At 41.7% G+C, this 53,976-nt stretch overlaps 3 protein-coding genes and 2 non-coding genes across 5 annotated transcripts; 4 read left to right on the forward strand and 1 right to left on the reverse strand.

Annotated features, from left to right (window-relative positions):
• Positions 1 to 508: 508 nt before the first annotated feature.
• Positions 509 to 20,319, forward strand: LOC134292332 (uncharacterized). The gene is made up of 17 exons (XM_062961230.1): positions 509 to 756; positions 1,142 to 1,269; positions 1,976 to 2,113; positions 2,969 to 3,177; positions 3,702 to 3,859; positions 4,292 to 4,519; positions 4,964 to 5,299; positions 9,512 to 9,910; positions 10,525 to 10,695; positions 12,173 to 12,330; positions 13,624 to 13,764; positions 14,706 to 14,844; positions 16,106 to 16,296; positions 16,556 to 16,681; positions 17,264 to 17,465; positions 18,507 to 18,660; positions 20,064 to 20,319. Exons 2-17 carry the CDS (start codon positions 1,153 to 1,155, stop codon positions 20,317 to 20,319), a joined length of 3,123 nt encoding a protein of 1,040 aa, XP_062817300.1. The 5' UTR covers positions 509 to 756; positions 1,142 to 1,152.
• A 702-nt stretch (positions 20,320 to 21,021) lies between these two features.
• LOC134293502 (trichohyalin-like) lies at positions 21,022 to 36,260 on the forward strand. The gene is made up of 16 exons (XM_062961232.1): positions 21,022 to 21,291; positions 22,640 to 22,783; positions 24,318 to 24,560; positions 24,647 to 24,679; positions 25,242 to 25,442; positions 25,524 to 25,691; positions 26,445 to 26,588; positions 26,722 to 26,898; positions 26,987 to 27,194; positions 28,500 to 28,583; positions 28,753 to 28,875; positions 29,170 to 29,327; positions 30,260 to 30,346; positions 32,137 to 32,283; positions 33,812 to 34,008; positions 36,140 to 36,260. Exons 1-16 carry the CDS (start codon positions 21,265 to 21,267, stop codon positions 36,258 to 36,260), a joined length of 2,262 nt encoding a protein of 753 aa, XP_062817302.1. The 5' UTR covers positions 21,022 to 21,264.
• Positions 36,261 to 37,347: 1,087 nt separating this feature from the next.
• Positions 37,348 to 43,325, reverse strand: btg4 (BTG anti-proliferation factor 4). The gene is made up of 5 exons (XM_062960789.1): positions 43,024 to 43,325; positions 41,023 to 41,261; positions 39,121 to 39,258; positions 38,763 to 38,958; positions 37,348 to 37,875 (listed from the first exon to the last, which is right to left on the reverse strand). The coding sequence occupies exons 2-5, from the start codon at positions 41,193 to 41,195 to the stop codon at positions 37,690 to 37,692; spliced, it is 693 nt and encodes a 230-aa protein (XP_062816859.1). The 5' UTR covers positions 41,196 to 41,261; positions 43,024 to 43,325; the 3' UTR covers positions 37,348 to 37,689.
• Positions 43,326 to 49,739: 6,414 nt separating this feature from the next.
• mir34c (microRNA mir-34c) lies at positions 49,740 to 49,812 on the forward strand. The gene has a single exon (NR_129963.1). It is a non-coding gene; the product is annotated as a microRNA mir-34c (primary transcript).
• A 1,370-nt stretch (positions 49,813 to 51,182) lies between these two features.
• mir34a (microRNA mir-34a) lies at positions 51,183 to 51,244 on the forward strand. Its single transcript, NR_129961.1, has one exon. It is a non-coding gene; the product is annotated as a microRNA mir-34a (primary transcript).
• The last annotated feature ends 2,732 nt before the right edge of the window (positions 51,245 to 53,976 follow it).

Genomic DNA, 53,976 nt, shown 5'->3' on the forward strand with positions numbered 1-53,976 from the left:
TACAATAAAATAATAATATACTTTATTTATATCCCTCTCTATCTCCCTGAGGGGACTCAGGGTGGATTACAGAACACAAGCATTCAATGCCATTATGCAATTAACAAGGACAGACAATACACAAACAGAGGTAAAGGCATTTCCCATCTTATTTCCGGCATCTTGGATGCTGTGCTCAACTCCGGCCACAGGACAGTGCTGTCGTTCCATTTTCCATGCCGAAGAGCTTTTGTCGTCCTTAGACATCCTCCCAATCTATGTCCTTAAGAGGGTCTTTTTTATTACTGCCCCACTAAAAACGGTACCTATTTATCTACTCACATTTCTGCTTTTGATCCGCTAGGTGGGCAGGGAGTTGGAGCTGAGGGTGGGTGCTCACCCCGACCCGGGCTCGAACTGCCGACCTTTCAATCGGCAGAATTTTCTGCAGCTAACTGTGTTTAATCCGGCCTAACACAACGACCCCATACTCTCCAACTATCCTCACTTTTCCCAGTTAACCCTCTGCGTCCCACTTTTCATCACTTGTTGTCACTGTGACTCTTTTGGTGTCATTTTTGCAGTTTCTTTGCCAAGTCTTCAGCTGGTCCAGGAAACGATGTCCTAACCCTCGGTTCCGGCAATTGCAGCTGAAATACAACCTGGATAAATACTCTTCCAAAGAATCGAAGCTTGTTGCCCTCAAAAAGTATCACCCTGGGTTACGGAAAAGGGGCGGCGAGGATAACAACTGCAGCCCCGTAGAAAAGAGAGAAGGTGGGTTGTTTCCTTGCAGAGAAAGTGATTAAATCCAACGAGGGATTTCCATCGGAAAATGCTATTTCACAAGGCGCCCTGCCAGTTGTCCACCTTGGGATTGCTAGATATCTTTGCAAAACGTGGAGACCACGTGGCCTTCAGATCTTGCTAGACATCCCTCAACCCAAAGGAACAAACCAATGGCTGGATCTAATGGGAGATATAGTTCCAGAACGGCGTGTTCCTTGTCTTAGATCTGTTAAGATCAAATAAGAACAACGTGTTACTTTTTTGGAACGATGATTCCCAAAGAATGCCAGACATGTCTTACATCTCCACTGTATTTCCATATTTCCCTATAAGTATTACTGTTAATACTCATTTAATTGACCTTCTTTCATAGGTGGGTATGGAATGTGGGACTTGGATGAACAAGTTGACCTGGATTCATTCAATACCAATGTCTTCTTTGAAATTTTGGTCACCCAGTCCATGGCAGTGACATCCAAACTGAGTCAGTTCAAGGAAGAGGTACGTAACGGTTGGGTTATATCGAAGATATATATGTGTTTGAAAGGATTGCCTGCATCCAGGAAAATGTAACGTATGGAAGACGTGTTGAAGTAGGAATGACTGTATATAGAGTTGTTTAAATGTAATTGAGTTATAGTGTTGCAATATGAGCTGGTGATTGCATCATGCACTGTCTGCTGTCCACTATGTGAGTGTGTAAAGAGTTAACTGTGTATTGCATCAGACAGCAGAGGTGATTATAAATAGCTTGCTGTGTTGTCTGTTCTTCCCTCTGCCCTCTGCTCTCTGCCTATTTGCACTCTGTATGTATATGTCGTCTTGAGAGTTTTCTGTTTGTCAGTAAATCTTTTGTAGAAAGCCAAACAGGCTTAAGCCTTTTTATTGGTGCCAGTGATTCTTTGTTGATCTTCTGCTGCATGTGTGTTTATCCAAACCGCGCGCTCTGACAAGACATACATTTTGGGGACTCTATTGAGGACAAATAGGATTGGAGGTCAATGGACAAGGGTAGTGCTACATATCTTTGTAGCCAAGATCTTGCAAGTGAAGTTTCCTTCTTAAAGCATTCAGCGTCCTTTACTTAACTGGCACCTTCAACTATTCCCATGTTGTTACTGTCAAGGGTTTTGAGGAACTGTGTGCTAAAAGGAAGGCCACTCAACCACAAGATGTTCATTCTTTGGTGCTTTTGTTTCCTCTGCAGCTGAAGCTCTTCTACCACAAACTTCTGGAGGAAACCGCCTCTCTCCGAGATCTGTGGGTTGCCAGGGTGGGCGTCCTGGATAGCGTCGAATGTCCTAGTGATGGCTTGTTGGGACCTTACAACAGGATGAAACAACAGGTAGAGGCAGAGGAATGGGCATTGATCCTATATATTAATCACAATGAGACAGAAAGGAAGGATGAGGCGTAAAGAGGGCGGAGGAGACTATGTGTGTGCCTTGTGTTGACTACGTTCCATATCATTTTGAAACGATACGCGGAAAAGTCAACCCTTGGGTTAAGCTTGGGTGAACCCATCACCCAAGACCTCTGACACCACTCAAGGTGGACCTCATATCTAACAAGCATCTACCCTTGTTTCTTATCTACGTTCCATATCATTTTGAAACGTTACTTGGAAAAGTCAACCCTTGGATTAAGCTTGGGTGAACCCATCACCCAAGACCTCCGACACCACTCAAGGTGGACCTCATATCTAACAAGCATCTGCCCTTGTTTCTTATCTACGTTCCATATCATTTTGAAACGATACTCAGAAAAGTCAACTCTTGGCTTAAGCTTGGGTGAACTCATCACCCAAGACCTCCGACACCACTCAAGGTGGACCTCATATCTAACAAGCATCTACCCTTGTTTCTTATCTACGTTCCATATCATTTCGAAATGATACTCAGAGAAGTCAACCCTTGGGTTAAGCTTGGGTGAACCCATCACCCAAGACCTCCGACACCACTCAAGGTGGACCTCATATCTAACAAGCATCTACCCTTATTTCTTATCTTAATAAACTCCCTTTGTGGCTACTTTCAAATCTACCTTTGTCTTCCTTTCTAGGTAGTCAAATGCCAGCCTTCATTAATTTACAAATTTTTCATTATTTCCTCCTCTAATACCATTAGTGAGCTTGGCCATTTTGGATATACTCTTGGTCCAATATCCTGATGGGTTGTGTGGCCTTTCTTGTTGTCATTAGGCGGAGGAGGAGATCCTTAGAAGAAGGCACTTGGCCGCCGAGTATGAAGCAAGTGTAAGCCGTCAGCTCCGTTTCCTGACGGAGGAGCTGAAATCCCAGGAGACGCAATGGGTGGCCTTTCATTCAGCCCTCCGAGAAGCAACAAGGTTGACAGAAGCCCTGGCAGATGCCTTGTCTTCTGGAGAAGAGTCCAAACCAGACCACCACCGGTAAGAGAAGTCCTCTCTGAAGCATCAGAACAAACATTCAGCTTTGCTGGGACATCTGGTCTAATATAGACCTCTACCAATATAGAGAAACCACAACTAAAACATGACAGATGGTTTAGTAACTTGTGTAGCTTCCATGCAAGACCACCACCCTTAAAGATAAGACTATTCCATTGTTGAACAACTATTGCCAACCCATTGGTTATCCCAATAGCAAGTCCTTATTAGCGTTGAATGCTGAGTCAAGTCCATTAATGTGATGGATCTACTCTACCCTCAGTCCATATTCATAAAAGGTCTTCCACCAAAGTAGTACTTGGGTAAGTTACTTTTTGGAGCTTAAGGTCCCTTCCACACAGCCATATAACCCAGAATATCAAGGCAGATGATCCACAATAAATGGATCGGTGAGAAACCCATCTCATCTCACTTGTTGAAGGACACTTGTTAGAGTATTATCATGAATAAGAGAGCTACTTTCACCTGGAGACAGATGTACAATATTGTTCATGTTCTCATTTCAGGTTATTAAACCTCATAGATGCTGCCAGCCATCAAATGTCCAGCGTCATCATCAAAGAAGGCCACCGGCTCAAGCAATGGGGGATTCTGGGAGAAGGTACCGGGGCCCACCTGGTGAACAAAGAGAAGACCAGGCTGCTCACCAAGGAGGAACTTGTGGGTCAGTGGACGCTTTCCAACATTGGCTTTTCAATGGGTCTCCATTGTCAAGATGGACCTCTTCTACACTATATGAGTGGCTTCATCCCATGGGCTTCTAGAATATGTAATTTTGTGCACTATTTGGAAATTGTTCCACAGTGAGCTTTAGTGTCTCACCATACTACAAATCCCAATATTCCCATAGGATGTAGCTTGGGAAAGAGGTGTCCAAGGTTTTGGATGGACCTGGTCTAGTCTTCTCCAAGCGTTGTCATATACTACTAAGAGTCTAGGAAATATGGACTAGTGTAGACGGGGCCTACATCTCCCAACTTTGCTCACAACTAACTCGGCCACATTTTGAACGAAGACTGGAGCAAATCTCCTCCAAAGTTCCGGCTGATAATACAGAGGCATCTGTACTTCTTTCATGTCTTCATTGCTATTCTAGGACCAGATGGAGCCATCAAGGCGCATGAGGTTCTGCGTCAAGTTGCCACCACTGGATTGATGGTGCCCAGAGATGACGTGGTCATGCTGTTGGCCAACCACTCCACGAAGAGCGTGCCTGCAGACCATTTCCTCCATCCTGACACTGGGAAAGTGCTTCCCATCGCTGGGAACATTGGCTTCGATCCCATCAGCTTTAAGCTCATACCTATGGTGGACTTGGCATCTGGTAAGAGTCACTCTTTATGGTCCTGCTGAACCACATTAACTGGTGGGTGGCTCCCAAGATTTCATTTTTTTCATTATGTTCATGGGGAGGAGGTAATTTCCTTCCTTCCTACATTCCTTTGCCCTCTCACCTCCGCTGTCGGTTTGCAATCCTTATACTACGCCGCACTCTCAAATCCAAACGCTCAGCTCTATCTAGGGAGTCCATCCCATCAAGGTCAGTTTGCTCGTTAACTCGCTGACATTCATTAGTAAGCTGGGAATCTTCCAACCTCCCATCCTCCATTATCAAGTCACTGTGCACCTGACTGGCTTCACTGGGTTCAGGATCATCAACTCCAAACCTGCCTGTGGGAAACAAGCCTTTCGGGGATATTTCCAGCTGAGTCACAACACAATCGATCAAAATGTGCCATGCTTTCGTACAATCTGTGTCTCTCCACAGGTGAGCTCCGTAACTCCGCGATGCCCATCTTCCCCTACGTCCCGTACCCCATCTGCCCCAGCACTGCCCTCCCGGTCAAAAGCAACATGCCCGTCCTGCAGCCGGAGAAGGTGTTCCAGCTGGGGGGCTTCATGCAGGACCCAGCGTCGGGGATCGAGGTGCCGATCCTCGCAGTGACCCTTCACCCCCAGACGGGCCAGCGGCTGACCTTGGGCGGGACCTACCTGAACCCTCTGACGGGAACGGTGTCCCCGCTTGAGATCGGGGCGCCCATGAGAGACCCCGAAGGAGGCAGGATCGTTCCCATCCTCGGAGTCGCTTTGGATAGCCACACAGGTGAGAGGCGGAACCTCCAATCATGTGCCGTTTGGTTGCTTCACCTGGTTTCACCTATGCAGACAGGATCGGTTTGTCACGTTCTGCAAATCCCAAACATTGGGCAATGACCCACAAGGACCTACCTATCATATATAGTAGATAAGAGAGAAACCAATCATTTACTGTATATACTCAAGTATAAGCCTAGTTTTTCAGCCCTATTTTAGGACTGAACCCCCCCCCCCTTGGCTTATACTCAGGTGAGGGTCCTGGTTGGCTTATATTTGGGTCAGCTTATACTCGAGAATATATGGTACATTTATTATTTTTCTCTATTATTATTGGTATTATTACATTTATTATTTTTCTCTATTATTGTTGCTACTATTACAGTAGAGTCTCACTTATCCAACACTCGCTTATCCAACATTCTGGATTATCCAACACATTTTTATAGTCAGTGTTTACAATACATCATGATATTTTGGTGCTAAATTCGTAAATACAGTAATTACTACATAGCATTACTGTGTATTACTTTTTCTGTCAAATTTGATGTTTAATAGGCATTTCCTTAATCCCTTCTTACTATCCAACATATTCGCTTATCCAACGTTCTGTCGGCCCGTTTATGTTGGATAAGTGAGACTCTACTGTACATTTATTTTATGCTATTTTTATTATTATTAATAATACATTTATTATTTCACTATAATCTTATTATTACATTTATTATTTTACTCTATTTATTATTACATGTATTATTTTCCTGTATTTTTTTATTATTATTATTATTATTATTATTACATGTATTATTTTATTCTATTATTATTAAAATGATACATAAGGACATTTACATTGAAGAAGATGAGTATAATGATTTGTTCAGAGTTGGACAGTCTTATCTTAAATTTGAGCTTTATGTAAATATTCAAAAACATTTAACCTATTGATGCCGCAATTAATGTAATTTTATTGGTATCTGCTTTTATTTCTCGGCTTATACTTGAGTCAATGTTTTCCCAGTTTTTGGTTTTTTTGTAGTAAAATTAGGTGCCTCGGCTTATATTCGGGTCGGCTTATACTCGAGTATATACGGTACTTTCCATAATGCTCTTTTGCAAGTAGAGTCATCCATAAACTTTCCGTCTTTTCCATAAAGATAACTTAGGGAGAGAATTACAGCTTTGACGGACTGTTCTTAAGAGGGACTCTATTCATTAATTTAACGATCAGAGCTGATTGGATTCTCTTGGAAGCAGTTCAGCTGCTCAATTAATATGATAGAAAACACATTTATCTATGTCTGTTGGGGGTCTTCCAGCTCAGAAGCTTAGTAAGCAGTTTCTTTTTTGTGCTGCTTAGTTTCATACAAGGATTGAGAAAGTGGTTTTGTGGACTAAAACTTCCTATATATACGTGGGTCATTGTGGATTTAGGATTTCTAGATAAGGGATAATACAAGTGATAAACATAAATACACAACATATAATCCAACAATTAAAAAAAATAAATATAAAACTAGTAACAATACTCCATGAAGTTTTGTAAGTAAATCAACTATGTTAACTTTCAACGAAGACTACTTATTTCTGGTCTCTTGAGAGGATGATTTAAAAGCAATATATTTTATGGGAGAGTAGATAAATTTTTGGGGGGCAACTGAAATAACTCTTCTGAAGATCTGTTATATACTTTATACATTGGCATATCTTTGTTTCTAGCACTTCAAAGACAAAGGCAAAGGCCTTGCATGAATACTAGCAGATATTTACCACTAAGGAGTAGATTGACAGGGAAGGCAGGGATTATCAGTCTAACAACTGAGAAACCTAAATGGCCTTGCATGAATACTAGTGGATATTTACCACTAAGGTGTAGATTGACAGGTAAGGCAGGGATTATCAGTCTAACAACTGAGAAACCTAAATGGCCTTGCATGAATACTAGTTGATATTTACCACTAAGGAGTAGATTGACAGGGAAGGCAGGGATTATCAGTCTAACAACTGAGAAACCTAAATGGCCTTGCATGAATACTAGTGGATATTTACCACGAAGGAGTAGATTGACAGGGAAGGCAGGGATTATCAGTCTAACAACTGAGAACCCTAAATGGCCTTGCATGAATACTAGTAGATATTTACCACTAAGGAGTAGATTGACTCAATTTACTCAGGAAGATCATACTTTACAGAAAGGTTATGATTATTTCCAATAGCGTGGATGCCAATTGAACTCGCTTCCAAATGGCTATGGAGATGCTGGTTTTCCAAAAGGTTATGGTCTCTAAAAAGGCCATAGGCAAGAGGCCTCATAAGGCCGTAGCTAAGCAAAGAGACCTTCAAAGATGATCTAGATGATCTCATAAGACCATAGGTAAGCAAAGAGACCTCCAAAGACCATCTAGATGGTCTCATAAGGCCGTAGCTAAGCAAAGAGACCTTCAAAAACCATCTAGATGGTCTCATAAGACCATAGGTAAGCAAAGAGACCTTCAAAGACCATCTAGACGATCTCATAAGACCATAGGTAAGCAAAGAGACCTTCAAAGACCATCTAGATGGTCTCATAAGACCATAGGTAAGCAAAGAGACCTTCAAAGACCATCTAGACGATCTCATAAGACCATAGGTAAGCAAAGAGACCTTCAAAGACCATCTAGATGGTCTCATAAGACCATAGGTAAGCAAAGAGACCTTCAAAGACCATCTAGACGAACTCATAAGACCATAGGTAAGCAAAGAGACCTTCAAAGACCATCTAGATCAGGGGTCCCCAAACTTTTAAAGCAGAGGGCCGGTCCACAATCCTTCAGACTGTGGAGGGGCCGAATTATCATTTGAAAAAAAAAATACAAACAAATTCCTATGCATACTGCACATGTCTTATTTGTAGTGCAACAACAACAACAATGAAAGAACAATACCATATTTAAAAATGAATAACCTATTTTAAAATTATTTAAAAATAATTTTATATTTATTTAAATATTAAATAAATAAATATTAAATAAATAAATAAATTTTAAAAATGAATAACCCTAACCAACATAAACCTATTAGGATTTCAATGGAAAGTGTGGGCCTGCTACTGGCCAATGAGATAGTCAAGTTAATTAGGATTGTTGTTGTTGTTCAAGTCATGCCTTCAAGTCATGTCAGACCTTGGCCGAGCCTAAGTTTAAAATTATTTATTTACTGCATTTATTTACTACATTTATATCCCACCCTTCTCACCCCGAAGGGGACTCAGAGCAGCTGTATGTACATACAATATATTATATTATTAGCATAACACAATATTAGCATTATATATTACTATATTGAACTATACCACTATACTATTATATAATATGTAATATATAACATATAATTAATATTATTATATGTTATTAGTATTCTATTGTATAACATAAGATTATTATCAATATTATATGTATATACAATATATTATATTATTAAAACTGATATAAAAATATATTATAAAACTGAGGGCGGGGGCCAGGTAAATGACCTTGGAGGGCCGCATCCGGCCCCCGGGCCTTAGTTTGGGGACCCCTGATCTAGATGGTCTCATAAGACCATAGGTAAGCAAAGAGACCTTCAAAGACCATCTAGATGGTCTCATAAGACCATACGTAAGCAAAGAGACCTTCAAAGACCATCTAGACGATCTCATAAGACCATAGGTAAGCAAAGAGACCTTCAAAGACCATCTAGATGGTCTCATAAGACCATACGTAAGCAAAGAGACCTTCAAAGACCATCTAGACGATCTCATAAGACCATAGGTAAGCAAAGAGACCTTCAAAGACCATCTAGATGGTCTCATAAGACCATATGTAAGCAAAGAGACCTTCAAAGACCATCTAGACGATCTCATAAGACCATAGGTAAGCAAAGAGACCTTCAAAGACCATCTAGACAATCTCATAAAACTATAGGTAAGGAAAGGGACCCTCAAAGGCCATCTAGACAGTTTCATAGAACCATAGGTAAGGAAAGTGACCTCCAAAAGCCATCTAGATGGTCTCATAAGGCAATAGCTAAGCAAAGAGACCTCCAAAGACGATCTAGACGATCTCATAAGACCATAGTTTGGGGGGCCCTGCTGTAGACTCTGCTGTGTGAGTTGCGTAGTCAATGGACACCAGAGTTCATTAAATGTTAAAATATTGAATGAAGATTCAGTGAAGATTCATATCACCTATTTTGTCTGTGTCTGCAGGGGATGTCCTTCCATTGGGGGGGCTGCAGGGCCCCTCGGAGACCCTCCTGCAGGTCGGGGATTCCTTCGTGGAGCCTCTGAGCGGGAAGGCGGCCCGGGCGCAAGGCCTGTGCCTCCAGCGAGGAAAGCCGGTCCCCCACGGAGGGGGCTTTGGGGCCGTCTTGGAGGGCAACGTGCTCCTCTCCCAGATCCGGGCAGCCAAAGCCCTCCAGGATTATAAAGAGTCCCTTTGGGGGGATCGCTGCCCGGCCGGAGATGGACAACGGGCCCTCAAGGCAGCGGAGGAAGATGTGGTGAAGGCCCTCTCCTGCAAGATGCGGCATGTGGTGCACTGGATTCAGAAGATGGAGAAGCAGCAAGAGTGGGCCTCCCACCTGAAGCGCACCGGGGGAAAGCTAGGTACGTTCTGGAAGGAAATGTGTATACGAGGGCTATCCAGAAAGTAGATTACGTTTTGGAATTAAAAATGATCAAAGTATAGGAGAAAATATTTACCATACGCAGTTGAAAGCCAGACTCAAATACCACTTTTCAACATAGTCCCCATTGAACTGTAGGCACTTCTCATAGCGATAAAAGAGTTTGGGAAGTCCTTCCCCACCAAATTTTGCCACTTGGCTTGCATCCTCAACCAGGCGGGTGTCCCTTCCCACAGCTGCGCATGTGCATGTGCTCAACTTTGCTGCATATGGTCAATGTTTTCTCCTATACTTGGTTCATTTTTAATTCCAAAATGTAATCTACTTTCTGGATATCCCTCGTATATGGATGTGATGACACGCTCGTCCTGGATCGCTCTTCTAAGGTTTTGCAAGAAGCACACCTTTCCTGTCCCAAAAAAAGGTCACCATAACCTTCCTGGCTTTCAACTGCATATGGTAAATGTTTTCTACTATACTTTGTTCATTTTTAATTCCAAAACGTAATCTACTTTCTGGATAGCCCTCGTATATGAATGTATATGATGACATGCCTGACTCAATTGCTTTCTATTTCTGTTTAAACTCAACTAGGGATGGTGAGATATCCCAGCACAGACCTGTGGGTCCCGGCCGTTTTTGGGATGGGGATCCCGGATCCGGGGGGTTCCGGCTTGACCGTTCCCATCCTGGGAGTGGAGTGCGACTGGAGAACCGGGCAGCCGGTTCCTCTAGCCGGGACCATGGAAGACGCCGACGGAAAAGGTGGGGAACGGAGCTGTGATGTGGTCTCGGAGCCTCTTATTCAGGTTATCGAAGGGGGAGCATTTGCCATCGGTGAGGAGCAGACCATGGGAAAGATACCTTTGGAGAAGAGCAGCGGAGATGAAGAACACTATGTAACACGATTTTTGTTCCTGGGTTATCAATGTCATTTCCTAATTGCACCATAACAGTACAGTGTGATAGGGCTCTCCATCTGGAATGTGATTATTATCATTGTCATATATATATATATATATATATATATATATATATATATATATATATATATACACACATACATATACACACACACACACACACACACATACACACACATACATATCTATCTATATAAAGGAGTAATGGTGTCCGTTCCTCCCACTAAACAACAAAAGTACAAGCCCCAGAACCTAGAAATTTGGCAACACAACCCACCATCCTTGCCCCTAGGTTCCGACAACAAAAAGAAAAAGAAAAATAAAGTCCTAATTAGAGGGAGAGAAATAATTGTTTTTATCCAATTGCTGCCAGTTAGAAGGCTAAGCTCCGCCCACTTGATCTAGCAACCCACTCAGCCCCGTGTTAATAAAAGAATAAAAAATAAAATAAATACAAATAAAACAATAAAAAATAATAAAAAACACTAAAAATTAATACAATAAAATACTATAACAAAATAACTAGAAATAATACAACAAAATAATAAAATATAATGAATAAAAAGATAAGTTACAATAAAATTAATTAAAAATACAAATAATGTCAAATAAAAATTCCACAACAATTTTTAACCAATACCACCACCACTTTGCCACAGCAACGCGTGGCCAGGCACAGCTAGTATATATATATATAAGCTTTGCCCGGCCACACATTGCTGTGGCTTATGGGAATAGCCTTGCAGCCTCAATGCCTGGCCGTTTTTGGGAGTAGCTGGAGTAGCACCTTTTGTGACCCAATTTGGTGTGATTGGGTTCAGTGGTTTTGTTGTTTACTCCATAGTAAAACGACCATTACATTTTCTTATATATAGATGGTGATGATGAAGATGATAACATTTTCAGGCTGTGGGTCATATCACGCTGCACCACTATGGCACTATTATTCCTCTCCGCTAGCCTTTCCCAAAAATAACTTTTCCTAGCTCTGCCCATACAATTGTCTGCAACACGATTATGAAATAAATTATCGGAAGGAATGCAATATAATATGTTGCAAAGTGATGCATTATGTGCAGCAGAATGCTAGATTTCTCAACAAGTTTCTGTATATTAGAAAAACTTTGCATGCTGTATAAGTAAAACTCATTGATAGTCCAGAATAATGGTTTGTTGGAAGCAGGAACCTGAAATTAGCCAGTCCATGATTTCCTCTTGCTTAGGATTCCCATATGTTACAGAGATAGTTAACTCTAAATTTCAAACAAATCTGTGAGCTCTTGCTTTAAACTCCAGCGCTTTCTTCTCGTTGCTTGTAGGTCTCGTTCCTCTTGCCATTGGCTTCCGAACCATTGACCCCATAACAGGGGAGACGGGTCCGGTCATCGGGGCTCAAATCAATCCTTGGACCACGGCGGTCATCCCCATCGTCCAGTCCCTAGGACGCTTGCCAAGGGGAAGCCCAGACCCAGAACTGGTAATGTCCAGTCTTGTAAAGCAGAAGTGTTGTGACTCAGCCTTTGCCTTTGTGTGATTCTGATGTGCCTTTGCATGACTCTGATGAAGATTCTGGATTATATGTGCATAATGATGGGATTCAGGATGAATTTGAGGATAACTCTGATGCTGAGAATTATTATGTCAGAAATGAAGAGCAGGGAGTTGTTCCCATGGGAATAAATCATGATGTTGTTTCTAATGAGGAATTTCAGGTGCAGGGAGTAGACAGGGAGGATAGCACTTTGCCGCCTGATAATGAGCTCAGTGACCTTGACTCTGGGAATCTCGATCAGGCTACAAGACTGGAATTTAGAGGGTTGCGGAGAAGCCTTTGCATAACCAATAAATGAGGATTCAAAGGGCAAAGGAATGCCTTTATGTCATGCTTTTAAAACAGTCTGCTCGCAGAGAGCTCTCTGTCAATGCAACTCCATCACTTGATCTAGAAGCAAGTCTGCTTTCCTGTGCCAAGTTTGCCTTCCTGTAATATCTTCTGGATATATTCTGTTTGGTGGGACTTTGGCTTCCATGAAAAGGACCTTGTTTTATGCTCTATGTTTCTATGGACTTATTGCTTACAGCCTTGGTTTTGTGCCTATCTTTTGGAACTGTACTTTTACCCTTTTATGAACTACCTTTTGCTTATTTTCTAAGTAAACTACAGAAGAAGAGGGCTGGGCTGTGGCGCAGCTGGCTAGTAACCAGCTGCAATAAATCACTACTGACCGAGAGAGGTCATGAGTTTGAAGCCCGGGTCGGGTTAAGCCCCGACCATTAAATAGCCCGGCTTGCTGTTGACTTATGCAGCCCCGAAAGACAGTTGCATCTGTCAAGTAGGGAGATTTAGGTACGCTTTATGCGGGAGGCTAATTTAACTAATTTACAACATCATAAAACTGCCAGCAAAACACGAGGAAAGGAATGAGGAAGTACAGCCACCAGTGGACGGTGAAGCAACAGCTCCCCCTGTGGCTGGAATCGTGAAGCTGGAAAAAAAATGTTAAATGCCTCTGTGTCTGTCTATATATGTTGTTTGTCTGTTGGCATTGAATGTTTGCCATATATGTGTTCATTGTAATCCATCCTGAGTCCCCTTCGGGGTGAGAAAGAAGGGCGGAATATAAAACTGTAAATAAATAAATAAGTAAAGACTACTTCCTGTGTGTGGCTTGGTGTCTTTAGCAAGGTGAAGCTAACCTGAGGTGCGACAAGAAGGAGGGAGGAGATGTCCCTTCCCAATTGGCCAGACTCTGGACGTCTTGTTTTGCAGACGGATGCCTTGGAGACGGAGGTGGCAGCCAAGCAACGGTTCTGGCGCGGCCAAAGAGAAAAGGAAGAGGAGCTCCTCAAAGAGTTGGACTTCTTGCGCCTGGACATCTTGGAGGCCGCCAAGGAAGGGAAGATGAACAAGGTGCCACTTGGGTTTGCGTCAGTGTTGCTTGGTGGCTTCCGTGTCTATAGCGCATTTATTTGTTTGTTTATTTATTTATTTATTCGGAGTATTTATATTCCGCCCTCCTTTCTCACCCCGAAGGGGACTCAGGGCAGATCACATTGTAATTATTATTATTATTATTATTATTATTATTATTATTATTATTATTATTTTATTTATATGCCGCCCTATCTCCCGGATGGGACTCAGGGCGGTTTCCAATCAATTATTGTACACATATAAGGCAAACATTCAATGCCATATAACATAGAACAGAGACAGAGACAGACGCAGAGGCAATTTAAACCACCTCCAGCTTCCAGCTTCCTGAGGGTATGCTTGATTCCGGCCACAGGGGGGAGCAGCTGCTTCATCGTCCACTATGACGGCCACTTCCTCATTCCAACGGCTGAGTTATTTTTTTATGGTGTCGTAAATTAGCCTCCCCACATATAAGTGGTACCTAAATTTCCTACTTGATACATGCAACTATCTTTCGGGTTGCTTAGGTCAGCAACGAGCAGGGACTATATATTATTTTTGTCAGGTGCTCACCCTGACACGGGCTGGCCTTGAACTCATGACCTTTTGGTCAGAGTGATTTATTGCAGCTGGCTGCTCACCAGCCTGTGCCACAGCCCGATTCCCTCTGGGGATGAGCTTCAGTGAAACTAATAGATCTTGTAACATTCAGAATACAATCATTCCACGGGAGCAGCCAGTTGCAAAGGTTCCAGGTGTGCCAAAGCTTGGCAATATTTACTTTTGGGGTTCACCACTCCCAGAATCCCTCCAACCAGCGTAGAAGCACATTGGGACTTTCCGCACGCAAAGTAGATGCTCTACCGTTGTGTTACAGCCCTTCTTGCTCATGTCCCAAAGCTTGACTGTGGTCATTCTCTTCTAAACCATTGCAGTTAAGATACAAGGACAAATTAAAACCCGCCGAAGAGATCTATCGCTCCCTGGAAGAGTCCTCAAACCAAGAAGCTCAACGGAGAGCCAACAGACAACTGAAGGCACCGCGGGACTCCAAACCATCTCTGCAAATGAGAGGTAAGGAAACACCTCCTGCGGACTGGTATTTGGAGGGTAGAAGAAGGTAACATATGTCATCCATATTCCAAACTTCCATTCATTGATTTGTTACACCAGCCCTGCTTTTGTTTCATTGACTTCAAGACGATGGACATTGCAGGGTGCATCTACACTGGCACTGACATCGCTTAAACTGCTATGGCTCAATGTCTGCATTGGATTCTGTGGACGATCTCATTAGACCATAGGTAAGCAAAGAGACCTCCAAAGACCATCTAGATAGTCTCATAAGACCATAGGTAAGGAAAGGGGGCCCCAAAGGCCATCTAGACAATCTCATAAAACCATAGGTAAGGAAAAGGGCCCTCAAAGGCCATCTAGACGGTCTCATAAGGCCGTAGCTAAGCAAAGAGACCTCCAAAGACAATCTAGACGATCTCATTAGACCATAGGTAAGCAAAGAGACCTCCAAAGACCATCTAGATAGTCTCATAAGACCATAGGTAAGGAAAGGGGGCCCCAAAGGCCATCTAGACAATCTCATAAAACCATAGGTAAGGAAAAGGGCCCTCAAAGGCCATCTAGACGGTCTCATAAGGCCGTAGCTAAGCAAAGAGACCTCCAAAGACAATCTAGACGATCTCATAAGACCATAGGTAAGCAAAGAGACCTATGATCATAGGACCATAGGTAAGGAAAGTGACCTCCAAAAGCCATCTAGATGGTCTCATAAGGCCGTAGCTAAGCAAAGAGTCCTTCAAAGGCGATCTAGACAATCTCATAAGACCATAGGTAAGGAAAGAAACCTCCAAAGACAATCTAGACGATCTCATAAGACCATAGGTAAGCAAAGAGACCTATGATCATAGGACCATAGGTAAGGAAAGTGACCTCCAAAAGCCATCTAGATGGTCTCATAAGGCCGTAGCTAAGCAAAGAGTCCTTCAAGGACTATCTAGATTATCTCATAAGTAAGCAATGAGCCATGACAGTTCAAGTGGTGTCAAACAAAAGTGTGGATTCAGCCAAAATCAACCTGCTTTGAACTTTAGATGAACTCTCCAAGGTCCTGAACCTTTTAAATGGATGAGCTTCAGAACCTTGCTGTCTCCTTTCAAGCTCAGGCGAAGTAAATACCGTATATACTCGAGTATAAGCCAACCCGAATATAAGCCGAGGCACCTAATTTTACCACAAAAACTGGGAAAACTTATTGATTTGAGTATAAGACGAGGGTGGGAAATGCAACCTGGCTTCATATACTGTTTGGTGGCCCCAGTCGAGAAGGACGAGAGAGACCAGGAGGCCAGAGTCCAGGTTTTGCTGAGGAAGACGCTGGAAAAGCTGGTGCAGTTTGTCCGAAAGGTCCAGCTGGACGAAGGAAGGATCCAGATGCAGCTGAAGGAGGTGGAGCGGCAACGGGGCAGCGGCCTCCAGATTTTGGAAACGCTTCAAGAGACATCTAGGAAGGTGAGCTCCACACTTGGGCCCCTTCCTCTACTCTCAATGGGCTTTGACACACATTCAAACCCAAGTCCTGAATACAGTAGATTTACTTCTCAGGTGATATTGAAGCTTCACTGGGAGAGCTGTTCAGCAATGGAACTCTCCGCCTCGGAGTGTAGATGAACTCTCCAAGGTCCTGAAATTCTTTAATGGATGAGCTTCAGAACCTTACTCATTGTCAACCGTTTGACCATTTCCTCATCTCGTTTGCTGCACTTTCCAGACAACTTTGCATCTCGTGGCTGCATTTGAGGAGCACATGGCAAAGCACCAAGCCAATGTTGAGAGGGCCTGCTGCAGGCTGGAATACCTCCGATACTTGTTGGAGACGGTGGCTCTACAGACAAAGGTATAGAGTTCCTCTGAATATAAGGAATGCCTTGAAAACATGCTTACAATGATGACCCGGGCATTCACCCAGTAACAAAACTAGAAATAATATTTAAAAATACTCCCTTAATGGTTGAAAACCCAGGTAAGAAAAATCCCAGATGAACTTTTTTGTTGGCAGTGTGGGACTTATTATGTACTTAGCTCATGCTGACTTGCTCTTTGCAGAAAACAATATTTTCAGAACCAAAAATAATATTTCTATGCAGACATAAAATGCTGTGACTGAGGATTCATTCTATACAAAATATTCATGTGTTTAATTTGTATGTGTTCAATTTTTTTTTTGCAATGCTAAGGCATCCTGGGATTTGTAGTTTGGGGAGGCACCAACCCTCGTTGGAAGAGAAGGCTTGTAAAACTACAGCTCCCAGAGTTCCACAGTGTAGAATCATGGCAGTTAAGGTGGCGTCAAACTGCATTAATTCCACGATATAGACTGAACAACTTTTTCAAGACAGCACTTTCACCTTGAAATCCTCCTTGGATTGGAAGGTTTGGAGACCTTGCCAAGGTTTCCCATCTGTTTTCTCTTCTGCAGGATCTCCATTCTGGCTCGTCCCAGTGCTTTGTGAATTATCCCAGTTGGAGGTTTTACGGTGCGGCTGGTGCTCCGCAGGGGACCTGGGAGGTCATCAATCGGAAACTCATCCCGTTGCTCAGATCTGTACTTGAGACGTTGAAAGAGAGCAAAAGGAGCCCTTTGTCCCCCGAGGTGCTGGTGGGCCTGGGCTCTGAAAAAGGTGAGCCCTCATTCGCCTTGCAGACTGGAAGCAGGCATATCCTTTCAGCTAAGCAATGCGATCTTGCAGACTGTGCTTTCATAGACTTTAAAGGCGCATCTCAATGCACTTTGCCTTAGCTCATTGATATGAAGTCTTGGGATCTGTAATTTGGTGACGCATCGGCACACATTGGCGGAGAAGGCAAACCCCAACTCCCAGGATGGCATAACATTGTGCCATGGGATCCAAATTGGTGCCAAACTACAACACCCCTGAAAGACAGGAAACAATCACCTCCCAACAAAGGATTCCCCCAGGCAGGAAGCAGCCAGGCTTTGAAGCTGCAATGCTATTCGGTGCTAATCAAGGTGGCCCGTTGCAACATTCGCACTCGCCTCCAACAGAGTTCTTTCTCCCACTCTGGACATCATTCCACAGATATATACAGTAGAGTCTCACGTATCCAACATAAACGGGCCGGCAGAACGTTGAATAAGCAAATATGTTGGATAATAAGGAGGGATTAAGGAAAAGCCTATTACACATCAAATTAGGTTATGGTTTTACAAATTAAGCACCAAAACATCATGTTTAACAACAAATTTGACAGAAAAAGTAGTTCAATACGCAGTAATGCTATGTAGCAATTACTGTATTTACGAATTTAGCATCAAAATATCACGATGTATTGAAAACATTGACTACAAAAATGCGTTGGATAATCCAGAACGTTGGATAAGCAAGGCTTGGATAAGTGAGACTCTACTGTAAACCTGACTTGCCTAGTTTCCAACAGACCTCACAACTTCTCAGGATGCCTGCCATAGATGTGGGCGAAATGTCAGGAAAGAGTGCTTCTGGAGCATGGCCATACAACCCGGAAAACTCACAGCAATCCAATTGCTGGTGCCTCGCCAAAGTACAAATCCCAGGACTCCATGGCAGCAAACAGTATTGATTCTACAATGTAGACGCACCCATTGTTATCCATTTCTGCTTGTGTTTGCTTGTCCATCTTGTGTCTTTGTGGTTTCCCAAACCTTCTCCTTCTTCTCAAAGGCTACTCCTCCAGAAGCACCTTGAAGGTCTCCGAAGTGACCGGCGAAGCATTTCGGGTCCAAACAAGGCAGGAAGGGGTCCCTATTGCTGCAGCACTCTCTCCTTCCGTGGCCTCGCCAAAAAGGTCCCAACTCCTGCAAGAAATCCAGGCAAGGTAAGAGGGATGGATGGATGGATGAAGAAGGTTCTCTATCTTCCTCTTCTTCCCCTTATTATAATATCACTCCTACATCTACGATTTCTACGTTGTACTTTGCATAAGCCTAAAATAAGCCTATGATCCTATACCCATAATGTTGCAATCTGAATATAAATAACCGGGAGAAATGACAGAAGGAGAAGACTTGAACTTGCGAGCCGAGACAGGAAATAATAATAATTGTAATGAAGTATGAATTTTTGGTTTACAGATGTTATGTTTAATTGTGTGTTTGTGTTTTAAAAGGGTAAGTATTACAGTTATTGCATCTCAGCACTCAGAGGCTGGTTGCCATGGAGAAGTAGGTGGAGCCAACTGCCGTTTTGTTGAAAAAGTGCAGAGATTAAAAAAGGGATTCAGTCTGTGCTCTGATGAGGCACAGGGAAGATTGATCCTAGGTTGAAGGGATCAAGGAGACTCAATTGTTCAATTTTGAGTCCGTTTAAAATAAGTTTGGTGACTTATTTAATGTAGTCTGTGTCCTGGTAAGGAACAGAGAATCTGTGATCGTATATCACAGGGTGACTACGGTTTAAAAGTAGCAGAGGAAGAAGTTCTAACTACTTTAAGTAAAAGAGATGACACTTTAGGGAGTTTGTCATACCTCATTCTAGTATTGTAACTGTTAATAAAAGTGCCTCTAAGTGAGAAACATCTTTTGTAACCACTAAGCTCTGTGCCTGAATAAACTTGTTATTGTTCCTCCAACATCTAAGCCTCTGTCGCATATATTATAAAGCAAGTTGCGTTACCATCTAAAGTGAATAAGAAGAAAGAAAGGGAATTTTTTTAAAAAAAGGTCTCCTCTCTGAGTCTTTTGGTGGTTGCATCTTTACAAATTGGTGGCAGCGCTCTTAGCTCTTCGCAAATTGGTGGCAGCGGTGGGATAAAAAGATTCCCCCTGCCTGAAAGAACCTCAGTCGTTATAAATTCTTTGTAATAATAATAATAATAATAATAATAATAATAATAATAATAATAATACTTTATTTATAGGCTGCCCTATTTCCCCAAGGGGACTCAGGGTGTCTTCCAAGCAAAAAAGTAAACATTCATCCTCATGGCAACATTATTTCCTCCAAGAGGCATAAAGCTAACACTTAATTTAAGCCCTACCAAGTAGCCATGAGATCATGCCAAACACACCTGAGCTTCAAGGTTTTCTCACGGATTCTCTCAAAACATCTAATTAGTCTATTTTTCACTCCCTCCATTCTCAAACCTAATCTCGCTTCTTGGGAAAACTCCTCATCAGTTGCATGGAGATTTTTTTCTGAAGTACATTTCCAGTAGCTGATCCTTTTTCTACCCATGGTTCTTATGTTTACATGATATTGGTGTGGTTTTTGTTCGGTTAGGATCGTCTTAGAGAAACACGGCAGTGAAATGTTGCACCTTGAGCTGTCCTTAATGGCCGAGGAGATCCACATGATCACTTGCTTCTGGGAATCATCCAGACCAAAGAAGAACCTGGTGAGATACATTTTTTTTACCAAAATGGGTGTTTTGATCACAGAGGTTAATGTGGAAGCTGAAGAGGAGGACGAAGCATTGCCATCATCATCCCATTTGTATGTTAACGTTTTTGGTATGATATTATCTTACCTCTCTTGACTTACATGTGTTGTGGCTCAGCCTTTGTGTGACTCTGATGAGGATTCTGGGGTGCAGTTTCAAGATGATGGGATTCAGGTTCAGGATGACTTTCAAGATGACTCTAATGGGAATTATGGGATTCAGGTGCAGAGTGTTCCTGTTGTGGGACATGAGGAGCAGGGAAGAAATTATGTAGTTACTGATGATGGTTTTCAGGTGCAAGAAGCAGAAAGGGAGAGCAGTTCCCAGCCTCAGTTTGATAACACTAAACACGCCCTTTGGCCTTGAAAGCGAAAGCCGCTTCGCTAGTTGTCTGGAATTTCGGGGTTGCGCAGAAGTCTCAGAATAGCAAATAAGAGAGAGGTCAAAGGGCCAAGAAATGCCTTCATGTTATGCTATTAAAACAGTCTTCTGAGAGGGAAATCTTCACCAAAGCAATTTCCTCGCTTGAATCAAGAACCAAGTCTGCTTTCCTGTATTATCTTGTAGCCTGGATGTATCCTCGTTTCTGGGACTTTGGCTTCGTTTTAAGGACTTTTTTTCATGCCTAATGTTTCATGGATTTATTCTACAGCCTTGTTTTTGTAGCTATCTTTTGTAACTGAACTTTTGCCTTTCATAAACTATCTTTTCCCTATTTCCTAATAAACCACAAAAGACTATGATCTGTGTGCAGCCTGGTGTCTTTAGCAAGGTGAAGCTAACCTGAAGAACTTGTAATTCTTCCAGGGCACGAACTTAGAAGGATCCAAGGAGTGGGACAGGCTCTTGAAAGAGCTGGCCAAATATCATCGCCACTCGGAAGAAGAGCTGTGCCGGCAACACTCGGAGGACGTCAAACATGCCGGATTCGGCCCGGAAGGGATCGCCCTCCAAGATGGAGCTTTGTTCTCTCAGGAGGAGATCCTGCAAAACCTTGTGTCGCTCCGTTTGGATCTACAAAAGGCCGACTCCTCCCTGACGATGGAAGCTTCAAAAGAAAATAATAATGTGGGTTGTGATGGGAGCGTTCGAAGAGTTTCCCCCTTTCCGGGTGTAGAAGGGATGGGAATCATCATATCTAGCCCTCTGACCCATGATCTCTTCCTTATTTATTTTTCTTGTATGAGTTTGTCCCCTTATTTAAAGATTTAAATGCCTTTCTTGTGGCTGTTGTCTGCCTTCAAGTCATTTCCTACCTATTCTATCCCTAAGGCAACACCATCACAAGGTTTTCTTGACCTATTTTATTGCCTTCCTCTGAGGCTATGAAAATGTGACTTTCCTAAGGCCAGCCAATGGGTTTTATATCTGAGTGCAGATTCGAACCCATAGTCTTAGCTTGCTGGCTAAAATTTACTAATATTTATTTATTTATTATTTATTTATTTATTAGCGACATTTATATCCCGCCCTTCTCACTCCAAAGGGGACTCAGGGCAATTTACAAGTAAATATACATACAATATATTATATTATAAGACTATATTGCAATATTATTAGTAATATTGCATGTAATATAAATATACAATTATAATAGTGAATTATAGTTATTATTACATTGTATTACATCATCATATTATTATTATTATTACATGTACAGTAGAGTCTCACTTATCCAACATAAATGGGCCGGCAGAACATTGGATAAGCAAATATGTTGGATAATAAGGAGGGATTAAGGAAAAGCCTATTACACATCAAATTAGGTTATGATTTTACAAATTAAGCACCAAAACATCATGTGTGATGTATTATTATTATTATTATTATTATTATTATTATTATTATTATTATTATTTCTGTCCCATTATTATTATTATTATTATTATTATTATTATTATTATTATTATTATTATTATATTTTGTGTCCCTATCCCTTTTGCCTTTAGTTACATCTATCACTCCAAGAAAAAAGTTCCGAACATATTTATATATTTATTCTTGTCTATGACCAGCATTAAAACATTTTTTCATTTCATTTTTATCTCTTCTTTTTATCATATATTTAGATAGATAGATATTCTTTTTCGTTTTTTTCAAACATAAAACTTTCAATTAAAAATATTTCAACCCCCCCCCCCCCCCCCAAACATCCAGCATACGATAACTAAAACATAAGTTTGGGCATTTGAATACCATTTCCAAAAGCAGAGTTAAGACACAATATGGAGAGTTAAAAACAGGATTGCAAATTTCTATATTTGAATTATGGTGATATAAGCCGAGATACAATAACAGAACCTTTTAAGATTGTTTATGAAGTTGAGTTCAACTTTCAGATTTAAAAATGTTCCTCCCTTTTTGCAGATGGGTTTAAACTTCACATTTATTCATAGGATTTTATCTTCCTTGGTAGGAAACCCAGATTGCAGAAGCCAAGCTCAGTCCAGCGGGATCAACTTCCCAGAAGGATCAAGCCATGGCAAGGAAGGTGGTGAAACAAGAAGCCCTGAAGCAAATATACATACACAGGGTTTTGGACCATTACAGCAACCTCCAGGTAGATCCATACAGGTAGATCCATATAGGTAGATCCATACAGATCACAGCATTTTTGGCTCAGGAATGTTACTTTTGAATCTAAGTGTAATGAAGTATGAATTTTTGGTTTACAGATGTTATGTTTAATTGTGTGTTTGTGTTTTAAAAGGGTAAGTATTACAGTTATTGCATCTCAGCACTCAGAGGCTGGTTACCATGAAGAAGTAGGCGGCACCAACTGCCGTTTTGCTGAAAAAGTGCAGAGTTTAAAAAAGGAATTCAGTCTGTGCTCTGATGAGGCACAGGGAAGATTGATCCTAGGTTGAAGGGATCAAGGAGACTCAATTGTTCAATTTTGAGTCCATTTAAAATAAGTTTGGTGACTTATTTAATGTATTTATTTATTTATTTATTTACTATATTTATACCCCGCTCTTCTCAACCCCGAAGGGGACTCAGAGCGGCTTACAGATTATGGCAAAATTCAATGCCGCATTATACAACAAATAATAAATATAACATATCGAATTATAAAACAATTAAAACATATACATGCAATAAAACATTAAAACATAGTTTAAAACATGTTCCATCAGGCAATGAGACAAAACTGGTGTCGCAGTGCCAGCATTCACTCGAGAGGGCCCAGGTGAGTCAAGGACCATGGCCGGAAGAAAAAATGCCAGTATCTCTGTGCTGACCCCAGGATGCTGAAACGGACGTGGGTCAAGATGGAGTCTGGCAGCACCAAGCGGCCAGAGTCCCCAGGAGCTGAGCCAGGGGCAGCAAGGGAAACAAACACTGCCCCTTCCCTCCAAGCCCCTGGTGATGGTACCTTCACTTCTTGCTTTGCCTGAGGCCCTGCAGGTGACGTCCTTTTTATGCTCCAGCCTCTGAGCAGCAGGTGTTGCTTGCTGGCTTTGCAGAGTCAGGGACTCAGTTCTGCCAGGAGTGAGTCCCCAGGAGCTGAGCCAGGGGCAGCAAGGGAAACAAACACTGCCCCTTCCCTCCAAGCCCCTGGTGATGGTATTTAGACTTATTTAATGTAGTCTGTGTCCTGGTAAGGAACAGAGAATCTGTGATCGTATATCACAGGGTGACTGCGGTTTAAAAGTAGCAGAGGAAGAAGTTCTAACTACTTTAAGTAAAAGAAATGACACTTTAGGGAGTTTGATTTACCTCATTCTAGTATTGTAACTGTTAATAAAAGTGCCTCTAAGTGAGAAACAACATTGTAACCACTAAGCTCTGTGCCTGAATAAAGTTGTTATTGTTCCTCCAACATCTAAGCCTCTGTCACATATATTATAAACCAAGTTGCGTTACCATCTAAAGTGAATAAAAAGAAGAAAGAAAAAATCAAAAGATCTCCTGAGTCTTTGGTGGTTGCATCTTCGCAAATTGGTGGCAGCGGTGGGATAAAAAAGATTCCCCCTGCCTGAAAGAACCTTAGTCGTTCTTAGTCCTTTACAAATTGGTGGCAGTCGTTATCAATTCCTTACACCAAGGAACTCAGTCCTGCTAATTCATTCTTCTCTTCCCTGCGTCTTAAGAGAAAGGCTTGTCCAGAAGAGGTTTTGCAAGCCCTGGAGCCCTTCTGTACAGGGGAAAAGGTGGCCCGGGATGTGGTTCAGTCTGTTGAAAAGCAGCAAGTGGAGAGAGCTGTGGCTTTCCTCCAGAAGCAGAGCCAAGAGGAGGAAGACTTGTCCGCTTCTTGCAGCGAAAAGGATGAAGCAAAGCTCAGAAAGCTTCAGGCGCTGATCCGGATGGAGTTGCAAACCCAGATAGAGGAGAAGGTACCAGCACTGGGTTGTGTTTGTGAAATGTGGGATTTGTTTTACAACTAGCTTGGGTTATTTGAAACAGTCATTTTTTTTACAAGGTTGTGGGTCAACTACAACTCCCAGAAATGAAGGTCAGTTCCCCTCTCCCAACCTCTCCAGTATGTTCATTTGGTTATGGGGGTCTCTGTGTGCCAAGTTAGGTCCATCATTGGTGATTAGAGTGCTCTTGGATTGCAGGCGAACTATAAATCCCAGTACCTACAACTCCCAAATATCAAGGCCAGTTAATAATAATAAAACTTTATTTATACCCCACCACCATCTCCCCACGGGGACTCGGGGCGGCCCGACCAGCATAATTTACAAAAACAACAGCATAAATACATTGCACAATATACAAAAAATAAAACACAGTAAAACAATAAAACAGGAGTTAATACAGCGGGATACATAGTTCTCCCAATCCCTGGGATTCATGAGGAGCTTGCAATGTCTAGTTTCTCTCACTGCTATACCACACTGCCTTTCCATATAAGCTTTCCCTTATCCATTATGTGCCATCTTGTGTCAATTCCTCCAACTCTAAAATACATGTGTCTTCAGACTGGGGAAGATGGGATTCCTGGTGTAAATCCATCCAGGAAATGGATTGATTTCTAAAATCCTTGTATTTTTCTCTTTTTCCATGTGTAGTTGGAAGCCAAAGAAACAGAAATCGTCTTGGAAGCCATGAAACACAACACAAGCCTCTCTGCCCATTTCATTGTGTGTTTCCTTCTGAGTCGCCGGCACTTGAGGCAAGCCGTTCTGGTGTTGGAAGCCAACCTTGAGCTCCAGGAAACCGGACTAAAGACTCAAGGCGATGGGAGCTCCGTGGAAGACTTGGCCCTGGATGTAAGGACATTTGTGGCCTTATAGATATTACAGAGGTCTCAGAAGGCTGCCGTTTTGAACCCTGGCTTTCTTGTGTCCCAGGACCCATTGGTGGATCAAAATACAAAAGCAGTTGTCCACCTGTTGAAGGAGAAGAAGGACTATGTCTACTCTGTGCTTCAGTTGCTGCAAGCGTCCCAGATGCTCCAGTTGAGAGAGAGGCAGTTTCAGGAGATGGTCCAGAAACTGAAAGCTCATTCTTCAGACCAGGTAGCTCCAGATACAAATTAATCAAGTGGTTATGGGCCCAGGTCATGTCCAGTTAAGGCAGTGGTTCTCAACCTGTGGATCCCCAAGTGTTTTGGTCTACAACTCCCAGAAATCTCAGCCAGTTTACCAACTGTTAGGATTTCTGGGAATTGAAGGCCAAAACATCTGGGGACCCACCGTCTGAGAACCACTGAGTTAAGGGAAGGACCAGTTTTTCCAAGCTAGAGTAGATCTAATTTCTAGCAGTTCCATTCATAGTTCAGAAGAAGCTGGAGATCCGGATGAAACCTAGACGCATTTGTAGAGTTCTGGCCTTATTGATGCTGAACTTGACCATAGAATAACATGGGAAAAACTATAAATGTCCAGAAGTCTTCTCCTAAGGAATCTCAGTGGTGTCCAACCTTTAGTCCTTTATGTGTTTGGACTCCAATTCCCAGAAGCTATGGGCTTCTCCAATGGGAAGGAATTCTGTAAGCTGATGTCCAAAACACCCGGAGGACCAATGGTTAGGCACCACTGCTCTGGGTCCTTCAGCATGACTTTATGGTCAGACGCCTAGAGATCCCTAGAGAGAACATATTAATCAAGTGCATGAATAGTCATCTACAAAAGTTAAATCTGCAAATGTAGAAGACCAACTGTGGAATGTGAAGCCTTTCAGCCCTTCTTTAGGTATCCATGCCTTCTTTTTCATACTTCGTCTTCCTTACACTCCTTTCTATCTCTTCCAATCTGGACTTGGACCTATAGCATCTGGAAGAGGCAGACCAAATGGTCAGAGAACTTCAAGAGTTCAGGCAACGCAAAACGAAGGAGCTGGAGGAGAATCTGAGAACTTCCCTAAAGAGCCCCAGAACACAAGAAGGTCGTTCAAAGAATCCCAATGATCTCCAGGTAGGATGGCAAGAGGTTTCCTTCTTACCTCTGAAATATACAGCATTTGGCATTCCTTTGCACTCATACTTTGCACTGACTTTTATAATAAACTAAAGATAACATAACCAGAATGCCTTGTCTCCCCATGCAGAGTGAAAGGCCCCTGTTAGAAAAAGATCATAAGCGAGAAGGAAAGGAGAGATGGCAGAGTTTCCAACAAACCTGGTTGGTCGAGCTGGAGGAAACGTACAGGGGCCAGATATCAGAGGAGAAAGCAAGACTCCAAGATCAGTTGGAAAAAGGAGAACTCAAGAAATGGTCAAAACAGGTGAGGAAGGTGACCAAGAGCTAAGGAAATCCTTAGAAGGGAACATAGATGAGGTCCAGATGTTGACCCTACATCTCCTCCTTGGTAGAACCTGCTGAGAGAACATGATGAGACTGTGACTTTCTTAGACAAGGTTTTCCAGCAAGAGATGCACAAACGTAGAGAGAGGATGGAGAAAGAAAGAAGGAGACGCTCCCATCCACAGGACGGAGATCCTCCAGCTTCTGGATCTCCACAAGAACGACAGCAACCCAACCTGGTTGAGGAGGACAAAGTCTTCTCTCTCTTGACTGAATGTAGGTCTTGATTGACACTTAATAGAGAGCTAAGATGGGCTTCTTGGCTTCTCATCAAACATTGATTCATGGTCCCTATGTCTTCTGTTGATACTTTGAGTCTACAAGGTGATACTCCATGATGGCAGATGATGTAATAGAGTGACTATACTTTAGGGAGATGTTTTCGATGGTACGAGGTTTAAATTTCTGCACTTGGATCCTCTTTGGACCACTTCCAAATCCATGATCCCATGCAGACTTTTCCTCGATGCACCATTCCATTTTGAGAAGCTCTCCTAAACCAACCAAGTTTCTTTACCGGGTCAGGAAATATAATTTCCATAAATTTAGCCGGATTGGGATGAAATGATTCAGAGGTGAAGGTTGTTGTGACTCAGCTGGAACCTCAGATTGACTCTGATGAGGATGATGGGATTCAGGTTCACAATCAGGTTCAAAAATGTCCCTGTTGTAGAAGATGAGGAACAGAGAGTGCAAGTTCATTTTCCCACAGCAAGGAATGATGTTGATGATACTGAAACTAGCCAGGTGCACATTGACTTGGAAAAGGAGGACAGTTCTCAGTCTGATAACGAGGCTCAGCAAACTAACGAGCAGGCTGACCTTGATGAAACAGTTTCCCTAGATTGAGCTGACCGTTTGGAATTCAGGGTTCGGAAGAGTTTAAGAATTGCAAACAAGAGGGAGGTTAGAGGCCAGAGAAATGCTTTCATGTTTTGCAAAGGGTATTAAAGCAATGTGTTTGGAGACAAATCTTTGTCAAAGCAACTTTCGTTCAACCAAGAAGCAAGTTCTCATTTTTCTGCATTATCTTGCAGCTCTTGTCTTCATGTTCTTGGGACTTTGTCATGCCTTATTGGGACTTGGTTTATTTCTGAATTGTGCTCTAAGGCTTTATATTGGAACGATCTTTTGGAACTTTACTTTAGTTTTTAAAGAACTTTTTATCTTCTATTTTCTAATAAACTAAAAAAGACTTCAACCTGTGTGCAGTTTGGAGTATTCAGCAAGGTGAAGCTAATCTGAGGTGCGACAAAGGTAATGATAGGTCAGCTTTGCATGTCCAGATCTTTGGGATTTCTGTGCCCAAAAGCCTTGCTAAATCAACATGGTCAGCAATACTATGGAAGGTTTGATCCCAAAATGTTAGAAGAACTTAAGGAAACAGCTTACGGTGGACTCTTATTCATCTCGTTCATAACATCTATGGGTTCACACAAGTAGAATGGGTGCAATATTAGTGCCTTTGTGATTCTTCACCTTGGAGGAAAGTAATATCAGATGAATGCTGTTCCCTCACAGATGTCAAGATCCTGAAGCAGACCGAACTTCTGGTGATGTTGCGGCTCTTCCTCTTGAACCCTCGGTTCAGACCACTCCTGTCTGGTAAGGTTTTCCAAAAATCTTGTCTTATTATCTGACCTTGCAACTGAGTTTTCCAACAGATTAGATACTTGCATGCATACCAAAACTCATCCTAACACAGGCCTTGCCTAAGTAACTAAACAAAGCCAATAAATCCACCAGCATTTTCTCTTTGTTCTATTTTGTGCAGATGGAAGCGAAGCCGATGGAAAGCCATCTTCCCAAATCCTTGCTCTTCTGAACGAAGTGAATTGCCAGATCCGAAAGTGTGCCTCAGCAGCTGGACTTCTAGAAAACCAACATGAAGAATATGGTAACCACCGCTTTCCATTTGTGGTCATTTTCTAATATGCAAGAATTTGAATTCAGCACCATGGACAGGTTCTTTGTGAAAGGACTCAAAAGCTTGCATGTTGATGCAACTGCATTAGATAGAACTGGACCTTTGCGATATTGGCTATGATATATTCAGCTAATGTATTATTTGTGTCCAAAATCTCCCCAAATTATCTGTCACAAACTTCTCAACACTTTTTTACTGTCACAGAGACATCAAACTGGCCAAAATCTATAGAGTAGATGCACTCAAAGTGTCGTTTTCCTACAGATAAGGGCACTTCTTTCCGGGATATAATGGACATTCAAATGATTCCAAAATCTGGGGAGAGTCTTGTGCCTCTGGTCCCATCAAGCCTTTCCACAAAAGAATTTGTCATCTATCAATACGGCATCGTCGTCTTGCGATTCCTGAGGCCTCTCATCGGCGTAAGTTGTTTACGGAGTATGTGTGACACAATTCTGAAGCAGAATCTGGCAAAATGTCACTTCTGTTAATAATATTGTCCAGGGAGAAAGCCAGATGGATGTTGGCTCTCATTCGCTTTTAATAAATCTAGATTTATTGTAATGTAGAGATATACAGACTACAGTTTGCCTCATCCTTGGCCATGTTGGTTAGGGGATGCTGGGAACTGCAGTCCAGTAACATCTGGAGTGACACAAATTTATTTATTTATTTATTGGACTTGTATACCGCTACTCCCAATTTGGCTTGAGCGGTTTACAGAAATAGATTAAAACAATACAATTAGCTTTAAAATAACAATAAGAACAGACATAGCCCCATTTGTGGCACCGAGTCCTTGATGGAGTACTTCCTCATTCTTCCTCATTTCCCACTTGTGGCACCGAGTCCTTGATGGAGTACTTCCTTATTCTTCCTCATTTCCCACTTGTGGCACCGAGTCCTTGATGGAGTACTTCCTTATTCTTCCTCATTTCCCACTTGTGGCACCAAGTGCTTGATGGAGTACTTCCTCATTCCTTTCTGCACGCTGCTGGAAGTTTTTATGGTGTCGTAAATTGGTTAAATTAGCCTCCCCGCATAAAGCGGTACCTAAATTTCCTACTCAACAGATGCAACTGTCTTTCGAGCTGCATAGGTCAACAGCGAGCTAGGCTATTAATGGTTGGGAGCTTACTCTAACCTGGGCTGGCTTCGAACTCAGTAGTGATTTATTGCAGCTGGCTACTAACCAGCTGCGGCACATCCTGGTCCCTGGATTAGGGATCTGGGCATTAAATGCAGCTTCTGTTTTGGTCAGGAATCGCCCTTGCAAGGCAAAGCAATTCTCAAGATAATTTCCATTCGTTTGATCTTGGCGAATCACACCCATTTTTTTCTCCTTTCATTGCAGGGTCCAGAGATTGACTTACGCCTTGCTTCCAGCATCCCTTTAAGCAATGCACCTGGGAATGCTTTTCAACACACTTTCTATTATCAGGTATGTCCTCCTAGATCAGTGATGGCCAACCTATGACACGCGTGTCAGCACTGACACGCCTAGCCATTTTTGCTGACACGCTGCCGCATGCAGATTGATTGGGTGACTAATGACCTTTGTGGCCAAATTTGGTGTGATTTGGTCCAGTGGTTTTGTTGTTTACTCCATGGGAATTATGCACATTTATATATATATATATATATATATATATATATATATATATATATATATATATATTTGTAGTATATTATTATATTATTACTATTATATCTATATATATAAAAGAGTGATGGCATCAGGGCAGCGGACAAAACAACAAAACTACAGGCCCCCCAACCTCGAAATTTGACAATACAACCCATCATCCACGGCTCTAGGTTGATACAACAAAAAGAAAAGAAAAATGAAGTCCTAATTAGAGGGAGAGCAATAATTGTTTTTATCCAATTGCTGCCAGTTACAAGGCTAAGTTCTGCCCACTTGGTCTCCTAGCAACCTACTCAGCCCAGGGGACAGGCACAAGAGTTTGGAGAGACCCCTAAGGGCCATCCAGCCCAACCCTTTCTACTATGCATCAGGACACAATCCAAGTATTCACAACACATGGACAATGTATAAATACTATACAATACTACACAGGGACATAGACCCTATCCTCACCACTTTCACAGTACACAAACAACCAAATGCATACTAAACATAAAGACAACCGTACAACAGACATTCAATACCACCACTACCTCAAACATTTTTCACCAACACCACCAGACAACGCCACAGCAACAGCTAGTTATTACTATATTATTCATTATTCATGACTACATTGAAACTACAACTGAGAGAAATCAGCGTGGAAACTGCAAGAGGTACCACAGATTGTTGTCCATGGAAATAATGGTAGTAAATAGTTTTTGATTTATTAAATACAGTTATATATTACAACTAGCTGTGCCTGGCCACGCGTTGCTGTGGCAAAGTGGTGGTGGTATTGGTTAAAAATTGTTGTGTAATTTTTATTTGACGTAATTTGCATTTTTGTATTAATTTTATTGTAAGTTATATTTTTATTTATTATATTTTATTATTTTCTTGTATTATTTTTAGTTATTTTCTGTTATTATAGTATCAATTTATTGTATCAATTTTTAGTGTTTTTTATTATTTTTATTGGGTTGCTAGGAGACCAAGTTGGAGGAGCTTAGCCTTCTAACTGGCAGCAATTGGATAAAAGCAATTATTCCTCTCTCTCTAATTAGGACTTTATTTTTCTTTTCTTTTTGTTGTATCAACCTAGAGGCGTGGATGATGGGTTGTGTTGTCAAATTTCGAGGTTGGGGGGCCTGTAGTTTTGTTGTTTTGTGGGTCGCCGTGATGCCACCACTCTTTTATATATATAGATTATAGATTTTTGTTATTTAAACTATACATATTGCGAAATTATGGGTTTTTTTCTCGAAGTGACACACCACCCAAGTATGCTAGGTTTTTTTGGTGAATTTTGACACACCAAGTGCAAAAGGTTGCCCATCATTGTCCTAGATGGATGCGTGGAGGGTCCTGCATCCTGTTTGTCTTCCATACACTTTGCATGTCGTTGTGCAACCAGTTGTGCTTTTTGGGTCATTGCGATTGACTTCACAATTGCATAAGCGGAGTTCCGCAATGTGTAATTGTCTTGGATGGTGAGTAAATGTCCACCAGCACCTTCAATGTGCCCTTTGATCCAGTTGTTGCACACTTGAGTGCCCAATGGTTGCTCCTGCAGTCCTAGTGAATACTTTCCTGTTCAGCCTTCAGGCCACAAACTCTTCGTCTTGAGGCAATGCCTCGGTTGCGTGGGCAGCTTCCTCCTGCTCCTTGTCCACTGCCTGGCCCACATTGCTGCCAATGATCTCGGCCACGACTCAAACCCAGCCTTCCGGAGACTCTTCCATCAGGTAGAGAATCTTATGTTGTTGATGATGATTATAATGATGATAATGTGTTCCTATCAATGGTGACTTCATTCATATGTTTTCTTCATCTATTTGGGATCGCTCCCCAAACACCAATGACCACTGAAAGTGAAGGGACCATAAGCCAGAAAATAGTAAACGTTTGACTATGTAAACGTTTCCCTTCCTGTGAGCTGGTGCCTTTCTCCAGAAAGTTCCAAGACCAAAAGTTACCTTGAAATCAACAAGCGAGGTCACAGGTATCACTTATGCCAAGTGGGTGTGGAAGGTGAGGAAGATTCTCAGCCATTGGTCAATTTTAGATAAGCCAAGGCTGTGGCGCAGGCGGGAGAGCAAGCCAGCTGCAATTAACTGCAATGAATCACTCTGACAAGGAGGTCATGAGTTCGAGGCCCACTCGAAGCCTATATTTGTCTTGTCTTTGTTCTATGTTAAAAGGCATTGAATGTTTGCCTATACGTGTAATGTGATCCGCCATGAGTCCCGTTCGGGAAGAAGGGCGGAATATAAATGCTGAAAATAAATAAATAAATAAATATATCTAAAATATGTGGCGCAGCTGGCTAGTAACCAGCTGCAATAAATCACTATTGACCGAGAGGTCATGAGTTCGAAGTCCGGGTCGGGTTAAGCCCCCAACCATTAAATAGCCCAGCTTGCTGTTGACCTATGCAGCCCCAACAGACAGTTGCACCTGTCAATTAGGGAAATTTAGGGACGCTTTATGCGGGAGGCTAATTTACAACACCATAAAACTGCCAGCAAAACACGAGGAAAGGAATGAGGAAGTACAGCCACTACTGGACGGTGAAGCAACAGCTCCCCCTGTGGCCAGAATCGTGAAGCTGGAAAAATGTTAAAAATGCCTCTGAGTCTGTCTAATGTATGTTGTTTGTCTGTTGGCATTGAATGTTTGCCATATATGTGTTCATTGTAATCCGCCTTGAGTCCCCTTCGTTGTGAGAAAGGAGGGCGGAATATAAATACTGGAAATAAATAAATAAATAAATAAATATATTTTTTGTTTGCTACGACATGCTTTGAGGTGGCCATTTTCATGGTACGGACCCATTGAAGTTTCTGTGTACTGCTGTTGCCTTATCATAGCTGTGATAATAAACTTTGCTTTTTGCATCTCTCACGAGACTGGGTTTTCTGCCTGATTTCCCATTGAAGGTAATTGTCTTACAAAAGCACAGCTGGATTATTGCGTATATCACAATCTTTTGCTTCTGTTTGGTTATTTCCAGGGATGCCAAACTTTTTCGTTTTAGTTCCTATTGTTTCCATCCTAGTTCCTCTCTCCATCCCCAACTTTCCCTTTTTCCTCCTCATCTTTCTCCACGCAAACTAAACCTAAAAGTAGTTTGCATCCTGTCAACTCAGCAACAATACCAATAAAAGGTCTTGCATCTCAGAACCTGCATTATGTAGGCAAACGTATGTGTTTGTATGTGGCCACATAATGCATTAGTTGTTTTAACCGTATGATTTCTCTTTGCATTTGAAGGCACTTAAGGCCTGCCTGGGGGAACTGTTCTTTCTCAGGCTCCGGGCGTCTTCATTTTCGGAGGACGGTAAATCGGCAGCAAGGATGATTAATGAGGCTTTCCTGAAGAGAGAGGGGGTCGCGGATGAGAAAAGGAATCTCTCCTCTGGGCTTTCGGATGGAAAAGCGAAGCCTTCCGCAGACTCAGAAGAGGTAATGTGCAGTCACTCAGATGACACAGTGTGCTTTCAATCCCTTCCCAGAGCAAGTGTTGCACCCCAAGGCAGCGTGAGCACTGGGCACCAAACAGAGACCAATCTATATATATAAAAGAGTAATGAAATTTCGGCCTAGGACAAAACAACAAAACTACACATCCCAGAAACACTAAACTTGGCAGCACAACCCCTCATCCATGCCTCTACGTTCATACAACAAAAAGAAAAGAAAAAGAAAGTCCTAATTAGAGGGAGAGGAAGAATTGTTTTTATCCCATTGCTGCCAGTTAGAAGGCTAAGCTCCGCCCACTTGGTCTCCTAGCAACCCACTCAGCCCAGGGGACAGGCAGAGTTAAGCCTCACTTAGGCCTCTTCCACACTGCCTATAAAATACAGATTATCTGATTTGAACTGGATTATATGGCAGTGTAGACTCAAGGCCCTTCCACACAGCTATATAACCCATTTATAATGGACTTAATGTAAGGTAAAATCTTTACCCTTTACCTTAACTACCACCAATTACTCAATACTTTATTTCCGATACCATCATACTTTGCCACAGCAACGCGTGGCTGGGCACAGCTAGTCTATATATATAAAAGAGTGATGGCATCAGGGCAGCGGACAAAACAACAAAACTACAGGCCCCTCCAACCTCGAAATTTGACAACACAACCCATCATCCACGGCTCTAGGTTGATACAACAAAAAGAAAAGAAAAATAAAGTCCTAATTAGAGGGAGAGCAATAATTGTTTTTATCCAATTGCTGCCAGTTAGAGGACTAATCTCTGCCCACTTGGTCTCCTAGCAACCAACTCAGCCCAGGGGACAAGCAGACTTAGGCCTCAGCCTGTTCCACAGATTATCTAATTTGCACTGGATTATATGGCAGTGTAGACTTAAGGCCCTTCCACACAGCTATATAACCCATTTATAATCTTATATTATCTGCTTTGCACTGGATTATCTTGACTCCACACTGCCATATAATCCACTTCAGTGTGCATTTTATACAGCTGTGAAGAAGGGGCCTCATATAATCCAGTTCTAAGCAGATAATATAAATTATAAATATAATATGTAATAATTACTGTGATATAGAATCATAGAATCATAGAATAGTAGAGTTGGAAGAGACCTCATGGGCCATCCAGTCCAACCCCATTCTGCCAAGAAGCAGGAAATCGCATTAAAAGCGAATAATAATAATACAGAACAATATAATCTCTAAAATCAGGACAGTAAATAAAGAGCAACACTCTGAAAGCATAAGCCACAGCAACGCGTGGCCAGGCATAGCTAGTTATCATATAATATCTTTATTAAAACAATAATAAATTCAGGAAAGAATAAGTGGAAAAGATGAGTGAGCAATAGTCCTTTAAGAAATGGTATGAATTAGTCCAAAGAGTTGAAGAGATATGTCCAATATTATTGTCCAAAGTCTTGAAAACGGAAACATGCTCAAAACTGCTGGGAAGTTCTTGAGCGGGGAAACAACAAGAAAGCAGGAGTGAATAACAAGGTCCAAAGTCACTAGGAAGTCTTGGATATCAAGGCAGGCAGAAGACGAAGCTAAAAGCAACCTGGATTCAGGAACAAGGCAAGGACTTGAATTTACTCCGAATTAAATTGGGAGTCGCAACTCGGCTTGGCCGCCAGGAACAGGAGACTTGGCTTGGTGGAATCAGGGAACTGGAAACGGTGAAGTGTTCTCAGAAGTCGCTGTACTTCCTCATTCCTTTCCTCGTGTTTTGCTGGCAGTTTTATGTTGTTGTAAATTAGTTAATTTAGCCTCCCGCATAAAGCGTACCTGAATTTCCCTACTTGACAGATGCAACTGTCTTTCGGGGCTGCATAGGTCAACAGCAATCCGGGCTGTTTAATGGTCGGGGGTCTTAACCCGACCAGAGCTTCGAACTCATGACCTCCCGGTCAGTAGTGATTAATTGCAGCGGGTTACTAGCCAGCTGTGCCATAGCCACAGTGCCAAGTATTATATTTTCCCAATACACCTTCATCAAGAATAGGAACAGAATATGGAGGGAGGGCCTTTAAGGAACTACTACACTCTCACTCAAAACTATGGGTGGGCTTCCAATTCATCCTTTGTTTAACCCTTCTAGATATCTGAAGAAAGGAGAAGGCATCTCGCAGAGGACAATGCATGAGGATCAGCTGCTCCATCAGCCTAAGGCACTTGGCTTGGAAGAGGACTCTTTGCCGAAGGAAAATGCAAGAACATGAAGCTGAAAGAGACAGTCTTACAAAGTTTTAAACATTGTTTTGCTTTTCTGGGGGGATTCTAGGAGTTGTATTCCTTTTAAAAAGGAACTTTTCCAAGCTCTTCTTAGAAGTAGGATAGAGTAGAGAGACCAAGTTCTGTCTCTTTAATGAGGCCCCTTTAATTCAGTTAATAGTATACCAGAAATCGAGCCCATCACAAGTATTGAATTGCAACTTCATGGCACAGATCCAAGCTGGATGTCCTTCTTTTGTTGCAAATATTATGGCCACAGTATTGGAATGCAATAAATTTAGGCAGCCAGCATGCATTATAGTGATGTGCAAATTAGATGAAAACGCGACAACGGTATTTATGAATGCTTGTAGCACAACTTGCATTTTCCTAAGGTAAAGGTAAAGATTTTCCCCTGACGTTAAGTCCAGTCATGTCTGACTCTGGGGGTTGGTGCTCATCTCCATTTCTAAGCCGAAGAGCCGGCATTGTCCTTAGACACCTCCAAGGTCATGTGGCCATGGGCATGACTGCATGGAGCGCCAGGGTTACTTTCCCGCCAAAGCGGTACCTATTGATCTACTCACATTTGCATGTTTTCGAACTGCTAGGTTGGCAGAAGCGGGGGCTAACAATGGGAGCTCACTCCGCTCCCCGGATTCGAACCAGTGACCTTTCGGTCTGCAGGTTCAGCAGCTCAGTGCTTTAACACACTTTGCGACCAGGGCTCCAATTCAGTTAATAGTATACCAAAAAGTATTGAATTGCAACTTCATGGCACAGATCCAAGCTGGACTCACACTACCATGTCCTTCTTTTGTTGCAAATATTATGGCCACAGTATTGGAATGCAACAAATTTAGGCAGCTAATATGCATTATAGTGATGTCAAATTAGATGAAAATGTGACAATGGTATTTATGAACCCTTGTAGCACAACTTGAATTTTCCTAAGCAGTTGACAAATAAAGATCTGGCAAAATACCACTAATAGAATCCATATTGTGAAATGTATTATCTCCCCTCCACACTCCGATGCTATGTTAAGAGCTGTTGTTTTGGTTATTTCTTCCCTTGATCAAGAAGCCGAGACGGTTGTTTTTAAAAACTCACATTTTATTAGTCATTCGGTTTCCTTTTTACGTTCTCCATAGTGAAGTGCAATCTTTAATTTTCGTCGTAAACACACATTTAAAACATCCTTTCTTTAAAAATGTGTCCTCGCCAAGTGGATATTTTTAAAAGGCCACAAAGACAAAAGGAAAGACGGATATAAAAGGGGAACGGCGGACAGAAGAAGCGAGGTCCGTGTCCGCAGGAGTGAAGTGCCGGAAGGGGCTCCTCTTCGGGGGGTTTCCCGGCCTCCGTGGGGTCGGTGGTGCGGAGACGGCTTCACTCCGTGCGGCACTAAGAAGTGGGGAAGACACAGTCCCGGCGTTACCGGTTGCCATTAACCCAGTGGTACCGGTCCACGCGTGGGCCAGCGAAAGGGCCCAGCGGCCGGCAAGCCCTGTAAGCCTTGTACTGAAAGTAGTAAGAGCCGGCAGGATTCTGGAGGACGCCGTCAGGGGCCTGGGCTTTCCGGCGAGCGTATTGGGACCAGGCTTGGAAGGGTTCGCCGCACTGGCCGGGAGTCAAGAGACGGGAAAGGGGTCAGAGTCTGGCACCGCTTACGCAAGGACCCACTCCAAACCGGCTTCCCATCTCAGAACCACCAAAAAATGGATAAAGGAAGGAAGGAAGGAAGAGGGCAGGAGCCCATACTGTGAGTCCCTGAGTAGAGTAGACCCATTGAAAGAATGGAATCCACCTTCACTAACCAAGAATGGATTCAGTGGGTCTACTCTCATCGAATTCGGAACGACAGGTCCCAGAATCCTTCTGCTTGCATGGTTACATTACCATGAAGACCAAGGTGGCGCAGGCTGGTGAGCAGCCAGCTGCAATAAATCACTCTGACCATGAGGTCATGAGTTCGAGGCCAGCCCGTGGCAGAGTGAGCACCCGTCAATTAAAATAAAAAATAGCCCCTGCTCGTTGCTGACCTAGCAACCCGAAAGATAGTTGCATCTATCAAGTAGGAAATAAGGTACCACTTATAAAGTGGGGAGGCAAATTTAACTAGTTTACGACGTTGGAATGAGGAAGTGCCGTCACAGTGGATGATGAAGCAGCTGCTCCCCCCTGTGGCCAGAATCAAACATCCCCTCAGGAGAAGGTTAAATTGCCTCTGTGTCTGTCTCTGTCTCGGTTCTATGTGTATTTGGGCATTGAATGTTTGCCCTGTATGTATATAATGTGATCCGCCCTGAATCCCCTTTGGGGTGAGAAAGAAGGGTGGAATATAAATACTGTAAATAAATAAATAAATACATAAAAAAGAGTTGTATCCCAAAGAACTCTGGATGGAAAATGTAGTCCAAAACTATGTTCAACCTACCCAAGACTATTCTAGACCAAAGCAAGTCCACAAACTGGAATACAATTCTCCCTTCGCCTTCCCCTCTTACCTGGTAGACGCTGTTGGGGTTACTAACAGTCGGGATGCTCTTGGGCTCCGAGATGGAGCCTTCCTCGTCGGAAGAGGGGTTCGATCCGGAGTCAGAGGCCTTGTCCACCGCCTGCCGGATGCGCTGAGAGATGGTGTGACCCTCTTCGTTCGCTTCAAACTGAGCTACTGTGAACGGCGGGTTGTTCTCGCCATATCTAAAAAGAAGAATAGAATGTGAAAGGGCCTTTAGCAAGAGTAGAGACCATTGATGTACAACAGTCCCAGGTGCATGTTCTACTCAGGTGGACTGTCCCAAGAGCTCCTCTGTGTGTACAATGAAAATGTACATCTAAAGCTAAGAACAAAAGAGTGCTCACCTGCAGGATACATTGAACGGGTCGACCCAGATGGTCATCTCCTTTGGAAGGCCAAGGCTGTTGAAATCTATATAGCTCTCTGCACAGGCCTGAACCAGTAAGGGATCTGTTGGCGAGAATCTGTTGATCCGGATGCACCTAAACAAAGCGGAAAGGGATTTGATTTTGTGACCTCCCTCACATCACAAAATGTGGTGGTCTAGAAACGCAAGTTCTTGAAATAAAGCTTGTCAGGGGGTTGCCAGTTTGTTATCACATGTATTCAATGGTTCCATTCTCTGAGGAGGCTGCTTCAGAGGGATTTCTTGGATCTACACCTTTTCCCTTCTACAATGGTCACTGGACACAGGCCCACCACCACTCAAGTCCACTAGACACAGGTCCATCACCCAAATCCAATATCAAGAGACAGTTCCACCACCCAAGAACAACAGTCACTAGAAAAAGGCCCCCCATCTAAGGTCCACCACCCAAGTCCAACATCCACTAGACACAGGTCCATCACCCAACTCCAATATCCAGAGACAGGTCCACCACCCAAGAACAACATCCATTATAGACACTTCCACCACCCAAGAACAACAGTCACTAGAAAAAGGACCCCCATCTAAGGTCCACCACCCAAGGTCAACATCCACTAGACAAAGGTCCACCACCCAACTCCAATATCCAGAGACAGGTCCACCATCCAAGAACAACATCCATTATAGACACTTCCACCACCCAAGGACAACAGTCACTGGAGAAAGGCTCCCCATCTAAGGTCCACCACCCAAGTCCAACATCCACTAGACAAAGGTCCACCACCCAACTCTAATATCCAGAGACAGGTCCACCACCCAAGAACAACATCCATTGCAGACAGTTTCACCACCCAAGGACAACAGTCACTAGAGAAAGCCCCCCCCCCCATCTAAGGTCCACCACCCAAGGTCAACATCCACTAGACACAGGTCCACCAACCAACACCAATATCCAGAGACAGGTCCACCACCCAAGAACAACATCTGTTACAGACAGTTACACCACCCAAGGACAACAGTCACTAGAGAAAGGCCCCCCATCTAAGGTCCACCACCTAAGTCCAACATCCATTGGACACAGGTCCACTACCCAAAGCCAACGTCCCCTAGACACAGCTGCCTCACTCAAGGCCAACGTCTTATAGAGACAGTTCTCCTACCCAAAGTCAATATTCACTAGACACAGACCCATCACTCAGGGCCAACATTCACTAGACAAAGGTCTCCTGCCTAAAGCCAATGTCCACTTGACACAGGTCCCCCACCCAAGGCCAACGTCCACTACAGCCGGTTCCACCACCCAAGGAGAACAACCGCTAGAGAGGCCCCCCATCTAAGGCCAACGTCCGCTAAAAGACAGGCCCACCATGTCATGATCTCCGATCTTTGACATCTCCGGACACAGACCAAGCTGTCCAAGCACTGACAAAGAACAGATGCCAGTCATAAAACCTCAATTACCCTCTGGCATGTGAGAGCCCCTATATAAATGGGCTAAAGAGAAGGTTCTGGTATTCTGTACAATAAAACCTGTTGGAATCTACCAGCGTGTGTCTTGGTGCTTCCTTCTGTGGAAGACTTACCCACAGCACAACTGGAAGAAGAGAACCTAACACACCAACCAAAACCAATGTCCTCTAGACACAGGTCCTCCACCTAAGTCCAACAGGTCCATACATCCAAGTCCAATATCCATTAGACACAAGGAAAATAGGCATGGGGCATATCAACGAACATCCATCCATCCATCAGTTGTCAACCCCATGGATATTTTCTTGGACAAGGAGTGTTAACATTGGCCTCTTAGAGCTCTGAGTATCTAGGGATGTCCTTCTTTGGAGAAGATCTGAAAGGAAAGGCATCTCCCTGGGCCCGTTACCGATAGGCTTGTCCTTTTGACGGGTTGTCAGGATACCAATGGTTCTTGTACTTCTCAACCAGGACCGTCATCAGCTTGGACGCAAAGACCTCCACCTGCTGCCTGCTCAGCTTGTTGTGCCTCTTCACCAGGCGCATGATAAAAAACACGGTGACAGCAATTTCGTCTTTCATCGTTTTCCTTTAAGTGCTGATGCTAAAAAAGTCTACGGTACGGTGATGCCACTGGAAGGGAAACGGCTAAGGGGGAAACAATATACAAACATATTGGTGGATTCAATAGAATATATACATATATGCAGTAGAGTCTCACTTATCCAAGCCTCGCTTATCCAAGCCATTTTTGTAGTCAATGTTTTCAATACGTCGTGATATTTTGGTGCTAAATTCGTAAATAGAGTAATTACTACATAGCATTACTGAGTATTGAACTACTTTTTCTGTCAAATTTGTTGTGTAACATGATGTTTTGGTGCTTAATTTGTAAAATCATAACCTAATTTGATGTTTAATAGGCTTTTCCTCAATCTCTCCTTATTATCCAAGATATTCGCTTATCCAAGCTTCTGCGGGCCCGTTTAGCTTGGATAAGTGAGACTCTACTGTATATGCACACACACACACACGTATATATCTATATATATAAAAGGGTAATGAAATTTCAGCCTAGGACAAAACAACACATCCCAGAAACACTAAACTTGGCAGCACAACCCCACATCCATGCCTCTACATTCATACAACAAAAAGAAAAGAAAAACAAAGCCCTAATTAGAGGAAGAGGAATAATTGTCTTTATCCAATTGCTGCCAGTTAGAAGGCTAAGCTCCGCCCACTTGGTCTCCTAGCAACCCACTCAGCCCAGGGGACAGGCAGAGTTAGGCCTCACTTAGGCCTCTTTCACACTGCCTATAAAATACAGATTATCAGATTTGAACTGGATTATATGGCAGTGTAGACTCAAGGCCCTTCCACACAGCTATATAACCCATTTATAATGGGCTTAATGTCAGGGGAAAACCTTTACTCTTTACCTTAACTACCACCAATTCCTCAATACTTTATTTCCCAGACCACCATACTTTGCCACAGCAACGCGTGGCCGGGCACAGCTAGTATATATATATATATGTAGAAAGAAAATGTTCATAAATCTTGTACTGCAAGAGTCTATTTTCCCCAGTTCTTCTAATATTTGATAGCTTTAGTATATTCAGGAATTGAAGTGTTGTCTCTTTTGTGCATTCTCCTTGAGTCTCCTCGTGAAGAGAAGCAGGGAATAAAAACAACAACAACATTATAGTCAGCATCAAAATGGAGTTAAGGTGCCCATATTCAAAGCCTAGTTAACATGATTAAGAGGAGATCCTGAAATAGCAAGAACACCCATCTTATTAGCGCTTGCTTTGACAATCTTGTCTCTCAAAGTTTTACCAAAACTGCTTCTTTTTTTGAACGACCACATCCAACTCAAACTTCAGTAACACAACCAATCATCTATATATATAAAAGAGTGATGGCATCACGGCGACCCACAAAACAACAAAACTACAGGCCCTCCAACCTCGAAATTTGACAACACAACCCATTATCCATGCCTCTAGGTTGATACAACAAAAAGAAAAGAAAAATAAAGTCCTAATTAGAAAGAGAGGAATAATTGCTTTTATCCAATTGCTGCCAGTTAGAAGGCTAAGCTCCTCCAACTTGGTCTCCTAGCAACCCAATAAAAAATAATAAAAAACACTAAAAAATTAATACAATAAAATACTATAATAACAGAAAATAACTAAAAATAATACAAGAAAATAATAAAATATAATAAATAAAAATACAACTTACAATAAAAATAATTAAAAAAATGCAAATAAAGTCAAATAAAAATTACACAACAATTTTAAACTAATACCACCACCACTTTGCCACAGCAACGCGTGGCCGGGCACAGCTAGTTACATATAAACTGCCAATACAGTACAGGGGAAAAGGTATTCAATATTACCTGCTGTAACCTGGAGGCACCTGGAAAGAAACAGTTAAAAACTCTTATTTTACAAAATCCAAAGGCAGTAAAATATCTCTATCAAAGCTGGAAGTTGCTTTGGCGGCATCTGCACATTGCTTGTTGCTTCTAGCCTTTCCTTCCCCAACAAAACAATGCTTCATTGGATGGAGAGCTACTCCAGGTTTATATACATGAAGGTGGGATGAGTTGGGTTGGGTCACCAGGTGTGCCCCATAGAGCTGGATGCAAATTGTGGACTGCATCTCCCAGCAGAGCCAATAGTAAGGGATGCTGGGAGATGGAGTGCTTGCTTTGCCACGCAATTCCTCTCTCCGTTGTTTCTCAATCATCCACATTTTGATACGCAAAAAAGGCATAGGAGTAGTCAGTTACAAACAATTTTAACAATTGGAGGTAAACCTTAGGAACAAGTGCAATTTTACATTTTTTTCACTTGTCCTACTGATTTTGCTTTTATGCCTTTAATATCAGGTCAACATTTGCAAAGGCAACAGGTGAAAATCACTCTGCCTTAGATACAGCAATGCTGGGGAATGGATGGCCCCAATCCAGGCTCTGTAGGTACAATCAGAAATAAAATATTATTGTGTTAATTAAACAGGACAGGCCCAATTGGATTGTATAGAAATGCAGAATCGTTGTTGGTTGACTTTCAGGGGTGGGCTTCAAAATGAGGGGTGGGTTTCCATTTGGTGCTGGATTGCAATCTCCAAGAAGCCCACTCAACGTGGCAAATGGTAACGAATGCTAGGAGAGAAGGTCCACCAAAATCTGGGCTTTTGATTGATTTCAGCTCTGCTAAAACCGCACGTTCGGAAGCTAAATGTATCTGACGTTCCAGAATCTGGGTCTTGATATTCCAGCTCCGATTGATACAATGGATGGAGAGAAATAATGGGTGCTTAAGGTGTTGGCCATATCAATAGGTGTCGCAATCGTGAGTTGGTTTGGGGACATGGAAGAGGAAGATAATCCACATACAGTAGAGTCTCACTTATCCAACATAAACAGGCCAGCAGAACGTTGGATAAGCGAATATGTTGGATAATAAGGAGGTATTAAGGAGAAGGCTATTAAACATCAAATCAGGTTATGATTTTCCAAATTAAGCACCAAAACATCGTATTATACAACAAATTTGGCAGAAAAAGTAGTTCAATACGCAGTAATGCTATGTAGTAATTACTGTATTTATGAATTTAGCACCACCAATATCACGATATATTGAAAACATTGACTACAAAAATGTGTTGGATAATCCAGAACGTTGGATAAGCGAGTGTTGGATAAGTGAGACTCTACTGTACCACAAGACTAATATTTTGGGGAATCATTCCCTGACGTCAGAAGTAAGGCATCATTCTGAGGAAATTCATGAAAAGTTATTACAGGCAAAGTAGAAAAGGCAAATCAGGTGCGCTGTATGTCCCAACGCAGCCGCTTCTCATAATTCATAATTTTGGGGTCTAATTTTCAACAAAGTACAGTAGAGTTTCATTTATCCAAGCTAAACGGGCCGGCAGAAGCTTGGATAAGCGAATACCTTGGACAATTAGGATTAAGGAAAAGCCTATTAAACATCAAATTAGATTATGACTAGCTGTGCCCGGCCGCACGTTGCTGTGGCAAAGTGGTGGTGGTATTAGGTGGTGGTATTATAATCCTGGATTATAAGGACTGATCAAGGAAAAGCCTATTAAACATCAAATTAGGTTATGATTTTACAAATTAAGCACCAAAACTTCATGTTATACAACAAATTTGACAGAAAAAGTAGTTCAATACGCAGTAATGTTATGTTGTAATTACTGTATTTACGAATTTAGCACCAAAATATCACAATATATTGGAAACATTGACTACAAAAATGGCTTGGATAATCCAGAGGCTTGGATAAGCGACGCTTGGATTAGTGAGACTCTACTGTATTATTATTATTATTATTATTATTATTATTATTATTATTATTATTATTATTAAAATATGACACAGCAAAGAAGATAGATATGCTGGATTTCATAACACAAAATCCCAAGTCGAACACTTCCCAAGTGTCTAGGACTGTGTGATGTATTTTCAGATGATGGGTGCAGATCCCCAGTCGGGTGGCCTTTTGCAGTTGGCAGATCGTAATTTTGTCAATGTCTATTGTTTCCAAATGCCGGCTGAGATCTTTTGGCACGGCACCCAGTGTGCCCATCACCACCGGGACCACCTGCACTGGTTTCTGCCAGAGTCTTTGCAGTTCAATCTTGAGGTCCTGATAGCGGCTGAGTTTTTCCTGTTGTTTTTTGTCAATGCGACTGTCACCTGGGATGGCGACATCAATGATCCAAACCTTTTTCTTTTCCACAACTGTGATGTCTGGTGTGTTGTGTTCCAGAACTTTGTAAGTCTGGATTTGGAAGTCCCACAGTATCTTTGCGTGCTCATTTTCCAATACTTTTGCAGGTTTGTGATCCCACCAATTCTTTGCTGCTGGGAGGTGATACTTGAGGCATGAGTTCCAATGAATCCTTTGGGCCACATGGTTGTGCCTCTGTTTGTAGTCTGTCTGTGCGATTTTCTTACAGCAGCTGAGGATCTGATCCATGGTTTCGTCGATTTCCTTGCACAGTCTGCATTTTGGGTCATCAGCTGATTTTTCGATCTTGGCCTTAATTGCATGAAGGGCCTCTCCGAAGCATTCTTTGTTAGATTAAAAGGAAGGGTCTCCCGGATCCCTGGGCAAGCCCGGGCACGAAGAGAAGGAAGGGAAGGGAAGGAAGCCAAGCATGGTTCTCTAGCAACTGCAAGCCAGGCCTGGAGCAAACAGCAACCCTCCAAAACACAGGGATTATCATGGTGGCGGTTGGCATCTCTGCCGGGACCTCGATTGCAACTGTGTCCATGATCCAGGAATGCATTTGCTGGGATTGTTCTTGGAGTTGGCCTTGTTTTGCATGCATGAGTTTCATAGCAGTCGATCCAGATACCAAGAGGCACATGATTCACCTTAAAGGTAAGTGTTGGGACAAGTAACCCCCCAAAAGGGACTTTTATTTAACAAACTTAGACTGGATCTATACTGCCATCAAATGCAATGCATTATATGGCTAGTACAGACCCATATAACCCATATAACTGACCATATCATATGGTTTCAAATTGCATTATATAGCAGTGTGGATCCAGCCTTTGTAACCTTAAACTGTCCACTATTAAATGCATCAAAACTATAATACAGTAGAGTCTCACTTATCCAACATAAACGGGCCGGCAGAATGTTGGATAAGCGAATATGTTGGATAATAAGGAGGCATTAAGGAAAAGCCTATTAAACATCAAATTAGGTTATGATTTTACAAATGAAGCACCAAAACATCATGTTAGACAACAAATTTGGCAGAAAAATACGCAGTAATGCTATGTAGTAATTACTGTATTTACGAATTTAGCACCAAAATATCACGATATATTGAAAACATTGACTACAAAAATGCGTTGGATAATCCAGAACGTTGGATAAGTGAGACTCTACTGTAAATCCAAAAAGCAATGCCTAAAAATGTCAATTTTCCAGCACAGCATATATTTTGCAATACAGTAGAATCTCACTTATCCAACATAAACGGGCCGGCAGAACGTTGGATAAATGAATATGTTGGATAATAAGGAGGGAACTACTTTTTCTGTCAAATTTGTTGTTAGACATGATGTTTTGGTGCTTAATTTGTGAAATCATAACCTAATTTGATGTGTAAATAGGCTTTTCCTTACACATCAAATTAGGTTATGATTTCACAAATTAAGCACCAAAACATCATGTTAAACAACAAATTTGACAGAAAAAGTAGTTCAATACGCAGTAATGCTACGTAGTAATTACTGTATTTACGAATTTAGCACCAAAATATTTATTTATTTATTTATTTTCCAATATTTCTATCCCGCCCTTCTCACCCGAAGGGACTCAGGGCGGCGTACAATTGAATACAATTCGATGCCGATACATCATTAAAAACAACAACATATAAAAATATATTGCAACCAATTAAATACAGTATAAAATATAAAACATAAACACACAATGTCACAAAGTATTCACAAAAATATCACAATGTATTGAAAACATTGACTACAAAAATGTGTTGGATAAGCGAGACTCTACTGTAATTATTATTGCTGTACTATACAGTACTGCAGACATTTTAAACCTTTTTATTAGAGGAGCTTTTAACCCACCTGCCTCCATTTATGCAGGTGAAATGGCTTCATATATATAGCCAATGTCAGCAAATTAGACCCTTTTTAGTGGACCAAGGAGCCAGCCAGAAAATATATATATATATGAATGATATGGAAGGCATCCTATTGCAACCTGAAAAGGAAATAAAAAAGAATCGGGTTATTTTAGAGGAGTAAGCAATGGAAATTATATGCTAGCCTCTTGCTTTAACATGCATTTGCCCAATGCACTTTTTGTTGTTGTTAAAGTCATGTTTTCTTAAAGTGCAAGGCACACACTCTCAGCTCCAGAAAGTAGAAAACCCTGCAAGTGCATCACCACTGTCAGAACTGAATTGAATATAAGCTGGATATTAGTGTCACAGAGCATTGTGGATGCCATTTGGGTTTTATTGACTCTCTCGGCCAGGTTGGAGGATTCTGGGACTTGCAGCTTCTTCAGGTTCCATTCAAGGGCATGGACTTCATGCTCTGTGCCTTTGGGTCGCCCATAGAAACGTTGTGCCATAAAACCAGTGGAGTAAGAGCCTCCTGCTCATCCGTAGGCCATTCCTAAGCCACACCTGGGCGTCCATGGCTACCGAGTGTATACAAATCCTTACCCAATTGGTTGCCCCATTGCTAGCCCTGGGCCACTTCGGTGCCAAGGTAGGACAGGTAAGGCCTCTTGGTCCGGGACCCTCTTTCTCCAGCCTTGAAACTTGGCAGGTGTAGAATTAACACCTGGAAGCATGTGGGTTTGCAGGTGAGAATATATATGCATATATATGTATATGTATTTGACAGGACTTGCAACTCACCAGAGTGTGAAATTTAGATAATAGAGGAGAATATCTATGGGGTGGGTAAGGATTGGAATGAGACCCTTGGTGCTTTCTTCAAGGTCTTCTGAAATGGTTCCAAATCAAATCAATCAAGGCAAGGCTTCTCTGTTGGGATTACTGCAAAGTAAATAAATCCTGGGATCATGGGAAGTTGTAGTTTTATGTGATGGAATCTTGGGTATTTCACTTTTATGTGATGGAATCCTGGGAGTTGTAGGTTTACATGATCGAATCATAGAAGTAGTAGTGTTGTGTCATGGGATCCTGGAAGTTGTAGTTTTATGTGATGGAATCTTGGGTATTTCACTTTTATGTGATGGAATCCTGGGAGTTGTAGGTTTACATGATCGAATCATAGAAGTAGTAGTGTTGTGTCATGGGATCCTGGAAGTTGTAGTTTTATGTGATGGAATCTTGGGTATTTCACTTTTATGTGATGGAATCCTGGGAGTTGTAGGTTTACATGATCGAATCATAGAAGTAGTAGTGTTGTGTCATGGGATCCTGGAAGTTGTAGTTTTATGTGATGGGATCTTGGGAATTTCACTTTTATGTGATGGAATCCTGGGAGTTGTAGGTTTACGTGATCGAATCATAGTAGTAGTAGTGTTGTGTCATGGGATCCTGGAAGTTGTAGTTTTATGTGATGGAATCCTGGGAATTTCACTTTTATGTGATGGAATCCTGGGAGTTGTAGGTTTACGTGATCGAATCATAGAAATAGTAGTGTTGTGTCATGGGATCCTGGAAGTTGTAGTTTGATGTGATGGGATCTTGGGAATTTCACTTTTATGTGATGGAATCCTGGGAGTTGTAGTTTCATGTGATGGAATCTTGGGAGTTGTAGTTTCATGTGATGGAATCTTGGGAGTTGTAATTTTACAAAATGAAATCCTGGGAATTGTAGTTTTATGTGATGGAATCCTGGTAGTTTTATACAAAGGGATCCTGGGAGTTGTAGTTTTATGTGATAAAATCACAGGAGGGGTAGTTTTGTGTGATGCAATCCTGGGAGTTGATGTTTTAAGTCTCATGGAAACCTGGGAGTTGTAGTTTCATGCTACAGCCTCCTTGGAGCTGTAGTTTTATTTATACTAATCCTGGGATTTGTATTTATGCTAATCCGAGGAGTTGTAGCATTTCATGGTCCCCAGCCTTCTCTGCCAGCATGCTAGTGCTTCACCAAACTACGAATCCCAGGATACCATAGCATTAAGCCATTGCAGTTGAAACTGATGCCAATATGCACCCTTGAGTCACTTCTACTCACTTTTTTCAATATTGTTTACAGACATAACTGCATGTTTTGGCCAGATTTTAATGTGTTCAGAAAGGGGGCTAGATAGGTGGATTTCCTATAGGTTTTTTGTGACACATTTTTGACAACCCCAAAACTTGGAAATTATGTTTTTTTAAAAGTTTAATATTTAAAAGCCTTTTAAAATTCTGATTAACTCTGTTCCCATTATCTCGTTCTGCAGTTGTGACGATGGAACGACAACGTACACCATATACGTTGCAGATCCAGCCTTGACACCGCTGTTGCCGTTTTTGGGACCCAAGCCGTCGCAAAGGGGAAAAGCTAAAAAATATCATAGGCATGGTCTTTTCCAGGTTTCGGTCTACGTCTGTTGGAACGCTTGGTTTGTAGGCAGTGTAGTTAGCTGATTGTGAGGTTTCCTTGGCAATCACTAGCTTTACTGTCATCAAAACAAGGCGTGGGATTCCCACTCTGCGAGAAAAGAAAACATCCGGAGGAGAGCCCTTTCCGAAGAAGAATCCTCGCCTTTGTGCAACACATCCTGTTTTTGCCTTTGCCGTTGCCTGCCTAATGCATTTCCCTTGACCTACTATGCAGAAGAGCCATGGAATTATTTTCAAAAATAGAGGAAAAATCCCAAAACCATAAAGGTGACATATATGGTGGGTAGCTTTGAGAAGGGCACACTCTCTCAGCCTCGAAGACAGACAAGAAAAACCTTGTGATAGGGTTGCTTTAAGGGCAGCATAGGTTGCAAATGACGTGAAGGCACACAACTGATACAATTACCAATTAAGAAAACCATGCTATGCAATTGTCCTGATTCGATTAATTAATCCTCCAACTAAGGGTGCATCTACACTGCTGAATTAATACAGTTTGATAACGATAATAATAATAATAATAATAATAATAATAATAATAATAATAATAATAACTTTATTCTTGTACCCCACCTCCATCTCCCCGAAGGGACTCAGAGCAGCTTACATAAGAAAACAACCCAACCACAACATAAATTAGCATATACCGTATATACTCGAATATAAGCCGACCTGAATATAAGACGAGGCACCTAATTTTACCACAAAAAAACAGGGAAATCATTGACTCAAGTATAAGCTGAGGGTGGGAAATCTCAGAAATAAAAATAGATAGATACCAAAAAATTACATAATTGAGGCATCAGTAGATTACATGTTTTTGAATATTTACATCAACCTCTTCTTCAATGTGAATGTGCAATGTGAATGTGCCTTTTAATAATAATAGAGTAAAATAATACATGTAATAGTAATAATAATAATAATAATAATAATAATAATAATAATATCAGAGTGAAATAATAAATGTATTAATAATAATAATAAAAATAGAGTAAAATAAATGTAATAGTAGCAACAATAATAGAGTACAATAATAAATGTAATAATACCAATAGTAATAGAGTAAAATAATAAATGTACCATATATTCTCAAGTATAAGCTGACCCAAATATAAGCCAACCAGGACCCTCACCTGAGTATAAGCCGAGGGGGGCTTTTTCAGTCTTAAAAAAAGGGCTGAAAAACTAGGCTTCCTCAATTGCTCCGTATAGAGGGTGATTAGTGCAAAATCAGTGATACCACTTTAATTCAATGCTATAGTTTGGGAAAACTCTAGCAGTTTGTCAGAGAAACTTGGGAAACTACAGGGTTAGATAGCATTGAGCCATGGCTAAAGTGGTGTAGCACAGCATTCCTTCAACAGTGTAGATGCACCCTCGCTCAGCTCAGGTTTCTCTATTTGCACAAAAACAACAAAGGGATCCCGATGGGCCTGGTTGCCAGGCAGTGTAGTTAGCTGATTGACGAGGCAACAGTCACTAACAACACGGCCAGGTGAAACGGCCTACCTCCCACCTGTTTGGATGACAATTGGCCTGCAACAGCTCCATGGGGACCGAGGCCTTGGGAAACTAGAAACTTTGTACCTTGGCTTCATTGGTGATGAAGATACTTCGTGTGGACATCTTTGCAGAACCTGTGTCTTTCCATCCCTTCTCCAAAATTAAAATGAAGGAAAACGCCTCAATTTCTACTGTACTTAATATATTGTTGTTGTTGTTGTTGTTGTTGTATGACACAGTAAGCAAGATAGATATGCTGGATTTCGTATTACAAATCCCAAGTCAAACACTTCCCAAGCTTCTAGGACTGTGTGATGTATTTTCGGATGATGCGCGCAGATCCCAGTCGGGTGGCCTTTTGCAGTTGGCAGATCGTAATTTTGTCAATGTCTATTGTTTCCAAATGCCGGCTGAGATCTTTTGGCATGGCACCCAATGTGCCGATCACCACCGGGACCACCTGCACTGGTTTCTGCCAGAGTCTTTGAAGTTCAATCTTGAGGTCCTGATAGTGGCTGAGTTTTTCCTGTTGTTTTTCGTCAATGCGACTGTCACCTGGGATGACAACATCAATTATTATTATTATTTTATTATGACACAGCAAACAAGATAGATATGCTGGATTTCGTATCACAAAATCACAAGTCGAACACTTCCCAAGTGTCTAGGACTGTGTGATGTATTTTCGGATGATGCGCGCAGATCCCAGCAGGGTGGCCTTTTGCAGTTATTATTATTATTATTATTATTATTATTATTATTATTATTATTTGAAACACAACAAGATGAGTCCACAGCAGACACTCTGCTGGCTGTTGTACTGGATTATCATCGTCATCATCTGCCTTTGGGGAGATGGAGGTGGGATACAAAAATAAAGTTGCTATTGTTGTTATTATTATCATTCATACTATGTCTTTGTGTCGAAGATGATAATAATAATAACTTTTTGTATCCCGCCTCCATCTCCCCAAAGGTTCTTGGGGAGGCTCACACGAAGACAACCTCGATCAACATGGATTTAAAACACAAATCAGCAAAATTAAAACATTATAGCCACATAAAACAACACCAACAGCAATTTAGAACCTGACAGTAATAATTACTGAAACTGTCCAAGAAAAATGCAAAACTAACAGATCTATTTGACAGGCAATCCCAATTAATCCCGTACTATCCCACTGCTTTGAAAATGTCATGGTTCCTCTTGACACTTCTACACTGCTATATAATCCAGAATATCAAGGCAGATAATATACATTGTTCTGCTTTGAACTGGATTGTTAAGCCATTGTATTTAACAGGGCTTGAGCATCCCAGGTTTGTTGTATCAGTGGATACTGCTGTAAATAAAGATGGGAATCCCTATTATAAATGCCAACTAAATTGGGAAGTTACTCTCCTTCTTCCATCCCAATAAATGCTGAGCTTCACCCTTAAAAAACCCAAGTCATTCTGAGTCAAAGGAAAGTTACTTAAGAAGAGGACTATTGCCAAAGCAGAATTAATTCAAGAGGATTAAATAGCATTTGGCAGCGTTTAGGAAGATGAAAATGTCAATGCGCCTGCTTTGTCACTGTCGTTTTAGCACTTTGGGGATTTTTTCCATTTTAAATGCATGCTCCATCATATGATCTGTACAATTGCCATCTTAAATTATAATAAAGTCTCTTGCAGTACAATAAAGGAATTTATGGAATCAATCTTGTTATAGCTTTCGGGAGGGGTGGGGGTTCAAACTAGAATTAGAGTCTAAAGCAAAATGGGGAATCATAGAATTCTAGCGTTGGAAGAGACTTCATGGGCCATTCAGTCCAACCTCATTCTGCCAAGAAGCAGGAAAATCACATTCAAAGCACCCCGACAGATGGCCATCCAGCCTCTGCTTGAAAGCCTCCAAAGAAGGAGCCTCCACCACACTCTGCGGCAGAGAGTTCCACTGTTGAACAGCTCTCGCACATTGAGGAAGTTCTTCCTAATGTTCAAGTGGAATCTCCTTTCCTGAAGTTTGACGCTGTTGTTCCTCGTTCTAGCATTGAATTATTTATTATTTTATTCATTTACTACATTTATATGCCACTCTTCTCACCCCAAAGGGGACTCAGAGCAGCTTACAAATCAAATGTACATACAATATATTATTAGCATAGCACAATATAAGCATTAACTTACTATATTGTACTATATAATTTTATGGCATTATTATTAGTAATATTACATTTAATATATAATATATAATTAATATTATATTGTATTATTAATTAGTATAATATTGTACTACATTATAATATTATTTTCAATATTATAAGTACATACAATATATTGTATATTTATACATTCTTGTATATTATATATATGTACTGGCATTGAATAGCCTTGCACCTTCAAATAATAATAATAATAATAATAAAACTTTATTTATACCCCGCCACCATCTCCCCAATGGGGACTCGGGGCGGCTTACATGGGGCCATGCCCGGGAAAAATACAATATAACACAATATAAAAACAACATATCATAATACAGTTACAACAATACAATAAAGAATCATATACAGTACAACACAAAATCCAAAGAGCAATATAACAGGGCAGGCCGCACTAACACTCAGTGCTTCCTGCTTGCGGGAATCCTTTGTTTGCAGATGTCAGCTGGTCCTGATTGTTTCCTGTCTGGATTTCCCCTGTTTTCTAGTGTTGTTCTTTATCCAGTGTCCTGATATTAAAA

This window comes from Anolis carolinensis, unplaced genomic scaffold, assembly GCF_035594765.1.
Source record: "Anolis carolinensis isolate JA03-04 unplaced genomic scaffold, rAnoCar3.1.pri scaffold_8, whole genome shotgun sequence".
Classification (NCBI taxonomy): Eukaryota; Metazoa; Chordata; class Lepidosauria; order Squamata; family Dactyloidae; genus Anolis; species Anolis carolinensis.

Bases quoted from the DNA above. Each gene is read 5' to 3' on its own strand.
- LOC134292332 (XM_062961230.1), top strand. From the start codon at position 1,153: ATGTGGGACTTGGATGAACAAGTTGACCTGGATTCATTCAATACCAAT. The intron at 3,860-4,291 runs GTCAGTGGACGC...TTGCTATTCTAG, and splicing joins CACCAAGGAGGAACTTGTGG to GACCAGATGGAGCCATCAAG. The intron at 10,696-12,172 runs GTGGGGAACGGA...CGTTGCTTGTAG, and splicing joins GGAAGACGCCGACGGAAAAG to GTCTCGTTCCTCTTGCCATT.
- LOC134293502 (XM_062961232.1), top strand. From the start codon at position 21,265: ATGGAAGCTTCAAAAGAAAATAATAAT. The intron at 21,292-22,639 runs GTGGGTTGTGAT...CTTCCTTGGTAG, and splicing joins CTTCAAAAGAAAATAATAAT to GAAACCCAGATTGCAGAAGC. The intron at 25,692-26,444 runs GTAGCTCCAGAT...TTGGACCTATAG, and splicing joins AAGCTCATTCTTCAGACCAG to CATCTGGAAGAGGCAGACCA.
- btg4 (XM_062960789.1), bottom strand. From the start codon at position 41,195: ATGAAAGACGAAATTGCTGTCACCGTGTTTTTTATCATGCGCCTGGTG. The intron at 39,259-41,022 runs GTAACGGGCCCA...CGCTTTGTTTAG, and splicing joins TCAAAAGGACAAGCCTATCG to GTGCATCCGGATCAACAGAT. The intron at 37,876-38,762 runs GTAAGAGGGGAA...ACTCCCGGCCAG, and splicing joins ACCCCAACAGCGTCTACCAG to TGCGGCGAACCCTTCCAAGC.